This window comes from Mus caroli, unplaced genomic scaffold (assembly GCF_978045245.1).
Source record: "Mus caroli unplaced genomic scaffold, Mus_caroli_1 scaffold_18, whole genome shotgun sequence".
Taxonomy (NCBI): domain Eukaryota; kingdom Metazoa; phylum Chordata; class Mammalia; order Rodentia; family Muridae; genus Mus; species Mus caroli.
The window spans coordinates 12,187,214-12,259,302 of NW_028227273.1; the positions used below are offsets into that span (position 1 = coordinate 12,187,214).

Below are 72,089 nucleotides of genomic sequence, written 5' to 3' on the forward strand. Positions count from 1 at the left end.
GAAAAATGACAACTTCCTGTAGAGGTTTAAGGGCAGGTGATCAGTGACAAGAAAGTGAACCAGCAAAGACTGGGGGAGTAGATGTATTGTCATTTATGTACATCCCAGAATCACTGAAGATAGCTTTAGAGATGCTGCTGCCAAGCATCTGTTAGTCAATGTAACTGTCTCATTATGGTTCTGTCACTGTGACAAAATACCCAAGACAAAATCAAGTTTCTTATCACTCATGATTTCTGAAGTTTCATTCCACAGTCACTTGGCCTTGCTGCTTTGGGGGTGTGATAAACATCTTTTCCGTGGAGGAAGCATGCATGAAAGAAAGGTCTTTACTAAGGTAACCAGGAAAGAACTAGAGGGAGAGGTCTAAACATCCCTTTTAAGAGTATACTCCTGATGACCCAAGTTCTTCCAAATAGGCCTCCTTAAAGTTCTATCACTTCCCATTGTATCATTAACTGAGTGACCAAGCCTTTCCACCCATGAGCCTTTGCAGGACAGTCAAAAGTCCAACGATAAGAGTCAAAGACATCCTTGTTCCGATTGTGAGGAGCACAACAAAACCCCAAGCTATACAACCGCAGCATGTATGCAGAGGGCCTGGTGCAGAGCCATGCAGTCTCCATAGCTGTCCCTTTAGTCTTTGGGATCACCTGTGAGCCCTGGATAGATGATACTGTGGGTAGTGTTCTCCTGGTATCCTTGGCTCCTGTGGTTCCTAAAATCTCTCCTTCCCTTATTCTGGGGGTTCCCCCAAGCTCCACCTAATGTTTAGCTGTGGGTTTCAGCATCTGTTCTCATCAGTGGCTGGGTGAATTCTCTCTAGTAATAACTTGGCTAGGTACTGATCCTAAAAGAATCATTTTGGAAAGAACCCAGATGCCCCTCAACAGAGGAATGGATACAAAAAATGTGGTACATTTACACAATGGAGTACTACTCAGCTATTAAAAGGAATGAATTTATGAAATTCCTAGGCAAATGGTTGGACCTGGAGGGCATCATCCTGAGTGAGGTAACACAATCACAAAAGAACTCAAATGATATGTACTCACTAATAAGTGGATATTAGCCCAGAAATTTAGTATACCCGAGATATAAGATACAATCTGCAAAACACATGAAACTGAAGAAGAACGAAGACCAAAGTGTGGAAACTTTGCCCCTTCTTAGAATTGGAAACAATCACCAATGGAAGGAGTTACAGAGACAAAGTTTGGAGCTGAGACAAAAGGATGGACCATTTAGAGACTGCCATATCCAGGGATCTATCCCATAATTAGCCTCCAAACGATGACACCATTGCATATACTAGCAAGCGTTTGCTGAAAGGACCCTGATATAGCTGTCTCTTGTGAGACTATGCCGGGGCCTAGCAAACACATAAGTGGATGCTCACAGTCAGCTATTGGATGGATCACAGGGCCCCCCAATGGAGAAGCTAGAGAAAATATCCAAGTAGCTAAAGAGATCTGCAACCCTGTAGGTGCAACAACATTATGAACTAACCAGTACCCCGGAGCTCTTGACTCTAGCTGCATATGTATCAAAAGATGACCTATACGGCCATCACTGGAAAGAGAGGCCCATTGGACACGCAAACTTTATATGCCCCAGTACAGGGGAACGCCAGGGCCAAAAAATGGGACTGGGTGGGTAGGGAAGTGGGGGGGAGGGTATGGGGGACTTTTGGGATAGCATTGGAAATGTAATTGAGGAAAATACGTAATAAAAATATTAAAAAAAATCATTTCATTGACTTTTTTTGCAGTCCTGTTTTGTTCTATCCCAGATGGGATAGCAGGTTTCCAGAGGGGAAATGGGGAAAGGGGATAACATTTGAAATGTAAATAAGTAAAATATCCAATAAAAAAGAAGTGGGACCAAGTATAGAGACTATAGGTAAATACAGATATTCATTAATTCATTATATATATATATATATATATATATATATATATATACATATGCATATACATTATAAATGTTTATCGAAGAGTTAGTATCTGCTAAGACTTATTTTGAAAGATACAGAGGTAACTGATAAGGAATAATAAAGTAGTATGATATAAGATAAGTAAGATATAAATGGGTAACCCGGCTCAGAGGCAGAACCATTCCTGAAGGTAGAAATATACAGAATAGCTTAAGATTGTGGTGGTGGGATAAAGTTTAAGGCAGATATGACTGTGGGATAGCAACTCCACCCTTCACTTGATGTCCTGTCTTCTTGCTGGAGGTGGGCTCTACAAGTTCCCTCTCCCTACTGTCAGGCATTTCATCTAAGGTCCCTTCCTGTGAGTCCTGTGAGTCTCTCATCTCCCAGGTCTCTGGTGCACTCTGGGGTTCCCCCCCCCACAATCTTCTATTTTCTGAGGTTGCCTGTTTACATTCTTTCTGCTGGCCCTCAGGGCTTCTACCCTTTTCCCTCACCCAATATCAGATCAGCTTCCCCTCTACCTCCCACTGCCCCTCTACCCTGCCACCCTGTCCACTTTCCCACCCAAGTCTCTCCTATCTCCCCACTTATGATTGCTTTCTTCTCTCTCACAAGTGTGACTGCAGCATCCCCACTTGGGCCCTTCAGCCTTTTGAATTCTGTAGACTATATCTTTCTTTCTTTCTTTCTTTCTTTCTTTCTTTCTTTCTTTCTTTCTTTCTTTCTTTCTTTCTTTCTTTCTTTCTCTCTCTCTCTCTCTCTCTCTCTCTCTCTCTCTCTCTCTCTCTCTCTCTCTCCCTTCCTTCCTTCCTTCCTTCCTTCCTTCCTTCCTTCCTTCCTTCCTTCCTTCCTTCCTTCTTTCTTTCTTTCTTTCTTTCTTTCTTTCTTTCTTTCTTTCTTTCTTTCTTTCTTTCGAGTCTGAGTTACCCCACTCAGGATGATATTTTCTAATTCCATCCAATTTCCTGGAAAAGTCATAATGTCCTTGTTCTTAATAGCTGAGTAGTATTCCATTGTGTAAATGAAACACATTTTCTGTACCCATTCTTCTGTCATGGGACAACTAGGTTTTTTCCCAATTATACCTCTGACCCATAATTGTTTCTGTCTGAAAGAATTATAGGGATGGAAATGGAGAGGAGCCTGAGGAAAAGAAGGTCCTGTGACAGGCCCAAAGTGGGATCCAAAGGGGAGGTCCCAAGTCCTGACACTATTACTGAGACTATGGAGCACTCACAAAAAGTTATCTATCATGACTGCCCTCTGAAAGACTCAACAAGCAACTGAAAGAGTCAGATTCAGATATTTGTACCCAACCAACAGACAGAAACAGCTGACCCCTGTTTTTGAATTAGAGAAGGCAGAAAGATTTTGAGGAGAAGGTCCATCATATAGGAGGAACAGCAGTCTTAATCTGGACCCCTGAGATCTTTCAAACACTGGACCACCAAACAGACAGCATACACCCACTGATATGAAGCCCCAAACACATATACAGTAGAGGACTGCGGGTCTGTGTTCATTCAGAGATGATACACCTAACCCTCAAGAGACTGGTGGCCCCAAAGAGTTTAGAGGTCAGATGGGGTTGGGGTGGGGGCATCCATGTGGAGAAGGGATGTGATGGGGAGGAATTGTGGGATGTGGAGCAGTTGGAAGGTGGGAGGGAAAGGTGGGGAATGGAATATGGAGTGTAAAAAATGAATTACAAATAAAATTAAATTAAAAAAATACAGAAAGTGAAACAGAAAGAGTTGTTCTCAATCTGAGATTAGAGTCATGTGGGGGAGTCTTTTAATCATTACAGAAAGCTACAACTGGTCAAAATGCATAGAACAATTGACTGTGGGACTCACAGCCTTGGTTCTACACACAATCCCTATCCCTACATTTAGGAGAACACCATGGAAGAGGGGCTGGAAAATGGTAAGAACAAGAGGACAAGACTGAGATATATGTATCAGATACACATATATCTGTATCATATATATATATATATATATATATATATATATATATATATATATATACATGTGCACATAACCTCTGTGTGTGTGTGTGTGTGTTTGTGATATGACAAAGGAGCTACACTCAGGAAATACCAATGATATTGTTGCCTAAACAAGATCTAACAATGGCAACAATTTGTCATGGATTGGAGAAATCTCACAAGGCTTCACCTAGGAAGGCTACAGGCAATTGATGGTGACCGAGGAAGGAAGACTCAGTCTTCTATAGGTATGACCTCTGATATGTTAACCAATAACAAAAGTTCATCCCTCAACACATATGAACCATACTAAGTAATCTCAGCAAGAATCCATATATATTTGGAAGAGAGAGAGGGAGAGGGGTAGGGGTAGGGGGAAAGGGAGGGGGAGGGGGGAGGGGGAGGGAGGAGGGGGAGAGGGAGAGGTCAGTACAGTATTCATATATTAAATTCTCAAAAAGAAAAGATTAGTTATGAGTAGACTCCTCCCCAGACAGGATGAAGAACAGCCCACGAGAAAAGAATCTTGAAAACATCCCTTAGACAATTCTGCTGTATGTTTCAGGAATTAAATGTACTTAATTAAGTTGCAGAATAAGAAATTTCTAGTCCCTTCCCCATGTGTGATTTTACTTCTTATATCCAGAACAGATGGAAAATAGCTGTTCTTGTTGATTCTCTCATTTTTTAAATGTTATGTGTTTCTTAAAATATTTTACATCTTATTTTATTAGTGTGTGTTTGTGTGTTTTTGTATATGTATGTGTGTGTTTGTGTATATATGTGTGTGCATTTGTGTGTGTGATTGTGTATGTCTGTATGTGTTTGTGTGTGTGTATGTGACTGTATGTGTGCTTGTGTGTATGTGTTTGTGTGTGTGTGTATAGGTGTATATTTTGTGTGTATTTGTGTGTTTGTGTGTTTGTGTGTGCACATACATCCCATGGTGTGCTTGTGGTGGACAAAGGGAAACGTATGGGATTAGTTTCTTTTCTTCCATCATTTTGGACTTAAGGGATTGAATTTAGATGACCAAACTTGATGGAGGGCTGGCTCCAACTTATAGCTTCTTGTAATCCATATATCTTAGTTTTTATTTTCTTTATCACATGGAAAAACAAGTTGAACCATTGAGGCAAAGAGGCAACTAGGTTTAAATGCTGTCATTAAAAACAAAACAAAACAAAACAAAACAAAACAAAACAAAACAAAAAGGCTTTATTTGAATGTGTCTTAGTTAACCTTACTCTCTAATTCAGTGTTTTTATGATTTTTTATACCAGATAGCTATTGAATGACATTTCCATCATCCAATAAGATAGATAATAAGGTAGATGCACCTCTCAAAATAACAATGTAAACTATAAGGATTTTGAATTAAAAAGTTTACATTAATAAGGGGCATATAATTAATGAAGAGGCCATTTTCCTAGCATCCTGGTTCCTGTTCCATGTGGCATTTAGAGTGGTAAGGAGAGGTTTCTACTAATAGCATATGGAGTGCCATTTAAAGGCTCTACATGTCGGTAGAACACGACTGTCAATGTCATGTAACAAATGATCTGTCGACTCTGCAAATCCCCATGAAAAATGAATGAATGACTTAGCTCTAGAAGACATGCTGAGTTGATCCACAATCTCCTACTGTGAAGATGAGAAAGTAGCATAGCATAACAATCGCGATAATTGACAAAAAGCAATTGATAACATTTAGTCAGATGTTATCATTCCTAGGTAATTTGTTTTAGACAAATACCACATGGGGCCAATCGTTTTTAGAAATGTTTTGGGGCCACTGTGTCAATTGTGCTTTCCTCATGAAGACTATGCTGTTTCTAAAGTTAGCAACAACATATTTCCTTTTGCAGATAAAGGCATTGTCTTAGTTAGGGTTTTACTGCTGTGAACAGACACCATGACCAAGGCAAGTCTTATAAAAATCCACATTTAATTGGGGCTGGCTTACAGGTTCAGAGGTTCAGTCCATTATCATCATGGTGAGAGCATGGCAGTAACCAGGCAGGCATGGTGCAGGAGGAGCTGAGAGTTCTATGTCTTCATCCAAAGGCTGCTAGTGGAAGACCGACTTCTAGGCAACTAGGGTGAGGATCTTATACCCACACCCACAGTGACACACCCATTCCAACCAGGTCACACCTATTCCAACAAGGCCATACCTTCAGATGGTGCCACTCCCTGGTCCAAGGATATACAAACCATCACATGAAAGACATTCTGTTGTTAAAATATTTTCTCAGATAATATTCTTCAATATTGATATAAAACAGACCTTATGATTGACTTTCACAATATTTTTAGCAGTTTAGCAGTGGTCATCTTCCATGAAGGCAGACACCTTGGTAAGGTAGACTCCTGAAGAGCTGGAGTCTGCAATCACCAGTGCACATGTTCATGAAGTAATGAAGACATTCAGGAGACCCTACTGCTTCCTCAGTTTTCCTTCTAGCTCAGTCACTAAAGATGCCACCTACTCTCAGGGTAGGACTTCCCTTGTCAGTCATGTTATCAGAGAATGCCCTCACAGGGTTTCTTAGATGTCTGTCTCCAAAGGTAATCCCAGATACCATTAAGTAAACAATCAAGAGTAACACTCATGGCTCTGTCACTGTGGTTGCTCTATTCATGTGCCCTAATGCCACCATTATGTTCTGACTGCAGAGCCTGGCTTGTAACAGATCTGACTCTACGTTTATCCATATTCTTATCAATTTTCTTCTTCAAATGCTTAATTTGGAAAATGTTGAGAAGAAAAGCGGGGATTTAATAAATTAATCAAGAAATATCAAACGAGTGTTTGAGAATATCAGTGTTTTTGGCCAGAGGTTTCTTGTGAAGATCGATCACAAGTAAATTGAGGAAAATTGCCAATTCTATAGGTCTACTTCTAGTGGAGGCTTCCAACTATCTGGCTGTGCATATTGGAACAGCTCACAAAACCTCCATATTCCATATGCCTCATAAGTGTTATCCTACATTATGAGGCACCATGCTTAGTATCTGCTGGGAACAATGAAATGTAGACAGAGAGGATCATAAAATCACCACTTTATGCACTCAAAAATATGTGAACTTTGTTTATCCAACATGGACATGCCTTCTGTTGGCCTAGGGTTTGATATTTTCAATTCACTTATAAGGCAAAATCTTGCATTGTGCCCAACAGATACTAAGCTTGGTACCTTGTAATTTAGGATATGCTGTATGTCTTTATGCTGTGAGTTTGTTTTGTACACTACAGCAATTATCATCTTCCTACTGGAAGACATACATGGAATAGATATTTGTCTGTTTTCATTGTTAGGAGAAGGCTAATATGTGTCAGAGCAGACTCATTATCTGCATTACTGGCTTTGCATTGTTATTCCAGCACTAAGTCTGGATAAGCTGAGGCCTTGTTTATGTGAGAGGATACTCAGGTTGTTAAAGTAAACAAAGATAATTGGGGAACTGGGACCCAGGTCAGCAGCCCGCAGTTCAGTGTTCCCACAGCATGAAACTATCTTCTCATTCAGGGATTCATATTACCATTTATTCCCCTATCAAACATTTTTTGAGCATCTACAATGTGTTAGCAATTATGGAAGTCATGGTTAATATAAGCTATGGACTCTGAGTTGACACATGCTATGAATCTCACTTTAATTTCCCATCTTTGGGTTGTGTTTGATAAAATGATAGTGTTTAATTTTGTGCTCCTCAGAAACACCATTAGTATAAGCTATATTTCATTTCTGCTTGTTAAGACTATAAGCTGTAACATTTAAATGAAAAATTGACTGTTATATATTTTAATTAAAATATATAGAGCATAGAATGAAACAAAATATAATGCGGTGTTTATAAAACAATGGATTCATTGATAAGGATCTGTTCTGTGCAGTACATTCTGTCTTTTTGGTATGAAGACCTATAAAAGGAGTTGTTAATATGAGGACATAAGATCATTTATATGCCTTTAAAATATCTTTTGTATATTCTAGCAAGTGATACTGGCTATGTGTTTGATCAACGGCATTTTGTGCTTTTAGATTCTAAGGAAATTTACTTTACTTGGGAAATGATATTGATAAAATGTACAGGCATGGAAGAGATGGTCAATTGGCTAAAATGTCAGGTTGCTAACATATACAGGTTAATAACCCCATAAATTATGTATGCTAAATAATAAGAATCATTAAATGCCCTTGATTGTAGTTGCATGAAGGTCCAAATCTTATATTTTTTGTTTACTTCCTTGGAATCTAACATGCTGTTCAGACACAGAGTAGATGCTTAATAAGCATATGTCATTTAAATATAATTAAATACCTATATTAGTAAGTGAACATTTTAATTAGAAAATATTATTAGAAATAAGACACCACTGAGCTTGCTTTGAACAAGAGATGTTATAAAGATGGTTTGGAGAAAGATCAGACATAAGAGAATTGTAGGTTAGACATATCGTAGTAAGGAAATGAGAAAGGTCAAAGCATGCTTTGGAAGGTGTGCTGGAACACAGAGGAGCAAGACCTAAGAACCAGGCATTCTTTAGGTTGGTGGAGATGCTCTGCTGGAGATCAATTTCAGGACCCAAGACAGACCCCAAACTATCTATTTTTAAATGTATCCACTTGTTATGTGCCATTTCTCCACTAATATGAATTCATTTTAAGAACAAGCTGGTATGGTATTTAAAATCATGGAAACAAGCTCCATCCAACTCTTGGCTGTGGGTCTCTGCATCTCGTTCAATCAGAGGCTAGGTGAAGCCTCTTTGATAATGATTATACTGGGCTCCTATCTGCAAGTGTAACAAAATATTATTAACAGTGTCAGAGGTGTGCTACCTCTTATGGCATGGATCTCAAGCTGGACTACTTGGGCACTTCTTCAATTTCTGTTATCCTCTGCACATTGTGCAGCAGGACAAATTGTAGGTCAAAGGTTTTGTGGGTGGATTGTTGTCCCAATTCATTGAAAGTCTTGCCTGGTTCCAGGAGATGGCTAGTTAGGGTTCCATATTCCTTATTGCTAGGAGTCTTAGCTCCGGTCACTCTCATAGATACCTGTGAGTTTCTATTCCCCTAGCTTTCTCCCAGAGATGCACCCTTTCCAATACAGTTGTCTCACCCAGTACTCTCTTCCTCTGTCCTTCCCCTCAGCTGATCCTTCCTGTTTCCATCCCTAACCCATTTTTAGTAAGGGTTCGCAAATGCTTTGACCTCCATTCTAGTTCACTGCTCAAAGGTAGGGGAGAAAGTATGGTAAATAGGACAAGGGCATGTGGATGTGTTTATAAGTAGTCCATTGTGCCAATTTTAATCTCCATTTGTCAGGATACCAGCAGTCCAGTTCAGTAGTGTTGGCATACCAAACACAAATTAGCAGCAGTGCCATGATCCAATAGAAACCACCAGGCTGCCACCAAATTGGCATGAGTCAGCAGGAGTGCCCAGGAGCAGCCTGGACACCAGGAGAAGTTCTCTGCTGTTCTTCTTTCAAAGAAGCAAAGATCAGTTAAGATGAAGACTCCAGAACAACAAAGCATCGCAAAGTTAGCTATGCAAGTCCACTGTCACTGTCCATTGTGTCCTATTTATATTCTCTCCAAACATCTGTGTCCTCCTACGGGTCTTGTCTCAATGAAACACCACATGAGTCTATATCACATGACAAATCCAGAAACTTTCACTTCACAGCCCAGTCCTCTCCCTCTACGAACCACAATGTCAATTCTATTTCCATTTCTCAGTTAGATTCATTGCCCCCCCCCCCCCAATGAATTTTCCTGTGACTTAGCTTCTTTAGGTCTGTTGACTGTAGCATGGTTATCCTTTACTTTACGACTAATATTCACTTATAAGTGAGTACATACCATGTTTGTCTTTCTGGATCTGGGTTATATCATTCAGGATGACCTTTTATAGTTTCATCCATGTGCCTGAAAAGTTTAGGCTTTTAATACCTGAATAATACTCCATTGTGTAAATGTACCACATGTTCTTTATCTATTATTTTGTTGAGGGACATCTAGGTTGTTTCCAGTTTCCATCTATTATGCATGAAGTTGATATGAACATAGTTGAACAAAAGTCCTCATAGAATGGTAGAGCATCCTTTGGGTATATGTTAAGGTACAGTATAGCTGGGTTTTGAGGTAGATCTATACTCAGTTTTCTGAGAAACAGCCATACTGATTTCCAAAGTGGCTGTACAAGTTTGCACTTCTGCTAGTAATTGAAGAGTGTTCCTCTTACTCCACATCCTCACCAGCATGATCTGTCACTTGCATTTTTATCTTATCCATTCCTACAGGTGTAAGATGGAATCTCAGGGTCATTCATTTTGACTTGTATTTTCCTGATGACTAAGACTGTTGAATATTTATTTAAGTGCTTCTCTGTCATTAGAGATTACTCTGTTGAGAAACTCTGTTTATATCTGCACCATATTTTTAAATTGAGTTATTAGGCTTGTTGATATCTAGTTTCTTGAGTTCTTCATAATTTTGCATATTAGCTTTTTTTTGAGAATCCTGTGGAAGAGGGGGAGGAAGGACTATAAGAGCCAGAGGGATCAAGGATATTGCAAGAAAACCTATAGAATCATTAAACCTTGGCCCATAGGAGTCAGAGAGAGAGTGAACTGCCAACAAGATAGCCTGCATGAGATTAACCTAGGTCCTCTGCACATATGTAACAAGTTGTGTACCTTGGTCTTCATGTTGGACTCTAAACAATGAAAGCAGGGCCTGTCTCTGATTCTCTTGCCTGTCTTTGGGACCCTTTCCTTCTACTGGGATGCTTCCTTTAGCCTCAGTAGGGAAGATGCATCTAGTCTTAACTGCAAGTTGATATGCCAAAGTTGGTTGATAACCATGGGAGGCCTCTCCTTTTCTGAAGAGAAATGTTAGAAAGGCAGATAGAAAAGGAAAGGTAGAGAGGAAGGGATGAGAAGGGAAAACTGTAGTCAGGAAATAAAGTTAATAAATCATGAAAACGAAAGAATTGTGGAAGTGTTGCTGGCTATAAAGAAGTTGACTTGGGGGCTTAGATACCATATGCATGCTGCTTCCTTCATAAAATTATTTTGTTGTTGTTGTTTGTTTTTGAGAGAGAAAAGATTTATTTTAACTCTGAGTTCAAGGTACAGTTCAACAATCATAGGCAGGGAAGTCAAACATGGTAGCAGGTTACATCATATCTATAATTAGGAAACAAAGAGGGGTGAATTTATGTTACTGCTCGGGTCCCTTTTTCTACTTACAGTGCTGTGGATCCCAACAAGGGTATAATGTATACACTGTGGGAGGTCTTTCTACGTCTGGTAATGAAATCATGAGAATTTCCCACAGAATGCCCAGGGCACATTCCCATGTTGTTCTAGATTCTATCAAGTCTATGAGACCACTATCACTATTGCCCCCACAATTCGACGAAGTTAAGTATCAATGGATTTTCTGGGAGTATACTTACTGCCATGGTAGGAAATGTCCATAGAAGAATTCAAAGACAAAGAGCAGTTTGTGAGGAGGCATGTTCTAGATAAGGAAAGCCACTGAGTGGTCGTAGTTCCCAAAGCTGCCTTAGTATGTCGATGGAAATGATAATATAGTTACAAACGGACTTTCCACTATTATGCCCTTTGGACTTGAATTTGAGATCTTGGTAGGTTAAGTTATGATGTAAATGGAAGTTCAGTCTGAAGAATACATGGCTGCATTTGTACAACCTTCTTCATCATTTCATCTGCATCATTCTCTCTGAATGCATCCCGAAATTTCTTCACTGGTGGCTAGGACCTCTTTGGTGCAATAGAAAACAGTTAAGGTCTGCATACAAGCATAGCTGTGACTATAACAACCGGGTTAATACTTGCTAGTTTGTTTTGTAATAATGAGTAAGATTCTAACACACATGAGCTTTAGTTGTTTCATTGTTAAGCAGGCTGCTATCTTTTACTGCTTGCTCTCCATAGGAGAGACGTGAGACAGCTATAAAAGTACCTGGTGTTTTGTGGCTATTATTTTTTTTCCTCCCAGGCCTTACCTCAAGAGACTTACTTCACCTTGGAGATGTATTTTTCCTTTGCTGTTTCAGCTTGTCAAGCATTCATGACCATTAGAAAGATCGTTTACAGAAATAAAGCCCATAAAAATGTGCCATTTAAACAATACTCATTAGAAATATCAATCACTGTATGTTCTAACCAAGAAAAATTCAGGAATATTGTACATGACAAAGCATTTTGCTGAGCAACAGCCCATTATGTTTCACATTTATATTCAGGGCAGATAGACTTGCTATTATTTGTCAGTGTGATTGCTGACTGCTCTGAGCCAGGGTTGGTTATCATTCTGCTCTCTACACATTAGGATTCCTGAGTATTTTATAGATATCTGCTATAACCTGACTTAAGCAAGTCCAGTTATAGAGTAGCCAATAGGTCCATTTCCTTGCATTATTTATACTTCATTTCACGAAATGACCCAGCTTGAGTATCTGCAGGCCTTACTTAAAGCATCTCTTTCTGTCTAAAAAGGAGACTGTGGTGAGTTGTGCTTTTCACACAGAGACACTGAATGAGGCAACTCACATAGCTACTTGAACCTATGTCATATAAATATTAAATGAGGTAACTCACATAGTTAATCTAGAGGATGTCTGGTGCCCTTAGACTCTCAACACTTTGTAGCATATATCTTCCCATGAGAAGTATTGCAACATCCCAGAAGCTAGAAGGAAAATTTAAGGCATAAATTACGTCGCATAATTCCCTTGGCTAAACTCTTACTGGCTTTATGTTATACTTATGTTTTAGTTTCCTCTCCATTGCTGTGATAAATATCAATGCCAAAAGAAACAGAGGAAGAAAGGATTTATTTGAGTTACACATCCAGGTCCAGTCTATCATTGAGGGAAATTAGGGTAGGTATTTGGGCAGCCACTCAAAGCAGAAACCATGGAGTAACACTTCTTTCTGGCTTGCTTACTGGCTTCTGCATAGGTAGCTTCCTTACACAGCCCAGAATAATAGGCCCAGGGAATGGTGCTACCCACAGTGGGTTGGACCCTCATCCATTAATTAACAATAACGATAATGCCTCACAGATATGCCTACAGATCAATCAGATCTGGTAGTTTTTCAGTTAAGGCTTTCCTTCTCAGATGATTCTCAGCTGTGCCAGGTTGACATTTAAAGCTAACCTAGGATAAATTGGAATAAAAATTGAACTTGTTCTAATCTTAAGACACTACTAAATCTATCCCTGCTTTGGGTTCTGATCATCATTTTTCCCATTGTAAGTTCCTTGAATGTACAATAATCCATTTTGGAATAGTCTTCCTGGTCTCCATGTCTAGAGCATTGGGGATCCACTAGTGCCCACAGTCTGTAATTGAACTCAATCTCAGCTCAGTATCTCTTGATCTGAGAATATTTCTGCTCACATCTAGATTAGGGACTCTCCCTTCCTCACTTTCCAGCACATTTTTGTACTTTGCGTTCTTCACAGTACCAGTAATTTCTCAAATGATTCCATTTGAGTTTTATTATCAATGCTCCTCCAGGCTGCAACTTCCACAATAATTGGAGACCTTAGTGTCTTAGTTGGTGTTGGATTGATTGCCTCTTGTGGTACTTGGCCAAGTCAGAACCTCAGCACATATTGGAAAGAAAAAGTTGTAGAAATAAAGCAAGTAGGAATGGAAAATATCGAGACAAAAAGTCCTGAATTTATCACCACCATATTAAGATATGTAACACACAGTCTTCCTTAGTTATTCATAATTTTATGAGAGATGCAACTTTCTTTTTTTCCTTTTTTATTACATATTTTCTTCAAATGTTATCCCTTTTCCTTGTTTCCTCTCCGAAATCCCCCTATCCCTTCCTCCCACCCCCTGCTCATCAAACCATCCACTCACGTTTCCTGACTCCGGCAGTCCCCTAAACTGGGGCATAGAACCTTCAGAGGACCAAGGACCTCTCTTTCCATTGATGACCGACTAGTTCATCCTCTACTACATATGCAGCTAGAGCCATGAGTCCTACCATGTGTTTTGTTTGTTTGTTTGTTTGTTTTTTGGGTGGTGGTTTAGTGCCAGGGAGCTCTGGAGATACTGGTTAGTTCATTCTGTTATTCCTCCTATGGGTCTGCAAATCCCTTCTGCTCCCTGAGTACTTTCCCTTGCTCCTTCATTGGGGACCCTGTGCTCTGTCCAATGGATGGCTGTGAGCATTCACTTCTGTATTTGTCAGGAACTGGCAGAGCCTCTCAGGAGACAGCTATATCAGGGTCATGTCAGCAATCTTGTTTGCATCCAAAATAGTGTCTGATTTTGGAGGTTGTCTGTGGGATGGATCCCCATTGCTGGTGGGATTGCAAGCTGGTACAACCACTCTGGAAATCAGTTTGGTGGATCCTCAGAAAATTGGACATAGTACTACTGGAGGATCCAGCAATATCACTCCTGAGCATATACCCAGAAGATGCTCCAACATGTAATAAGGACACATGCTCCACTATGTTCATAGCAGCCTTATTTATAATAGCCAGAAGATGGAAAGAACCCAGATGTCCCTCAACAGAGGACTGGATACAGAGAATGTGGTACATTTACACAATGGAGTGCTACTCAGCTATTAAAAACAATGAATTTATAAAATTCTTAGGCAAATGGATGGATCTGGAGGATATCATCCTCAGTGAGGTAAACCAATCACAAAAGAACGCACATGATATGCACTCACTAATAAGTGGATATTAGTCCAGAAGCTCAGAATACCCAAGATACAATTTGCAAATCATATGCAACTGCAGAAGGAAGACCAAAGTGTGGATACTTCGTTCCTTCCTAGAATGGGAAACAAAATACCCATGGAAGGAGTTATAGAGACAAAGTGTGGAGCAGAGACTGAAGGAATGACCATCCACAGAAGCAACTTTGAAATTGTAGGAGCTGATGATTTCAAATTTATTTGCTCGTTCCTTGATAAGAGCAATGACCAGCATAAAAAATAATATTGTCTGTGCCCTCACACATGTGTATGGGTGTGTACTGCATACGTATTTGGGTTTCTAAATCTATGTTCTTTGTAGTTTATATCCTACTTCTGATGTTGCTTTAGAATTGACTCTTAGAAAATCGCAGGCAAATGAACATGTTAGAGACCCTGAATGCAATAAAACTTTCTTAATGTTTAGAATCAAATTTTTTTCTCAAAATAGTGGGAACTAATAATGATACTAATCTCTTGAGTGTTCAAGTATGCGTCAGTTAGAAGTTATTTTCAAGAGTAGGTTCTAAATCTATTTCTTTGGATCAGAGCTGCTTAATTTAGACAACTATGTCTTTGATGGATACTGCCTACATCAGTCACAATATCCTGGGTACAAGTTATTGGAATATGACTTACTCTGTAATAGGCTAAAGGAAAGAAAAAAAATCATGATCTGAGACCCCAAGGGGGTGGGGAAGTGAAAGGAGCAGGCCAATGCCTGCCTCACCCCCAATGGACATTCCATGGCAGTAGACTTCCTGACAGCTCAGCCTCCTCAACTTGCCTCTTTGCTTCCAACTCCAAGGAAATGGCCCTTGTATAATTTATGTGGTAAAAGACTGCAAGATTAAAGTTCTCTATTAGAAAATAACAGAAAACCGCATTTGGTATTTACTCACTGTGACAGTGGAATGAACTCTACCCTGGTGATTTCACAGAACACAACAAAGACTGCATGCATAAAGAGACCTGCCATGGTTTTTCAATGGATTTAACAAAAGTGAAGCTACATTTAAAACCTGGCTTCCTAAAAGAGATGATGAAATCTGAATGGATGAGCACATGATGGAGCATGAAGTTTGCTGGTGGCTGATGAATACACATGATTATCCAGAGTTTTGGCCACCCAGTCAGTGGAGAATGGAAATTCTATTTATTCTTCTTGAAGTACTAGGAGTTTAGTAATGCATTTTGGCAAAAATTTAGTTGCTGACCTTCCAATAAATAGCTCTTTGGACATTAGTTAAATTTCAAACGTTATCATGCATTACAAATGACAAATTGTTCAGCTCCATTTGTGTTTCATTGTTATTTTCCTTTCCACTATTTAACAAAGTGAGATTTTCCAGCCCCCTCTTATTCAACTTCAGCTTATTTTATGCTTGTAGATTCAATTTAATTGGGGGAAAATATTAACATGGTGCATTGGGAAATAATGCAAAAGGCCGGATAAGGTTTTATTTTACTCTCTGCTATTTATATTTTATTACTAACATTTCAAAGTTTCTACCATTTCATTTTTTTTCTTTCATTTTATAGAATGAATACATAATGTGGATCACAAAAGTTACTCTTAAGTAACCCTAAAACAACATTGCTTAAACGGACTGTTTAGTTTGTTTATCTGAATGGCAGTTTTTGATTCAAGCTGGCGATATGTCAGCATCTCTTTTAGTTCTGTCTCCTTAATCTGATCAAGGAAGTGGGAAAAAAAAGAATGCCTTTGTCATAAGATAGAGCATGAACATGTCACATGATCCTGCTAATCGCAAGTGGCAGGCAATCTAGATTTGATGTGAAGGTCATTTGCTTCTTTATAAGTTTTTGGATTGAAAGGCTCCAGATTAAACATTTATAGAACCAGTTGATATTTTAAGGTTAGTCTATAGCTGGCATTGTTGAAACAGACCCACTCCTATGTATTTCCTCCCTTCTCTTGACAATATGGCGCTTGTAAAACAGACTTCGTGATGCTTCCAGCAGACCTCTTACATGGAAAACTTGAAAAGACTCTTGTAGGGCATTTATTTTTCTCTTTTTTAGGAAAAGCAAAGCAGAAAGTAAACGTTGCCTTCCCGATGAAAACAAACCAGGGCTGACTGCTTTCATGCCCCCATGGAACCGACCCCTGTCCAGGGCTCAAATTTCAAACAGAAATGTATGCTTTGTGTGTATTTTAGGGATAGACACAGGAGATTGATAAATTTGTCAAAAACTGAAACTGTTTATGTGGCGATTAATATTGTCAACATGTCAGCACCTGGAAATACCTGGCTTTCAAACCTTTAGGCATGCCTGTGAAGAGTCACTTAGATGGGCTTAGCTTCTGCCCGTGGCTGTAGTGGGAACCTCCGTCCTTAAAGTAGGTGGTAGCATTCCCATGGGGTAGGTAGGGTCTTGGTTTGAATAAAAGAAAAAGCCAGAGGAATTCATTCTTTTCTGCTTCTTCTAAGTGTCTTCTGCATCTTCTAAGAGGATGGAGCATGATCAGCTGCTTCAAGCTTCCACCTCTCAGATACCCTGCTATGATGAGCAATACTTTGGAATAATGTGTCAAAATCCTTTCTACACTAGGTTGCTTTTGTTAGGCATTTTATCACAGCAACAGTCAAGTAACCAAGGCTAGTGATAAAGCATGATGTTTTCCATTTTGCCTTTACTTCAGAATTATAAATTTATGTCTTGAATCTCTAATTCCCATTCTACTTTTTAAGTTCTAATACTATAGCATACCCCAAATCTTGTGTTCCAGCTTACAGTCATGGTGACCTCATTCAATATATGACCTTGATGCATACTAAATTCAATATTAGAATAACCTGCCATGTTTAGTGAAAGTATTCCCAATGCACATGGATTAATGGGTTATTTTGTTTTTAATTTGTGTTTAAAGAGAAAAGAAACCCTTCACCAGTTCAGTCTGACAGATGTGTGGGGACTTAGATGTCTTGTGCACCTGTTTGAGCTTCTTAGTCAATGTTTTCTCACCCACAAAGTGTGTTAATTTCTTTAGGAGGCCAATGTTGTCTCTCTAAAATGAGGAGGATCACAAAGGAACACTCAACACAGGAAGAAAATGTCCTAATTCCTCCTAAAGTGTTATACCCTGATGAGCTTTCAATGAGGTCCAGGTGGCAGTAATGCACTGGTGCTCATTGTCTTCCTGTCGCAACTTGATCACACAGGGTGTGATGGCCATTAGGTTGTCAACCCGACTGTATCTGGAATGAACTACAATGAAAGGCACATCTGTGAGAAATTTACTGCTTTGTTTGAAATGGGTGAATTTATGTCTAGTCTGGCCCTGTGCAGTGGAAAGACAACACACCTTTGATCTAGACCTTGAGGCAGGAGGATACATCTTTAATATGGGCCTGGGACCTTCTGCTATATAAAAACATGGAAGAAGGAAGGATTTGCTCTACACCTGATGCCCTTGCTTGGCTAGGACATCCATTTCTTCACTGGCATTAGAACATATTTCTTAAGGATACCAGCTTTTAGAGACTATCAACTGAGACAGCCAGCCTTGTGGGACTGAGCAACTACTAGGTTCTTGGACTTCCATTCACCTCTACCCATTGTTGGATTAGTTGGACTGTAGCTTGTAAGTCATTCCTATACGTTTCGTTTATATATATATTCACACACACACACACTCACACACACACACACACACACACACACACACACACACATTTCATAAGTCCTGTGACTCCAGAGAACCCTGACTAATACACAGGGCTTAGTAGCTAAGTGGTACCCATTTCTCTGGCAGCTGCTGTCATGGAAACCTCCTTATCTGGTTCTGTAGTTCTTCTAATATTGTCCAGCGTCATAAAGGTCTCACTGTAACCACCAGAATACCATTGATAGTAATGTTTCTTTTAAGTATTAATTCCTTTTTGAAATCATTCCAACATCATTGAACTATGTTAAAAAAGTACAACATCTACTAAGGGGGTAGGAAACTGAATAAAATAAATGTAAATCCCTGTCCAATGCAAAGACTGTTGACTACAAAGAACTACAGATGCCTTTCTTTTTCTAAAAAAGGACCACTTTCATGTGTCCCATAGAGTTTGGTAGAACATCTTTTCATTTTTAATTAATTGTAAGAATTTATATTTTTTCTTCATGTCTTCATTCTTGGCCCACTTATCAGTGTTGTTGAGTTTCCATGAGTTTGTGTAGTTTCTATTGTTGTTGACATCCAGCTTTATTCCATTGTAGTCATATAGAATGAGGAATGTTATTTTAGTTTTCCTATATTTATTGAATATTGCATTGTGCCTTAGTGCATGAGGCTGTACTTTGAAGAAAGTTCCATTGTCTATGGAAAAGAATATGTATTCATTATTGTTTGGGTGGAATGTTCTGTCAGTATTAGTTGGTGAGTCTTTTTATTGGGAGTTTTACTTGGTTTATTGAGTTTTTAATTCCTATCATTACTTTAAGTGAAGTTACAACCATACTTGGAAGTAGAAGTGCCAAGATAAGCCAAGGCACTTCCCTATCCATTTTTGCAGGGCTATTTGTTCTTTGCCACAGACAGGACACTTTCTCATCATTATGCATAGTCCAAGCTTTTAAGGTTATGAGAAAAACCACATCTGAAGACATAAAAATGTTTCTTAGCTAATATGTCTTAGTTTTTAAATCTATGGAGGGAAGGAGAGAAAAAGAGAGTGAGAAAGGGAAGGAAAGGGAGAAATAAAGAGAGAGAGAGAGAGAGAGAGAGAGAGAGAGAGAGAGAGAGAGAGAGAGAGAGAGAGAGAGAGAGAATATGAATTTGTTTTAGTTCATAGACCAGAGGTCCAAACCATTCCCTGTGTCAATGCTAGTGGAGATGATCATTTGAAAAAGAGAGGATGTAAGTTGGAAAAGCTAAAGTGTATACCAAATGCAATTTAGTGCTCTGATCTTTGATACATTACCACCATCAAAGAAGGGGACATATCTAGAGATCTTTCTTTGCCTGATAGTGTATCCTTAATCAACCAAGCATGCTAAATGATCTTCACAATACCATTCCATGGATATGAAGAGATATTTTCAGAAGTTCTGATTTCCCCTCAAGTATTCATTCTAAAGAGTATGAGGATATTTGTCAATTGGGGCCATGGTGTTCCAATGTAACTATGCAAACTGAATTCTAATAGATACCTGGGATAGGCTTGTAAGGCTGTCATAATTAGAAAATTTGATATCATATTTTTATCTTAAAATTCTAAGAGTCTAATTCCTATCTTTTGATGAGCTGAAGGGCAAAGAATTTATTATCAAGAGCTCTCATAATAAAGCTGTACAAAATGGGTGGCTTGAAATAATGGAAATTTGTCTAACAGTCACTGGAGTTTAGAAGTCTAAATATAGTTTTGAGGATAGATTTCTGGAGTCACTGAGAGATTCTGTTAAGTACTACTCCTATGGTTACTTGTCTGTGCCCTGGACTTTCCTCTGCTCTGCCTGTGTTATGCTTTCGGATACAACGGGAGCCCTGTAGTAGAATTTTCAGGGGCTTGCTATGCCCCCTTTGGTTTCAAATAACAGCAGGGTGTTTCTATGCTCTGTTTAGATGGTTTTAACTCCCCCAAAATTGATTCTTTCCTGGCTTGCTTTGCTCCATGTGTTCTCATGGCAAATCCCATGGTGAAATGTTCATCATAACCCTCCTGGACCTTCTGTCTCATCACTACCTCCTTTCCTACCTAATTGTCCTCCTCCTCCTCCTCCTCCTCTCTAATCCCTCTCTCTCTGTGTGTCTCTCTGGGACCCTCCAACTTGAATCAGAAGTCCTACCCTCTTCTCTTTTGTACAGCTAATTGACTGATCAATTATTTTTTAAAAAACCAATCAGGAGGTGATGGAGAAGATGTTTATAACACAGAGACAGGGGATGCTTCATACCCTCTAGAGAGTACCAGAGACCCAGGAGGTGGGGTACTCTCAGGACTCATGGGGGAGTGACCTTAATGGGGAGAGGGAAGTGGAAGAGTCCACTCCAGTAGATAGACAGGGCCTGAAGTGGGGGAATAGAGCATACATGGGCTGGTTTGCCAGCTCACAGTCAAAATTTCAGACCCAGAATCGTTTCTGTCTAAAAGAACTGCAGGGACAAAAATGGAGAAAAGATGAATTCTATTTAATTATTTGGTTTCTGAAATTTAACTTTACTCGGCTCATCCCAAAGACCAGTGTGTATATTTGGCAGCCAAGAAGAGAGAGACATTTGGTCAACAGATTATTTTGCATTAGTGAACAGAACAATAAGGCAGCAATGTCCCAGCTTTAAAACTGGCCACCACTTACATATTGGAAGGAAAAAATTAACTCATGCCAAATTATGGAAAACCTGGAAGAGGAAAATAATAAACCCATTGAATTGGAATAAATGAGTACTCAAAGTGGAAAGGCTTACAGCTTGTGGACATCCTGGGAATCCTTCTTCTTAACTTTGCCTTGCTGCAAACTCTTTTCCACAGCACATATTGTGAAGTAGGACCACCTACTTGTCCTTTTCAGTGTCTGTGATGGTTACCTGAAGAGGCACGACAGAACAGTGATAGCACTATGCATTTACTGCAAACACTGGAAGCCATTGGGAAAAGAAGAGAACGACCAACACTCTTTCTTTTGTAGAATATTCTGCATGGAATCTGCAAAGTTTCCTAATGAATGACTGGTATGTATGTATGTGAGGAAACAGGGACAGAGTCCATTTTCAGTATTGAGCTTCATACAAAAGTTTCCCCAAGCCTGGTGTACTTTTTGTGATTTGCTTCTGGCATTTTTATGCCCTTAAAAACAAACAAACAAACAAACAAACAAACAAACCCCCAAGACGAACCGCTCCAGTAGTGCTTCACATTGTATTTTCTACCAGGTGCCAACTTGACTTCCATTTTCTGCTTTAGCCACACTGAGTTCCTGCTTTAAATAGATCCACCTCACAAAATAACAGCACGAAACAGTCGTCTCAGACTTTCTGTCTTGACTTTTGTTCTGTAAGAAAACTTATTACTTTCCCTTTCACACATTACTGCCACCTTCTCATGTCCCAATCAGGCTTGTGATCAAGTTGATACAATCATCCTCTGGTCTTTCTAGGTGGACAGGATGTTCTTACAACGTGAAGAATTATGGTAAACTTGACATTCCTGTTGGAGGTGTAGAAAGTAACTCTGTGGATGTGCCATTTTGACTTTAGAAGGTTTGAAGTTGTATTGACCTGAATTCAGGTATGTTGAATGTGATATTTAAAGTCATTGTTGTACTTGTTGTACTTATTTCATTTTCCCAAGAAAATAAGCACAATTCGGGCTGTTTGATAGTGTTCACTGGGTCGTGTACACAGATCAAGTTTGGCATCAATGAAGTCTTAAGGGGCAGGAGAGAAGCTTCAGGGTTAAAGTACTTGCACCTGCAGAGAACTTATGTTTGTGTTCCAGTATCAGCATGCATCTCACAACTGCCTATGACTCCAGTTCCAGGGAGGTTGAAAAACTCTTCCCGCCTCTGGACACTGCATTCACATAATACATACATACATACATACATACATACATACATACATACAAACATACTTGTAGACAGTCACACATATAAAATAAGAAAAAATAATTAAAATAAGTGTTTCAAATGTTATATTAGTTATTTTAGTATGTCATTTTAGTTTTTAAAAAGTTACAACTATTTGCACATGCAGTAGATGGCACATGTACAGGAATTAAAGGGTCCAGAGCTGTGAAGTTTGTTAAGTTCGGGTGCAAACCGCTATTTAGCTGAGCTTTAGGCCTGGCATATTTGCTTTCAATCTTCACTTTTTAATTAAAATTAGTTGAATTCAAATATAATTAGAAGATTTTACCCTTTCTTTTTTCCCCTCCAACCCTTCCCATGTAGCTTCCTTACTCTTGCTCAACTGTTTCTTAATTATTAATTATGTGAAATATATATGTATACAGTCCTGATATATAAACACAACCTACTCCAGCTGCATAATATTTCTTGCGTGTATATGACTTCAGGGCTGACCACTAGGTATTTGATTTTTGTTACATCACCCTTTATTAAACAAGCACCCACTGATCTTATCTTCATAGTACGGAATTAGACCCAATGCTGCTTGTATTCTAATACTAATATGGGGACCCCAAGACTCGTTACCCCAAAGGTGAGTGAGTCCCCATGTAAGACACTGAGTAAACCTGCCCCTAGTTAATTGTGATTCATAAATAAAGATGCCAACAGCCAATAGCTGGACAGAAGAGACATAGGTGGGGTTTCTCAGGCTTGGGGAGAGGGAACCATGAGGAGCGAAGGAGGAAGAAGCCACCATGGAATAGAAGAAAACTTTGCAGGAGAGGAGAAGGAGAAGCAGCCATAGGTTAAGAGAGAGGAGAGAGTATGGCCCTGGAGGCTGTCCAATTAGAGCTAAGAGCAGCTTAAATGAAACAAATTAAGTAATAACTAGGGGTTATTGATGGGAAAGTAGATTCCAACAGTACGGAGGGTAGGCAACTACCCAGCTATTGTGCTGCTTAAGGGTTTTTGTAAATATAAAGGCTGAGTATGTCTTTCTTCTGGGAACCCAATGAACAAGGCTAGGTAAAACTCCAAGGCCAGGATTTTAAATAATTTTTAAACTAATTCTTATAGGAAAAAGATATAGTCTTAATCAGAAGAAAGTGTTCAATGGCCAATACTGTATCTAAGTTTTTCAACAAACAATCCAGTTGAGATTTACCCTAAATTATGCTCAATTGCTAATATTTGGTTCTATCCTTAGAATACACATACTGCTTGATATGTAAAAAGAATAGGGAGATGGTTGAAGACGCAGAAGCCAGGAGAGGTAAGAGACCTTCTTCACGGTAAACATAACTGCTTGACAGTACAGAATAGACAAGAATCAAATTCTGATTCCTCTTTCAGAAACACAACCTGAAAAAATTCTGTCCTGCAAGTGGTGAGCCACTAAATTTACAAAATACAGGAAGAAGCGATGTCAAAACCAAATTACTGTCTGAATATTTCACAGAAATCCCTGTCTATTGCTATAATCATCAGGATCATTATCTATTGGGTAAGCTCTAATGGGGTGTGATACTATTTTCTTTGTCTTGATCCTTGTAGTGTCTCATCATTAAGGCAAACTTGTGGAGAACTTCCTTTCTCCCCTATACCTGGGAAAGTCCATCATCGCTTATGTCTACCACACAGTGATGCACTTTCTATGCCAACCTTCTGGAAACTTGTTCCAACTGAAGTTCCTGAAGTCAGTCATAGAACTTACTCATAAGTCACATTCTTTAGAAAGCTTTGTGTGGAGAGGCCCACCCACCACGTGGCTAGGGTGGGCACATGAGATCCAGAGGCCTTCCCAGAGCATGGCCTGCATGGGGCAGGAGCCACTAAGATGCGCAAGTATGTGGTGGAGAGATGAGAAGCCAAGTGAAGCAGCATGGTTTGAGCATTATGAAGAGAGGTGGAACTGGAGATGGATGGGAAGGTGGAGAGGAGCCATCTGTAGCACACATTCTGATGTAAGTAGCCTGCCCTGACACTTGAGGCCATGGTGAAGTTCTAGCTCTTGTTGTTGCCAAGGGCCATGCCTGGGTCTGTGGCAGGAGTATGGGTCTGTGGCAGGAGTATGGGTCTATGTTGATGTCTATGATTGGCATTACTACCAAAGTCCTTGCAAGCATTCATGGTCTGGGATGCTTCCTGGGGCTATCTTGTGGTCCACAGGCTATGCAGAGTTGGCTTCTGCCCCTCACTGGCTGGGGCTCTCTGGAGAAAAGATCCTGTACCACACTTGGTTAGAACAGTAGAGCTGGCTCTCCTGGCATGAGCATGAGGGAGCTGGTTCTGCCTCACTTCTGCTGTGTGGTGGCAGAGAGAAGGAGAGATGGCATCCCCCCGCCCCCCCTCCCCCACTCCTCAAAGCTTCCTGGCCCTTCCTCTCACTCCATTCAGCATTTGGGACAGTGAGCCCTTCACCTGGTCTGGACAGCACAGTAGATCTGGCCCTGGTAGCATGGGTGCTCGTGGGCCTGCCCTAAGAGTATAAAAGTGGGAAAGCTGGGCTTGCCCCTTGCTGGCTGTGGGCAGTGCTCGAGAGCTTGCCCTGACAGAGTGGGTGTGGGAGAGTAGGCAAGCTGACCGACTCAGCTACCACCCAGGCCCAGATCTAGGGTTTTGAGTTGACCCACTCCAATGTCTACTCCATCTATGAACTGCTGGGCCCATGAACGTGATTGTCCTGCAGATCCAAAGCTGAAGAATCTCCCTGAAACAGAGCAACAGCAGGATATCCAAGAGGAGTTCCAATGACTATTCAGCACTGATTTTATAGCAGAAGTCAGAAGACTTGAGCCAGACCAATGACTCATTGCCATGAACATTTGCAAGTAAAGATGTGTGGGCAAAAGGGTGCACTGTATGACACACAACAGCTTCCACAGCCAAGATTTTTTTCTCTTAATTTTTATTCCTTTTCTTTTATGGGGGAATTTGCAAGAGTGGAGGGCAGAGAAGAGGGGAGGGGAAGATGAGTGATGTTGGAGTGCATGATGTGAAATTAATAGTCAATACAAAAATTTACAAAGTCAAAGGGCCTAGTGTGTATTAAGCATGTGTCAGCTCGCACAAGCTTCTCGATAAGCTCGCCCAAGCTTCTCATCAACATGGAAGCTACGCATGCTCAGTTCATTTGCTCAGGTTCCTCACAAGGTCTGATTGCCTTTGGGAAAAAGACAGAGGAATAAGTAGATATTGTGCAAATGCAGTTTTTAATAAGCATCTTTACATCAGAGGTCAGAGAAGATATATGGAGTGAGGAACATACAACTCACCTCTTCTGTTTAAAAGACAATGGCTGTCTTTAACTATTATCAAAATATCAGATCTCTGCTTTTCTCTTATTTACCACTATAGGATGATGGGATCTTTAATCAATCTCTCTCTCTCTCTTCCCCCTCAACAGTCCTCAAGCATGGTAAACAAATACTCAGGTTCTGATCTGCATACCCAGACCAAGGATTTTTATATACTCTGAGTGCAACAGCACATTCGGAATGATTTTTAAGTAGTTGATATTATGTACTGTGATATGATAACAGTTCCTACCAAATTATTTAGAACCCCAGACAACCAGATTCTTAAGTTGACATCTCCCTACTTCAAATCTCTTCTCTTCAAAGAACAACTTTTTCAGATCACTAATTTTTGATGATGTTAGGATCATGTCCTGAGTCCTGGTTTCATAATTTTGAGATGTGGCCATCCTGATTCATTTCCAATTAGCTGTCGATCTCCTCATATCTACTGCATTCCTCTCCCTTGTACTTCCAAATGTGGCTAAGCTCAAAGACATGGCACCGAAGATTCGTTAGCATTAGTTCTGGTTTTCAGTCTGCATTTACATTTCTGAGTCACTACCAAAGCATTCTAGACTCTTCTTTACCCTCTGGGAGATGTTCTGTGTGTCTATATCCATATGAGTAATTGCCCATCTGTTCTTTTTTTAAAAATTTCTGTACCCCAGAAGTTAATACTTTTTTGATAGCAATACTAGTCTCATCCCTTCTGCACTGAATTGAATTACAGTATTTTACATACAATACCTACACTGAATTCTAAAGGCAAAATATTGGGTCTTCTATGGCTTTTTACTTACTTTCTCTCTCTCTCTCTCTCTCTCTCTCTCTCTCTCTCTCTCTCTTTGTGTGTGTGTGTGTGTCTCTCTCTCTTTCTTTCTTTTTTGGTTTTCAAGACAGGGTTTCTCTGTATAGCCCTGGATGTCCTGGAACTCACTTTGTAGACCAGGCTGGCCTAGAATTCAGAAATCTGCCTGCCTCTGCCTCCCAAGTGCTGGGATTAAAGGCGTGTGCCACCACCACCCGGCTCTTTCTATGGCCTTTCTTATGATTTTCTCTGTTACTCACCCTATCTGATCCATTACCAATCTCGGTATATTCTGGTATATTCTGCTGTATTTAAACACACCCACTTGTCTCTCTTCCAGCAATCTTCACATTGGCAGCTCATACTTGGAAACCTGAAGTAGTATTCTTCTGACTGTACCTCATGCTTATTTTTGTGCCAGTACTATAACCATTAAATTTGTTTTGCAAAAAACTTCCAAGCTTCACAGACTATTTAATCAAGACCTGGATGTGTGGTTCAGTAGCTTAGTATTTGCCTAGACGCTCAAGGCCTGGTTTCCACTGAGAAAGAGAGAGAGGGGCCCGATTGCTTAAAAATCTTATATTCATAAAATATGTGGAAAGCAGAGACCAGCTAATTTGTGTAGTAGGTAAAATACAGGACTGTTATTTAATTTCTAGGGAAGAGATGGCAGAAAAACCCTGGTCTAAACACCCCTGTCACTTTCTTGTTGCTTCTTGTGTTTTGTGATTTTCTCCATCACTGAGTCACCTTGCTCACCACTCAGTGAGAAGCAGGTTAAGTTGTCAACTCAGCAACTTACCACAGATGCCAGCCCAGACTACTAGACCTACCAAAACTCTCAATCAATCACCATAGATGGTAAAAACAAGATATCCCAAGACAAATTCAAATTTATGCAATATTTATCCACAAATCCAGCCTTACAGAAAATACTAGAAGGAAAACCCCAAACCAAGGAGGTTAACTACATCCACGACAAAAATTCCATACCAGAGATAAATAATTCCATAACAGTAAAAAAAAAATAATGGAAACACACACACACACACACACACACACACACACACACCACACACACACACACACACACACACACACACACACACACACACACACACACACAAACACACACACACACACACACCACTACCATCAAAATAACAGGATTTAGCAATCATTGGTCATTAATATCTTTAGGCTTAGGTTTTTATAAGCTTCTTTTATAATAAGGATTTTCAAATGCTTTGATCCTCCCTCATTTCTAGCCCACTTTTCCCCAGTCCCCCCTTTTTTTTGTTCCCAAAAGAACACCAGAAGTTCTTTGCCTTGCCTCTCTCAAAGAAGTGAAGATCTGCTAATATAAACAATCAACGAAGTGTTGCAAGGCTAGCTATGAAAGTGCCATGTTCCTGTCTGTTGAGTCCCACTCACACCCTCTCCAAACATCATGTGCCCTCCCACAGGTCTTACCTCAGCAAAACACCACTGGAGTCTGTATCACAGGACACAGCCAGAAACTTACACTTCAGATATCTTTCAACCCCAATGGACTCAATTTTCCAATAAAAAGACATTGGCTAGCATAATAGATTCAACAACAGGTACCTACCTTGGAAAATGGGCAGATAGCATATTCTTTACACCTCAGTTCCCCATTCACAATGGGATGGGAATTGTAACTTATCTTGTTAAGATGAAGTGACCTAATGTTCTCTCATTATTAGAGGCCATCTTTCCTTTAGAATAGCATTTAAAGAAATACAGACAGATAAGTAAATAGCCAATAAAACCCAGCCAGATAAATTCTGTAGCATAGGCACTTAAAAGATACCCTGACAGTTTAAGGGGGTGGGAATTAGAATTTTGAGGTAATGATGAGTGAGAATGACAGTATATTTAATGTGAGGGAGTATAATGCTATGAGATTTAATTCAAGTTCAATTTGGTTACCACCCTGAGGGCAGATAAAAGGGGCATAATGGAAAATTATTTAGGGAGCTGTTTCTGCTGATAATTCTCAGACTCACTGAGTGCTAACCACATGTCCAGCACCCTTCAAGGTACATTGCCTATATTCAATCAATTTAGTTCTCCTCCAATTCTAGTGAGGCAAGTTGCCATTTTATTTTATTGTTCTGTTTTATAAGTAAAACAAAGGGCCATAAAGTAGGTTCCCAGTTCAAACCATTGGTCCGTGGGAGTGCTGGGATTAGAATCTAGAGTCTGCTTACAGAACTCATTCTCTAAAACAGAAAGATATAAAATAACCTAGGAAGATGTGAGTGATGGTGAAAACACGACATTAGTCTCAGAAATGAGAAGTGGTTGTCCATATAAAATGGAGCTAGAATCAGTAGAGTTTGATGGTCGATTATATTAGAAGCTAAAGAAAAATAAATAATTTAACAGTTACATATTTGGCTTCAGAGTTTTGGTGGTTAGGTAGGCTTTCCTGAGATTGTGATCTTAAGGAGAGGGCTGATTTTTGTGGGGCAGAGAGACAATGTTAAGAATTTTGTGTTTATAGTTTTCAAACAACAACAACAACACCAAGACAAACCAAGACCCACACCAAAACCAATGAAATGATTCCTAGTGATATTCTGCTATACTCATATCAGTGCCTGCTCAGTCATCATCAGAGAGGCTTCCTCCAGCACCAAACATTATGGATTAGGAGGGGGGAGGGGGAGGGGAAGGGAGAGGGAGAGGGAGAGGGAGAGGGAGAGGGAGAGGGAGAGGGAGAGGGAGAGGGAGAGGGAGAGGGAGAGGGAGAGGGAGAGGGAGAGGGAGAGGGGAGGGAGGGAGGGAGGGAGAGAGAGAGAGAGAGAGAGAGAGAGAGAGAGAGAGAGAGAGAGAGAGAGAGAGAGAGAGGCTAAATTGGAATTTGAGAAACCCAGTGAGAGAGGGGAAGGAAAGATTGTAGAAGTCAGAGGGAAGAGATGATACCAGGAGAACATGGCCCACCGAATCAACTAAGCATGGCTCACATGGGCTCCAAGAGACTGAAGCAGCAAGCACAGGTCCTGTATGGGTTCAAAATAGATCCTCTGTGTATAGGTTATAGGTATTTTGGGTTTTTGTTTGTTTGTTTTTTTAGACAGGGTTTCTCTGTGTAGCCCTGGCTGTCCTGGAACTCACTCTGTAGACCAGGCTGGCCTCGAACTCAGAAATCCACCTGCCTCTGCCTCCCAAGTTTTGGGATTAAAGGCATGCGCCACCACTGCCTGGCTAGGTTACAGGTATTAGCTTGGTGTTCTTGTATGCTCCGAACAGCAGGAGCAAGTGTATCTATGCCTTTTTTTTGCCTGCTCTTGAGAGTCTTTTTCTCCTATTGGGTTGCCTTTGAAGCTTTAATATAAGGGCGTTTGCCTTGTCTTATTGTACCTTGTTTTGTCTTGTATGGCTGTTGTCTCTTGGAGACCTGCTCTTTTCTGGAGAGGGCTTGGTGGAGGATTTGGGAGGAGAGAGGTATGTGTGGAGTAAGTGGAGATGAGGGAGGGGGAAACTGTCTTTGAGATGTATTGTATGAGAGAAGAATATATTTTCAATGAAAAAATTATATTTAGCGGGCATTCAAACCCAGATGGATCTTTCCATAACAGCTGGTATGTTGCCAGATCCTCCCATCACCACCAATACCTGCAGGTCACCCTAGCTATAACCCTACTAAGCATCTACATCTTGTGTGGAGTCTGACAAGAACTTTCAACCCCAAGATTGAATACCAATTAGCTGAGGTAAATTGTAATAGGTTAGAATAATACCCAACACATGATCCAGACAATTACCCAATACCAAGAAACCCTACCAAAGACATGATTTCAGATGACTAGGCTCAACCCCCAAATAGAGACAACACAAATAGCTGAGGCAAAATGTCTCTTTTAGAAACTGACATCCTCCACATATTGATCTTTGAGAAAAGCTACTTAGCCAGTGCAGAAGACAATGATTTCACAACAGCATTATAAATGTATTAAAAAAAAACTCAGAGAAGATATGAACAATGCCTGATGAGGACCATGAAAGCACAGTTGAGTGAAATTATCAAAATAATTTAAGATATTAAAATGAAATTTAATAAAGAAATAAAAATAAACTCTAAGGAAAGCCAACATGAAATAAAACCCCTAATGAAAGACTGAGGAAATCAAAGAACTCAGAGCAAAATATCACTGACAGATTGGATCATGTGTAAAATGAGCATATCATGTCACAAAGACCCGGTAAAAGATAGGGATCACCAAGATAGAGAAAATAGGAAATTAGAAAAGTCGCAACCCAGAAATGGAACATGAAGGAATATGGGGATCTATAAAAGAAAAAAGAAAAACTACAAATAATAACAGACAAGAAAGAGAAAAAAAGCAGGTCAGTGACACAACATATTTTCAACAAATTCATTGAAGAAAAATTCCCGTATCTAAAGAAAGATGCTTATTAAGGTGTAAGAGACATAAAGGACACTAAATACAAATGATTGGAAAAGAAACTTCCCATATCACATAATAATCAAAGGACTAAGTAAAGAGAAAAAGAAATGGTACTGAGAACTGTGATAGAAAAAGGACAAGTGAGATAACCAAACAGGCTCACCAGAATAAAAAAAGAAAATCTATGGGAACCATAGCTAGATGGGGCTTGTGCAGGTGCTTTGCAAGTTTTTAAAAATTGCTTTTAATTGCTCCATCTCAGTATTGGCATATCCTTTCTTTTTTACACTTTTCCCATTCATTCATTCATTCATTCATTCATTCATTCATTCATTCATTCACTTTATATCCCAATCGCTGCCCCTCCTAGTCCCCCACTCACAGTGATTTTTATCTCATCCCTCCCTCTCTCTTTTTTCTATTTCTATGGATTTCTTTTTGTTATTATGAATGCTGAACAATGTATTTTTCTTTTCTTTTTCTTTTGGTATGTGACATAACATGATAAAGCTTCACTAATGAAAATTGGTGGCCAGACCTGTACAAATTAGTCAAAGTCTGAATTGTATTAGCACCAGATGTGACTTTACTGCTTGCAGTAAACTTAGTTACCTGCATCCCTTAGAACCATCCTACAAAACACAGAAGTGGATGCTCACAGTCAGCTATTGGATGGACCACAGGACTCCCAATGGAGGAGCTAGAGAAAGTACCCAAGGAGCTAAAGGGATCTGCAACCCTATAGGTGGAACAACATTATGAACTAACCAGTACCCCCCTGGAACTCGTGTCTCTAGCTGCATATGAATCAGAAGATGGCCTAGTCGGCCATCAGTGGAAAGAGAGGCCCATTAGTAGTGCAAACTTTATATGCCTATTGTACAAGGGAACGACAGTGCCAAGAAGTGGGAGTGGGTGGGTGGGGGAGTGGGTGGGGGACTTTTGGGATAGCTTTGGAAATGTAAATGAAATAAATACCCAATTAAAAAATCTATCAAGGTTTCTAGGTAGAGATTCTTTTTATTATTATTATTATTATTATTATTATTATTATTATTATTATTATTATATATTTTCTTTATCTCCAAAAACCTCCTATCCCATCCCTGCTCCTCGTGCTCACCAACCTATGCATTCCTGCTTCCCTGTCCTGCCATTCCCCTACACTGGGCATCAAACTTTTACAGGACCAAGGTCTTTCCTTCCACTGATGTCTGACAAGGCCATCCTCTGCTACATATGAGGCTGGAGTCTTGGATCTCTCCATGTGTACTCTTCAGTTGGTGGTTTAGTCCCTGGGAGCTCTGGGGGGTACTGGTTGGTTCATATTGTTGTTCCTCCTATGAGGCTGCAAGCTCCTTCAGCTCCTTGGGTCCTTTCTCTAGCTCCTCTATTGGGGACCATGTGCTTAGTCCAATAGTTGGCCGCAAGCATCCACCTCTGTATTTGTCAGGCACTGGCAGAGCCCCTCAAGAGACAGCTATATCAGGCTCCTGTCAGCAAGCACTTTTTGACATCCACAATAGTATCTGGGTTTGGTAACTGTATATGGAATGGATAGAGATTCTTTAGATTTGGGTCAGTTACATTAAATATCTGTCATTATCAATTTCTCCTGTATAGAGACATCTAGTGTACTCTGTCTTCTCACCTGCATGTTATTTTATGGTTGTAGCATAGTGCATCCATGATTGCTTCCAATTATTTGTTCCTTCTCTAGGAAATCCATAGATATTGTTCCTGGTACTCTTTCCCTTCCATGTCAGGGTTGGTTACATGACTGGCTCTGGTCACTGTAAGTATGAAGAATGTATACCTTCTTCCTATATGTTAAGAACCATCATGTGGATTCACATTTGCTTTTCTTTTTTCTATCTCAAGAGCAGAATATATAATCCAGAAAAAAAAGTCCTTTTACACCCTACAGCTAGTACATTCATGGTTCAGAAATGGAGACAGCTTATAGCTAACAGGAAACAGCAAACCTAGTTGTGTGGGTGTGTGGGTTTGAAGGGTGGTAAGCTTCTACAATTTGCATTAACTCTTGTCAGAACACAAGCCAATTCTTTCTAAGCTTGACAACATTCGTTTTGGGGCCCTTTTCTTATTTCTAGTTACTAAAAAAGTACATTCCATTCTTTCCTAAATTATTAACTTACAGAACTTGTATTAAGTAGTTTAATAGTTTGGGAATAGCATCAATCTCTGTAGAAATTATTATTATTGAGCCTTAAAAAAATCCATAAAGTCTTATCACCTCTACTAATAAGTCAGGCTCCTTTCTAATTACACATTAAAATTTCAATTTCTGGGATTTAAAACTCAGATAAGAGGTGGAGTATTTATAGTAATATCCTTCTGCTTTGCTCTTACATTTACTTCAGTATGTTTTAGTGGGCATTTCAGAAGAATTTACCAATATACTGGTAATACTTTATGCCACGAATATAACAGATGCATTTAGACTCATTTTATGCCAGGGCTGTGTTAGATGTTTTCAAATCTATCATCTGATTAACTGGTTCTAGAAAATCTCATTTTGAGAAGTTAGAAAGGAACTCTTTAAAAATGACACAGCAGAATTGGTAACATATCTCTGTTGTAAAGTTCTTGCATTGCAAGCATGAAGGCTCTTGTTTGAGCTCTAGAACCCATGTCTAAAACAAAACAAACAAACAAAAATAAATCCAAGAGAATTTGTAATCTCAGGAAGCAAGGACAGGAAGCTGCCTGGAGATTTCTGGCCAGCCAGCCTAGCCTACTATGTGAGTAGCAGGCCTGTAAGGGATTCTGAACCAAACCAAACTAAACCATCATGGCTGGTGCCCAAAAAATCACAAGTCTTTTGCCTACACACACACACACACACACACACACACACACACACACACACAGGTGTATCTCCCTCACACGTGTACCCTTACACATGATCATATTCACACACATACACACACACACACACACACTGATCACATTAAATAACTGTGTTTAGAAGACAGGAATGATTCTCTCAGTGTGAATAACTGAAAACCTTTGTGATCTACTTCTAAAGTGAATGGAGTTGCTTCTGTTCCTCTTTATTAAACACATTGCTTAAGGAAGTAAACTTTTCTATAAAGCAGACAATGCATGTTTATAACAAGAAGGATTTCTTTTGTGCAGGTGCATCTTGCCTGTGGCTGTGAAGATGCTATCTGATGACAGCTGAGTTCAACTCCAGGATCCAGGGCAAGTTCGAGGACCATCTCAAGGGCAGGGAACAAGTCCTCAGGCCATAGGACAGATGCTCCAGTAGACATAGGAGTGTGCTGATCTTTAACGCCTGTGTTTGAAGGCTATGATCTATCATTTTCGTCAGCTAAGGTGATTCACATGCATTGTTTAAGGTTCCTTAGATCGGAAAGGCCTGGCAAACATGAGAAGTGCATAAAGAATTGAACTTGTACAACCTCAGAGGGGAAAAAAACCTAATGAACAAAAATGTTTTTCATAATTATGTTGTCCTCATTTCTTTATATTTTTTATTATTGTTTAATATGTAAAATTTGTAAGGACTGATTTTTTCTAATAATAGAAAACATTTCAAAATAAAAAGCTTTGTTTAACTAATTTTAGATTGCTGAGGTGAATTCGATTTGACCTTTCATGTCATTTATGTTAAAAGTAAATCATACTAAGTGAAGAACATCAGTGACCATGGAAAGAATAATATTTTCTAATTGACATTTTCAATTCTGCAGTTCCTAGTCAGATATAGGGTGATCATACATCTAAGTAGAACCTGTTGCGTTAGCTTATGAATGGCTGAAACTTCCATTAAGCAAGACCATGTCTAGAAGCTTATTCTTCAAGTCAAAGAATTAAAACAGAACAAAGCAAAGCAAAGCAAAGCAAAGCAAAACAAAACAAAACAAAACAAAACAAAACAAAACAAAACAAAACAAGAAGCAAGCTTGTGTGAACTGTGCTATGGAACAACATGTATAGCAAGTGACTGAAGGAAGCCTCTGCCAACAGCTGGAAAGAGTTTCTATCATCAGTGATGTAAGTTGACTAGACATGTGTCCTTATCCAGTATTTTTTCAGATGAGTTGAGCTCAGAACCTTTTCTTGACTGCATCCTATGTGGAGTTTAAAACATAAGGTCCCGTGAAGTTGCACCTGGAAACTGTGGGATTGATGTTTTAAGCCATACATTTTCATACAGTAGTGTTTTTCTTCAGTCAAGGGCTTCACTGGGAATGCCCCAGATCTGTTTGGAGTATATCCCATTATCATTCCAACATAATTTTACTTAAAAATATTTTAATGGACTACTGTATATATTTGTTTTAAGATGCTATCTGAGAATGGGAATCAATGATAAGGAAAAATGTTTTCTTTGTCTTTGATGTGAAATGCACACTTTTGCCCTGAGGGCTCTGAAAAAGTAAAAGAATATAGATCACAACAAAAAAGTTCAGATTTAATCCCTGAGAAATCTCCCAGAAGTAATTATTCTAGAAATAGTTCCCTTCCTGTAGAAATCATGAACCTATGTTTAAAATCACTATTGCTTAGGCAATACATTTTTATTCTTTTATTCTCCTTTCCATTAAGAATAACAAGGGTTTTTCCCTAGTACTTTATTTCAGATTGTGTGTGTGTGTGTGTTGTGTTCTGAAATATGTGTATTACAGAGAGATAACAGATTGATTTCTGACATTCTAAGACTAGAAAGAAAACTATCTTTTATTCCATTTAACATAATTCAGACTGGGTATAACTCTATCCATTCCGTATTTAAGAAAACAGTCATTTACTCTAAATCTAAAAACACATGAAACATCTGTTCATAGTGTTGCTAATCTATGTTTATGTTTTACATTTTAGCACCGTATCATCATATTTCAGTACATGTTTTGCATCAAGGAAACAAAGAGATTGTCATGTGCATTGCTAATGTGGTGGCTCTTCCTCTGGGTCACATGCCTCATGTTCCAAGTATGGCCTTGCATTTGACAACATTTCTGAGTTCACTCATTTTTCCAAGTTAGAATAGAAGCCCTTCCTGTCTATGTGTTACACAGAGATCAGGCTAAGTGTCACTCCCTACATTTCCTGCTTCTTCCCTGACTCTTCTATGACCTTCACTCTCTTTTTCTTTGATATTATAGTCACACACACACACACACACACACACACACACACACACACACACACTAACCCATATGCTCATGCACACACATATGTGTGTGTCCATATATATGTGTATGCACAAATATTTAAAATACAACTCAATTTATTTCTTTGTTGTGATATTCTGTTGCTTGTTTTTTAGCTCATGAATTAGTTTGCACATACAAGGGTCCACACTTAATGTGTCCCAACCATTGTAGTCAAAGCTCATGCCTTTTTACTTAGTAATTTTCTTTATATTAAATGAAATCAGTAATAATGGCATGTTGGGATCACAAAATATATTTCCTTGAAATTAGTCTTCAAAATTAAAATTACACATGAGTGAGTGAGCTTTCCCTGGGATGACAGGGAAAATTCAAAGGCAGTCATCCTATATGTCACTAATGATAGTTCCTTTTATCCCCCAAACTGTCCCTTTAACTTGATTCACTTATTTCTGAGCCAGTATGCATTATTTAAAAATACATTTCACTCTGATTTTCTGTGAACATATGTTGGATTTGAAGACTACTGAATTTTAGTGTAATTGTGAGTCTTTCTTTTTTCCTTAATGTAGAACTATTTTTAAATACTGACAGCTTCCTACGTGGGTAATGTATTCATAGTATTTTCACCCCCACCATCTTCCCTCTCCAACACCTCTTGTCCACCCCATTTTCCCTCAAATTCATGACCTCTTTTTTAATTATTGCCATTACATAACTAATTCATGTGGATAAAACTGATGTAATATTTTGTGAAAGATTGGTAAGATCAGACACAAAACTAGTTGTAGATTTAAGAAATCTGGAACAGACTAATAAATAGGAACATTATTTTACCCTTGGATGCAAATTATGCAAAATGACAAGAGGAAAGACACTTTACCAAAGATGGCAGATGTTATTAGGCTTCTCAAATTCATTTTCATATTTTTCTTTTTCTCTCCACTGGTACTTATGGAATTTGCAATGTTCTTAAGATACACCCCTCCCCCAGAGCAGAGCCTGCACTGCATTTATTTTTATTTTTATTTTTTATTTTTTTGTATCTGCACCCAGATAGTTAAGTAGAAGAAGCCGCCTAGAGTGTTCTCCATGACAGGCCCTTAACTTGCATTAAACTTCCAATTTTTACAGACTAAAGAGAAGTATTTCTTCCCATCCTTCTCTGGAGAATTATGGGACTATAGAGGAATATTTACACATGATCAGACCATGAAATTTGAAGGTGTGTTAAACATACTTCAGCTTTGGACAGTTTTTCTAGGAATATTAGTCTGGCAGAGGTTAGGCATTTTCTTTAGATTTATTAGGCAGGAGAGAAAAGTGTATTTTAATGTTCCCCCTGGCTCTGTAAGTTATTTCTCTTTATCTGCTACAGAGGAAAATAATTAAATTATTGATGTTTGTTGGCTCATATGTGCAGCTGCTATTTCATTTATATTGTTTATACGCCCAGTGAAAATATTCCAGAGTTCAAGGAAATCAGTGACTCAGGGCTCCTGATATATTAGCTCGCCCAGCAGTGCCAATGTTTTCATTCCTTCTGAGGAGAGCAGAATGGACTTATTTTATCTCCTGCCAACTTATTTAAGTGTGTTTCCAGTGTTTGAAAATTCTCTTTCTAGGATTGCTTTAGAGATTATACCAATCACTAGTTACTGTGTCTCTGTCAAATTGAAAAGTAAACATTAATTCTCATGTGTCATGAGACTAATCCCATGTGCAACCTGGGAAAATGGTTTCCCCAGATAGAAAGGAACAATACAAGCTTCTGGCCATCCATGTTCTACAACTCTGGGAAAGATCCAACCTCTCTATTGCATTTAAGTTGGGCCTTTTCTATCGCATTGGGAGGTTCCATCTGAGAGTCTATGGAATCCTGGCTATGGTACTATCATGTGGAATATGGTATTTGACACCCTTTTTAAATGATTTCCATTATCTGCACCTCAGATGTTTACACATTAAATTTAAAACACACAAAGGAGAATTTTAGACATGATTGCTAAAGCAAGATTAGAAGTGAATTCTAGAAAGGTCAGAGAAAACATAAAAGGAATATTAGGTAAATTTTCTGGTGTCCTTTTAGTTGACAACGTGTGGACATGATTTTTCCTCTCTTGTGATGTTAGTGAGAAGGACAGCATAGATGTTGTTTTCCCTGGATGACTATTCGTTTCACCTTGCTGTCCTGATTTTAGCAGAACACTAAGAAGCAGGGGCAGAAATTTTTCTCTCTCTCTCTCTCTCTCTCTCTCTCTCTCTCTCTCTCTCTCTCTCTCTCTCTCTCTCTCTCTCTCTCCTTTCTGAGAAACCACTGATGCAATAATCCAGGACAACTCCTTTGTCCTTTCCATTAGATCAGTACAAAAATACATTCCCCATATTATTGCAAAGCTGTCGAATAATACTGATCTGCAGGGTACAATGTGGAGGTTATATTAATTTTGACTAGGGAACAATTTGATGCCCTGAGGTTTTTGTTTACCTTTCTGGACCCACATGAAGGTAGTTCAAGCACAGAATATTCAAAGCACCAAGTGCTTGCTAGGCCCCAGCAGCCTGCAGGCTTCTGCTTCCATCAGTGTGTCCTTTATGCCTTTTCAAGTCCCTAGTCAGTTGTGAGTCAAAGATTAAAAGAGGACAGGGAGAAAACTTCAAACAGTGTATGTGCCCCAATAAAAATATTCCTGATGTATTAATGACAACAACCCATGGATCACATCGTTTCACTACTCCAAAAATGCTTTCGAATGTTAACACCTTTAGCTAATTCTCAGTGTGTGTGTGTGTGTATTTCAAACCAACATATATACTATAAGTGCATAGTTTTTACTATAATTAACTAGGCATTGTCAGTTAAAGAAATTAATTTAAATGTAAAATTATTTTAGGGTTTCAAATTAAAGGCTAAATATTAAAAAGCTAAATAACTCATTTTAAAATTATTACAGGATGTGTATTACTCAATAATTTTTAAGGAAGTGTCCCATCCATTAGTTGACATAAGGAAATGGAGCAGTGATTACACTTCTTAGTTTCTTGTTTAATACAACAAAATGGGAGACAGCAGTTAGTGAGAAGAAAAGCTCGGGCCCCAGTGCTGTAGCAGCACACACCCTTTCCTTTTGTGCAGTGGATTAGAAAATGTGAGCAGCTTACAGTTTTGAATGTGTACAGTCTCCTCAGTGTTCTTGTACTGCTGTCTACACCAACATGTACATAGTTCAGAGTCAAGTAAATACAGCCACAGTTAGCTGTGAAGGTGTATCGAGTACTCTTCCATGCACGGAGTCCCAAGGCCTGGACTCACCAGGAACCTTTATCAAAGTGTTTACTTTCTGCTCTTGAGTATGACAGGATCTAGCAAGCTTGAAAATTGCTTTGTAATTAGTTTGGGATATTTTCCTATTCCAAATAGGCTGAAAGACACACACACATACACACACACACACACACACACACACACACTCACACACACACAAATATGTATATATATGCACGTGCATGCATTCACACACAGATGCATGCATGCATCCATGCACCAGAAACACATATGTGCATTAGTTTATGAATCTTTACTACTTTTGGATACATTGTCATTATTAAAATTACTTCTGGGCAAAGCCAAAACCAAGGCTGTTAGGTGTATAGATGAAGACCATGAATATTTTAAAAATAATCTGGAAACTCACTCTTCCTGTTACAGGAGCCACTGGCTCTTCATCTAGGTGGGTGGCCATGTAGAATTTCATTTGTTCACATTGGCACATCAGCTGGAATTGGTATTGTCACTTTGTCAATCTTGTGCAAGAGTTATGGAAACAGGCTCAAGAGACCATTTATACATGTATGTGTCTATCTATCTATCTATCTATCTATCTATCTATCTATCTATCTATCTATCTATCTATCTAATAATTAAGGAAACGATTGTTAATTTAGGTTGCAACACAGGAGGAGTCTGGAGGATGTGGAATAAGTGGTAGTGTTGTAGGTGCAGTTTTCATGTATGAAATTCTATATTATAAAATGAGGATTTTAAAAATGAGGAGTATGGAATTCTGTACGGCTATTGGGGTAGTTTTGCAGATGCTGATGAGAGGAACTTGTGTACCATGGACCACATTTTTTAGGTCCAGTTAGGATTATATTTCCCATCAAAACAAATCCTCCTATTTTGACTCACTGTTATTAGTACCTGATTTGTCATCATCCTGCACTCCCTGATACTCAGTTTTAATTCCAACTTTTTATAGTGTAAGGTAGTAGACTCTATTCGGACAATATACCAAAACTTAGATAAACACAGTTTATACCAAGCACAATTCATGTAAAAATATGTCTTCACACAACTGTATACTATTCCCAACTTGGTGTACCTGCCTTACTTTCATCTCCCAGTATCTTACTAATTTTAAACCCATTTACTCATTCATGGAAAAGACAACTTGATAAGGGAAATATTTGATTTCTCTGCACACTTTTGAGAAACTTTCCAGAAAATAAGTTTAATCAATTTTTGTTCCTTATGAGAAAATTCCAATAATGGAAATAGCAGGTTTCCATAGCTACACATCATGTTGTCTACCTCTAGCAACTGCAAAGTCCTTAAACTAGAAGGAATATGAATGTTTTTTATTAATATTCACATAACAATATTTTCCACTTACAACAAACACATTAAAATTTAATCAACTATTGGCAAATGAACGTACCTAATGTTAACTCACTGATTATGCTGTTCATATTTGGATCTCTGCTCTAATATGTCTTTTCTTGCTTGGAGCCAAAAAATATCCACATTCAAATATTGTGTTGGTGGTTCATTCTCACAGTCCAAGACTCATAGAACATTAGTTAACACAATTATACTTAAAGCACTTTTATAAACTTCTTATATGTGTTATGAATTATAATTAATACAGCACATACATTTAAGTAAGTCAAATAGTAACTAACTTTAGACATTCAAGCTACCTTAAATTGAAGTGAAACTTTCGTATATCTCTGAAACACTAGACTGTTGGTTACCACTGTGTACGTAAGTAATTCTGCTACTAACAAATGTGAAAGGCTATGGTTCTTACTTGGAGACAGATATGCTACCAGATCCCGAGGAAATGTGATAATGTCTGAAACATTATTTATGTATTTGTTATTTTGCTTTCACACTAGGGTAGGCAGAGGGTGACAGTAGAATCTAATTGGAAGAGGGACTTGGATGAATCAATGCACAGAGCAACTGTCCACTGAAAGATCCAGGGTGTAAATGGTATCATGCTTGAGATAGTGTGACCCTGAGCAGCAGTTTCTTTACTTAGATAAATCAGGCATTTGAAATACACTATGTGCTTTCTTTCTCCAGGGAACCCTAAAGGTGCATTCTTTGACTTTCACAATCAAAGATATAATTGAGAGTAGATGATTTTCAATTTAATAATTGTTTAGAGAGGAAAATGTAGAAAATGAAAAAATAGAAGAAAAGAAAAAAATCATAATGCTAATTTCTTTCTATTAACAGAGCCAACTTGTTTTCAACTACTTCCAAGCTTTTTTCCCAAGGTTCATTTGGTCAGCTTGAGAATACATTTAAAAGAAAAATAAGCCATACAATGGCTCGCTCCACTAACTTGACATTACTCATGGGTCACCAGCGGGGCTTACTCAAACTAACCAGAATGGAGGTTCTTGAAGGTTGTTTAAGCAATGTAGCATATTTGGTTTTCTTTGAACATAACTTTTGAAATATGCCCCATTTGTTTATTTTGTTTTCTCATGTAGGTACAGTTTAACTGAAAGTAGACCAAAAAATATAAAAACATACCTGGTTACTTCATCAGAAATGTATATATAACATCTGCACTCAAGTACTTTTAACGTCCTAATATACAGTAGCAATCCTATTGTCTTGGACATCTGTACTCTCAGGGTAATTACATTTACTCTAAACCAAGCACACTGTGATTTCCACCTAAAACTACCTTGCCACCTTGTTTTCCACCAGAATCCACAGATTTCCTTAGTTTCTAAGAACTTTAGAAAAAACCTTCAAAACAAAAGTCAACATTAACTCGAAGTTCCATCATGTTTCTCAGACCATTACTATTGTAATCACTAGTGCATAAGCAGAGGTGTTTTTCCATGGACCTGTGCTGAGTTCTACTGCTGACTACTTGTACCAGTGGACTATCTATGCACTCCATAAAATAAAAATTAGGAAAAACACCGTCATAAAAAGAATCCATAGATCTTTAAATTGTCTTCATTATTTGCTACTTCAAGGTAAAAAGAAATTTAAATTAAAAATGTGTGATGAAACTTTCAATTAAAAACTAATTAGGGTAAAACACAGTTGTTATCAATCTCTGATACTGGTCTCTGATAGCTTCCCATTCATAGTGACTTGAAATTACACTATGAGATTACAGTAGACACGTGAATTTAATAGTACTTTGAACATTTGAAAAGGCAGGCACATAAGCCTGTGGTTTGCCCTGACTCCCACACCAAATTGCAAAGGAGAATTAGGGGTTAAGTCCAGGTTTAATAAATTCCAGTTCAGTGTGTCACCTGCTTAACTATAATGGCTCCCATCTTTGGAAGAAACAAGGTAGACTTCATGGTAACTAATGGATGCTATCATTAGTAATAGACGTAGTATATCTTTGATCACGTGATTCAGAACCTTGGGGTCTTCACTCATCTCTTTCCTGTGCTTGGGAAGTTCTCAATGTGCTCTGCCCTCATTTCCCCTCCTTTCCTCCTGCTAACCTCCCGCCCTTTGTTTTCAGATCCCATGTCCAACATCTCCTCTTCATGGATGCTTTATCTTGCATATCATTTTAGTTCAGCTGTTTGTCATTTGACAATGTCTGTATCTCTCTTTTTTTTCTCTCAAAAATACATTACAGTTTTGCTTTAAAATTTGCCTTTGCATGTCTGTTTGTTTAAAGACTTTATTTACCTTAGAGGATAAAAGACTAGGTGGGTAAGGCTCGAGCTGATTTTTGTCCTCTTTTGCATCTGCAGGAAATAGTAAGCGTGTTACACAACAGAAATATTGAATCCATAAAAGAATATGATGTTTGCATAGCAAGAGGATATTTTAAAGAAAACTGTATATAAAAGAGAAAAATGTTATCACATTGTTATAATCGGCTGAGGTAAACTTCTTAATGTTTTGAAACTAAAGAGGAACATCATGAATCTGCTCTGGTGAAATCTCCCTAAACCCAAGTCTAAATTCCTCCTGGTATTTTGTTTTTTTTTTTACATTCCTTAACAGCCAGTTTTATAGCATGTCTATTACAGGCATTATACTCACACACCTTCCTGAAAACACAGTGACTGAGTGCTGAGTTCTGAGTGCTTCTGAGGTGTAGGGGCACTAAATGAAGCATTTAATGGAAATTAGAGAAGACATTGTCCTTACCAATAAGCTGCTCTTTGTGAGTGAGTTTTGTGGTTAAATATATATATATATGATATTTTCTTCATTTACATTTCAAATGCTATCCCTTTCCTAGTCTCCTCTCCAAATATCCCCTATACCCCCCACCCCCTGCTCCCCAACCCACCCACTTCTGCTTCTTGGCCCTGGCATTCCCCTATACTAGGGCAAGACCAAGGGACTCTCCTCCCTCTGATGGCCGACTAGGCCATCCTCTACTACATATGCAGCTAGAAACACGAGTCTCACCATGTGTTTTCTTTGATTTGGTGGTTTAGTTCCAAAGAGCTCTGGGGCAGGGGGGTAACTGGTTGCCGTCATCTACTTGATGGAACACAGGGTCTCCAATGAAGGAGCTAGAGAAACTACCCAAGGAGCTGAAGGGGTTTGCAGACCAATAGGAGGAACAACAATATGAACTAGCCAGTACCCTCAGAGATCTTTGGGTTAAACTGTTTTTATTAACCATCTGCTTCTCTGGAAATGGAGAATGTCTACTACAAAAGGAGAAAAGAGAGTTGGGGAAGAATCTTAAAAGCAATGATGAGCTGGTTGCTTTGGGTAGTCCAACCTGTCACTATGATGTAGTTTCTATGGTTACCATTTGATTTCTTCCTGCCTGGGTTCATTATAACAATAGTTTACCATAAACTACCTGGACTGAGTAAATAGGAACAAAAATAATCTCATGGTTCCAAAGATTGCAAAGTCTGAGGCCTGGATGACAGTGGGAGTGTATTCTGGGAGACTCCCCTTTCTGGACTGTGGGTGGCCACCTTCTTGCTATATAAACCACACAGTGGAAAGTATATACAAGAGAGACAAGAATACCATTCTCATTCTTTTCCTGTGAAGACTTCACACTAACTGCTTAATATTGTGCCATGATTCTGAGATGGCTCCACAGTCTCACACTGAAATCTTTTTGGCCAGCTGGTGGTACTATTTGGCGATGCCAAAGACAACACTTTTGGAGATAGGGCCAAGCTGGTCTAGGTAAGAGAGCATGCATGGACTAGATATGGTCCTACATTTGACTTGACCTTATCCTTTTTTCTCACCATGATGAGAACAAACTCCATCATTTGTTCCCACAGCTGAGTGTCTCCTGCCGTGAAGGAAAGAAATCTTCAGAACCCATGAACCCAAATAAAATCTATTTCTCTAAAACGTTTGTTAGAATCAATGATACAATGATGCAAAAGTAATTTATGTACCAAATGATATTACTATATATATACATATATATATATATATATATATATATATATATATATATATATATATATACATACATGTTTAGAACAATATTTGTACAATTTTCTTTAAAAAAAATAATTTATTTACATAGTTGACTTAAAGTAATTTCTGTCTGTTGGATCAGTTGAGGACTAAGAACTCAATCTGTTGAGTGCCAGACACCAGATAATAGTTACAGAGACTAAAAAAAAAAAAAATCACTTCTTGCCTTCAATGAGCTCATAGATAGTGCCTGATGTTGAAAGATGTTCTCTGAGAAATGGATGTGGATGAGTGTTAGTAGGTCACAGGACACCATGGGACTTAGAGAGAGAATTCTGGTGTCCTGATAGGAGTTCTTAAACTTATTCTGAATAATAAACAAGAATGGATGGTATCTACTTTCTTTAGCTCTCTAATCATGACTTCTAATTATGCATTAGAGTAATTATTTGACTAATGTTTGTGCCTGCCTTTAGACACTACGCTTGTTGTCATCAGGACAACATGTTTTCTTCCCTCCTTATTTCCAGCATTTTCTATGGCATTTGGTACACAGGAGACTGCCACATCTTCTTTATGAGAAAATAAATTCATCTGATTCTTTACTTTGCCCAATTATTTGGCCTCATCTACAAAGGACTAATGCACATATTTTATGATGCTATATCTCCCTTCCAAAAATGTGTCTAATAGAAATGAGTAATCTTTTTTGGTATTTAACTTTTCTTAATAATGAGAACAGATCAAATGTCTTTTAACCATGGAATTATTAAATTGTGGCTTATTTATATAGCACTATATATAAGTGGACAAATTTCATTCAATTTTGTCCATAGATATAGTTCACAAAAAAATAGGCCAAGAAACTAGGCATGAGAGGCAATATATGATTAAATTCAGAGACACTATTTGAAGAGGTAAAATTAACCAAGGTTCTTAGCGGTTAGGACTATGGTTACCTTAGAAGGGGATATCTGGAGCCAGGTGGATGTGCAATGGTAGTGCTAAGATACTGGTTGTTTCCTAGATACACATGTGCATTCATTCTGAAAATGGATCTTTATGTAAACTTCTCTATGTACTATATTTCTACAGAGAAGTTTATGAAACAAATAACAACTTGGAGTTCATTGCTCCTAACCATATACAGATTGGGAAGTATAATCAAGAGGAGAGAGGGGGAAACTTTGGTGAGATGCTTTTCTGGGGTGCTGAGTAGAGCTGAGGTAAACTCCTATCCTGTGGAACACTAGGAAAGAAAGAAAGAAAGAAAGAAAGAAAGAAAGAAAGAAAGAAAGAAAGAAAGAAAGAAAGAAAGGAAGGAAGGAAGGAAGGAAGGAAGGAAGGAAGGAAGGAAGGGAGAGAGAGAGAGAGAGAGAGAGAGAGAGAGAGAGAGAGAGAGAGAGAGAGAGAGAGAGAGAGAGAAAGAAAGCCTTCCTGTAAAGGGTTAGCAATCTTTTTAGTCAGACAAGACTTCTCCTTTATTTTGAATTACTTTTTCCTTTTTTATTAGATTTTTTTTCAAAGAACATATTTATTTATCTTTATTTGTTCATTATTCAGTGACCTTCCTTCTTTTTTTTAGATATTTTCTTTATTTACATTTCAAATGTTGCCCCTTTCCTAGTTTACTCTCCGAAAATCCTCTATACAATTCCCCCTCACCCTGCTATCCAACTAACTAACTCGATTTCCTGGCCTTGGCATTCCCCTATACTGGGATATACTGGGATATGGAATCTTCACAAGACCAAGGGTCTCTCCTCCCATTGATGGCCGACTAGGCCATCCTCTGCTATGTATGCAGATAGAGACACGAGTACCACCAAATGTTTTCTTTAATTGGTGGTTTAGTTCCAAGGAGCTTTGGGGTTACTAGTTAGTTCATATTGTTGTTCCTCCTATAGGGTTACAGACCCCTTCAGCTCCTGGGTACTTTCTCTAGTTCCTTCATTGGGGACCTTGTGCTTCATCCAATAGATGAATGTGAGCATCCACTTCTGTATTTGCCAGGCACTGACAGAGCCTCACAGGAGACAGCTATATCAGGCTCTTATCAGCAAAATCTTGGTGTCTGCAATAGTGTTTGGGTTTAGTGGTTGTTTGTGGGATGGATCCCCAGTTGGGGCAGTCTCTGGATGGTCCTTCCTTCAACCTCTGCTCCACACTTTGTCTCTGTAATTCTTTCCATGGGTATTTTTCCCCCTTCTAAGAAAGATTGAAGTATCCACACTTTGGTCTTCCTTCTTTGTGAGCTTCATGTGTTTTGCAAATTGTATCTTGGGTATTCTGAGTTTCTGGAGTAATATCCACTTATCAGTGAGTGCATACCATATGTGTTATTTTGTGATTGGGTTACCTCCCTTAGTATGATATCCTCCAGATCCATCCATTTGTCTAAGAATTTCATAAATTCATTGTTTTTAATAGCTGAGTAGCACTCCATTGTGCAAATGTACCATATTCTCTGTATCTATTCCTCTGTTGAGGGACATCTAGGTTCTTTCCAACTTCTGGCTATTATAAGTAAGACTGCTGTGAACATAGTAGAGCATGTGTTCTTATTACAAGTTGGAGCATCTCCTGGGTATATGCCCAGGAGTGGTATTGGTGGATCTTCCAGTATTATATCCAATTCTTTGAGGAGCCACCAAACTGATTTCCAAGTGGCTATACCAGCTTGCAATCCCACCAGCAATGGAGGAGTGTTCCTCTTTCTCCACATCCTCACCTGAGTTTTTTATTTTAGCCATTCTGACTGGTATGAGGTTGAATCACAGGGTTGTTTTATTTGGCATCTCCCTAATGATTAAGGATGTTGAACATTTTTTTAGGTGCTTCTCAACCATTTGGTATTCCTCAGTTAAGAATTCTTTGTTTATCTCTGTGTTCCATTTTTTAATAGGGTTATTTGGTTTTCTGGAGTCCAACCTCTTGAGTTCTTTTTCTATATTAGATATTAGCCCCCCCCCCCTATCTGATGTAGGATTGGTAAAGATCTTTTCCCAACTGTTGGTTGCCATTTTGTTCTATTGACAGTGTCCTTTGCCTTACAGAAGTTTTGCAATTTTATGAGGTCCCATTTGTTGATTCTTGACCTTGCAGCATAAGGCATTGCTGTTCTGTTCAAGAAATTTTCCTCTGTGTCCCTATCTTTGAGTCTCTTCACCACTTTCTCCTCTGTAAGTTTCAGGGTCTCTGGTTTTATGTAGAGTTCCTTGATTCACTTTGACTTGAGCTTTGTACAAGGAGATAAGTATGGATCAATACGCATTCTTCTACATGTTAACTGCCATTTAAGCCAGCACCATTTGTTGAAAATGCTGTCTTTTTTTCAGTGGTTAGTTTTGCCTCCTTTGTCAAAGATCAAGTGACCATAGGTGTGTGGGTTCATTTCTGGGCTTTTACTTCTATTCTATTGATCTACCTTGAATTCTTGGTCTTTCCAAGACTTTTATCATGAATGTTGAATTTTTAAAAAATGCTTTCTTAGCATCTAAGGAGATGATCATGTGTTTTTTGTCTTTGAGTTTGTTTATGTAGTTAATTATGTTGATGTATTTCCGTATATTGAACCATCCCTGCATCCCTGGGATGAAGTCTACTTGATTGTGATGGATGATTGTTTTGATGTGTTCTTGGATTCGATATGTAAGAATTTTATTGAGTATTTTTGCATCAATATTCATAACAGAAATTGGTCTGAAGTTCTCTTTCTTTGTTGGGTCTTTGTGCAGTTTAGGTATCAGAGTAATTGTGGCTTCATAGGATGAATTGTGTATAGTACCTTCTGTTTCTATTTTGTGGAATAGTTTGAGGAGTATTGGTATTAGGTCTTCTTTGAAGGTCTGATAGAACTCTGCACTAAACCTGTCTGGTCCTGGGGTTTTTTGGTTGGCAGACTATTTATGACTCTTTCCATTTCTTTAGGTTATATGGAACTGTTTACATCATTATTCTGATCCTGATTTAACTTTGGTGCCTGGTATCTGTCTAGGAAATTGTCCATTTCATCCAGGTTTTCCAGTTTTGTTGAGTACAGTCTTTTGTTGTAGGATCTGATAATCTTTTTGATTTCCTCAGATTCTGTTATGTCTCCTTTTTCATTTCTGATTTTTGTTAATTAGGATAATGTCCCTGTGATCTATCTTTTTGATTTTCTCAAAGAACCAGCTCCTGGTTTGGTTGATTCTTTGTATAGTTCTTTTTGTTTCCACTTGGTTGATTTCAACCCTGAGTTTGATTATTTCCTGTCCTCTACTCCTCTTGTGTGAATTTGATTCCACTTATTCTAGAGCTTTTAGGTGGGCTGTCAAGCTGCTCTCTCCAGTTTCTTTTTGGAGGCACTCATTGCTATGAGTTTTCCTCTTAGGACTGCTTTCATTGTGTTCCATAAATTTTGGTATGTTGTGGCTTCATTTTCATTAAACTCTAAAATGCCTGTAATTTCTTTTTTATTTCTCCCTTAACCAAGTTATCATTGAGTAGAGTGTTGCTCAGCTTCCGTGTGTATGTGGATAAGCTGTGTTGGTTACAAATTTCTTGACTGCATACTATTTTATAACTTCTAAAATTTATAACCAGATGCTATTGTTATAAAAATTTAACCATTTACTTTTAGTTTCATTTAAACCAAAGAAAATAAAATGTCAAGTTACCATCAGTGGTTTTAATGGCAGGTAACATGTTTTATAATTTCACCACTTCATTCCCATAGGAAAATATAGCCCAATGTGCAAAACATCAATAGTACATTTTATTATGTTTTTTTAAGAATGGCTTTTATTTTTAAGAGGTCCATTGTATGACATGACTTTTTTTTTTCAATTTGACTTTTCTAGGAAAGTCCTATGTCTAGACCAGTATATATGTACATATATATTATATGTGTTATATTATATTCCTTAATAGATACATACATGTGTACAGACCTATGCATATATACAATATACACACATATATTTACATATATATGCAGCAACTTATACATATTTGATGAACATTTAGGTGATAACCATTTATCTCATGACCAAATAAGATACTTACTGTAGAAACCTCTCATCACAACAAAGCCACCTATGACCATAATTAAACTCAGAGATGGAATGGAAACCCAGGTTCTCGAAGTGCTCAATGGGAGTAGATATTTCATTAGTACTTAATAAAATAAAAAATGATGGTGTTGAGATCAATCACCATCAGGCAGAAATTACTGGGCTGTGATTCAGGAGGGATACTGAGATAGTATACTTCAACTTTTGAACCTTATTTTCTGACAATTATCTTTTATTGTGTCAGTGTTATTACACATCCCTGTTTGTCAAGAATCCTCTCTATATTGCCATTTCTTATTTTCTTCGTTAAAGTTCCTTTATTGTCTCAGGAAACAACACAGAAGAGGAAGACAGAAAGGATATAAGAGCCAGAGGATCTGGAGGATGCTATAAAATGCAAACTTCTGGAATGAATTTGCCTATTGCACCCATGAGTCATACTAGCTGCATAGTATCAATACAACTAAAGTTCTTGCACAGATGGGGAGGTGCCCTTCATACCTGTCCTATACTGCAGAGCTATTATCAATCAAATGAAATCAGTACCTAGAGCAGGTATTTGCACTATCATAATTATTTCAACATCATCCACAACAACTCCTCTGAAATGGCTTTAGCTAGCTAGTGTGAAGTTGACATAAAAGTATCCCACACAGAACTATTGCTTGTTTTTCTCCTTAAGCATTTTCTAGATACTATGCCACACATCTTTTAGGCACAAAGCTCTAGATAATTTCCAGCTTCAGTTTTTCAAATCTGTGTCTAATGTATATAGGTTCATCAGCAATAGAATCTCAACTTCAAGTTCTTGGTAGTAACAGGGGAATGTCAGGGCCAGGAAGTGGGAGTGGGTGGGTTGGGGAGCATGGCAGGGTGGAGGGTATATGCGACTTTCAGGATAGCTTTTGGAATGTAAATGCAGAAAATATCTAATAAAAAAAGATTAAAAAATGATTTAAAGGTTTAAAAAAGAAAGAAAAAAGAAAAAAGAAAGCAGGCTGAGGAAGCCTTGGGGGCAAGCCAGTAAGCAGCATTCCTCCATGGCCTGTGCATCAGCCCCTGTCTCCAAGTTTCTGCCCTGAGTGTAAGCAGAATAAACCTCTTCCTCCCCAATTTGATTTTTAGTCATGGTGTTTCTTTGCAGCACTAACTAAGACAGGCTGCTTGGTTAGAAAAGAAAATCAAACCTGAATAAAGCAGATTTGGAGGCCAACTTTATACCCTAAGCTTGGCTAAGAAAGAAAAATGGATTAGAAGGGGAAATGGGAGGGACATAATTACATTGTGTACTGGAAGTGTTTCTTCTCCCAATATTCGGAAACAAGCAAGAGAGGATTGTTATGGCCAGTTAGATAAATAAATAGTAAATCAGTAAATGACATTGGTGTGCACAAATACAGCACAGCTTTAGACAATTGCTCCTTTTTATTTCAGTGTAGTTGTCCAGTGAGTTCATAGTTGCTAAGGCTACTTCAAAGTCCTCATAGTCAACTTTGCAATTGTGCCACATCCATTCTTTACAAAAAATAACACCCTTTGTTTTTATTTAATTTCACAATTACTAATTGAGCATTTACAGTTTGCAGTTTGCAAGGTCAATGTCATATACTTGGTATACTGGGGGGTTGGGGGGAGGGGACAGAGAGAGCTAATGGAGACTGGAAGGATCCTGTTCCCAGTTGTTCCACAGTTCCTGTACCCTGTGGTCTCCTGGTGGGTCCCTTTTTGGCCAGTTATTAGAGCAAAAGTGTTGGTGTCACCTGTAAACTTAGGAATAACAGCACTCCTAAGAGAGCAGCTCTCTCATGGAGGGATTTGTGTATGGAGAGCTGTGCCACAGGTTAACTCCAGTGCACAGATGGAGACTGGAAGCATGATTTTTCTATATTAGGAATATAGGCTTAAAATTATGCTACTTAAATCGCTTTGAAAGTATAATAATTACAGGTTTCCATCAGATTATGGCAACTCCCCAAATATGAATTTCTAAAATATTAATATTAAATATGGATATTAACACCAAAGGCAAAACAATACTTTCAATTCACATATACAGATAAATAATAGTACAACTGATATCTGTAAGTGAACAGGTAAGGTAAAACCTGAGGTCACCGGTAGTTCTCAATTTAGAACTGAGGTATGTAAGAGGTTAGAGGAGGAAGATAGATGCTAATGGAATTCCACATAGATTAAAACACTTTAGAGCAAATGTTCTTGTTCAGAGAGGAGACACTGACAGTAAGTCTGAGCCTTAGTATAGCTGAGTCTCTGACACTCGGGTATGTATAATATGAAGAACCTGGGAGTTTGAAGAACTAGACATGATCAACCTGTAAAGGCACCACTTTGGGGTACCTGGAGGCAATTTAGAACTTTTCTTTGAAGTGTGATTGACAAAGAAAAATAAGGAACTATATGAGGTTCAAGAATCAAGTGCTTTACTTAAAAGACATTGGCTGTGAATCTGAAAATGCGTTATCCCCAAAGGTGTGTTAAAGACACTCAGACTCATTACACCAACAGATCCATTCTCCCCAGTTCTTCCCATGGAGAAGCACCTGTTATTTATGGTTCAGGAAAATCCAAAACATTTCAAAATGAACAGAAACTGTCAGGTATCACCCACACAGAGCTAACTGAAGAAGGAAATTAGTTGGAAATCAAAAGTTTGACACATGGCAAAAACATTTCTCACCTCCTCCTACATAACAAGGAAAACAACAAAAAGAAAACCATAGGATTATTGAAGTACATTTCAATATTTATTAAGTATCATAACCCAAATAGAGTTGATAGATGAATGAGCAGTTTGAGGTAAAAATTAACAGACAAGCAGAGTGGGAATTCGCAATAACAATACCAAAACAACAACAACAACACACACAATAATACACAAACATACATGGTCTGGGTGGCATGATTTTAGAACTAATGAAACAAACAGGGAGGAAACTGGAGAAAGACATTTTTTTAAGTCAACTTAAATGAAGACAAAGATGTAAGAGAAAGCAACTATACTAACCAGAAACATGAAGGCAAGTGACAGGGATAGTCAAACTTGGGAAAAAATGAAAAGATAAATGCAGGAGAAAAGATATCTTTTGTGTAGAAGATAAAGAACTGTGGGAACAGCCAGGTAGGTCACCCTAGGATGGAGCAGGTGAACAACTGCAGAGGGGTTCATCATGGTAGGCGATCTAAAGCGATCCGAATACAAGCATTGAAAGGGTCCATGCATTTGTTGTGTCAGACAGAGACAAGCTGCTGCCTGTTATTAAGTGGCTAATGACAGTGCTCCAGAGCATGCGCCGAGGCCCGGCTTTTTATCCATTTTTGCCCTGGCAACAGACCAAGTCAGCAAACTTGAAGATGCAGTGGCAGCTAAATAAAGTTAAAGAAAACACTTGAGGTAGAACAAGAGAGCAGCATTTGCAAAACCGATGGCTTGATAACTCCGCAGTTGAAAACACAGCAGTCGTAGAATACTCACAAGCCTCTAGAAAGCAAAAATGTAAGCTAATTACTCTGAAGTTTTTCTTTTAAGAATCAAAACTGTAAAAAACAATAAAAAACAATAATTGCAGGTTGGAAGAATTTAATTACAAACTCCAGTGTTATGTACAGCAAGATATGCTTCATCACTGCAAGAAGAAAAAAAAAAACTGTGATGACTCAAAGAAGGAGATTGAATTTCTAAAATATTATTGTGCTGTTGACATACAATCAAAATACAGAAGAAAGGATATTTATGAAATTACAATAAAAACAAAATTAGTATAGCTAAAAACAGTGAGGTTGACTGTGGGATGGAAAGGTGCAGAAGGTCGTTAGTCATCATGTGGGAACTAGGAATGAAAGGTGGTGTCAGATTCAGGCTAAGAATGGGAATCCTGACAGCCACTGTAATATTCTAGTGGTATAAGTTTCATAACTGGAGAAATGGAAAATGTCTAAATCAGTAAACAAAATGTATAGAAACACATCCACAGAAATGATTGTTATACAAAGTAATAAATGTTGGAGATACACTATAAGTAGTACCATTAAATATAATTAAACTAGGCACACAGAAGGAAAGTTCAGAAAAGCTTACAACAAAATATTTAGTATATAATAAAAATGCCTTGATTACAAAAACATGTTCTATTGGGCAGATCTGAAAAAAAAATGTAGAAGATTCCTGTGTACTGACCTGGAGTGGAGTCCAGAGTATTTCTGCAAAGCAAAATTGTAGAAGTGTCTACAGAATGGTGTAGTATTTTACTACTTTATGTGTATTCTTTGTCATTCCTAAAGAAAAGCCTAGTCTTTTGAATTTTACTAACAAAGCACTAATTGAGTGAAGAACTCTACCAAAGAAATTTAAATATAAACCACTAATGATCTTACAAATTAAAATGGGTGTGTTTCACATGAAGGTTATAAGTGAATGATAATATAACATTCATTCTAGTATACTTAGTGTACTTAGGCATAGTTGGTTTTACCACACCACACACACACACACACACACACACACACACACACACGGGCATGACTATATAATTTAAGCAGACATGACATTTATAGATCACTGTGTTAATGGGACAACTGGTTATTATATATACAGATTTATCTTAAGAAACGGAGGATGCTGGAGGGGCAGGTCAGGTGCTGAGACTGCTTCTGAAGGTCCTGAGTTGGTTTTGTAGCACTCACACTGAGTGGCTCTCAGCCACCTGTAAATCCAGATCCAAGAATATCTGAGGCTGTCTCCTGGGCTCCTCAGACACTGTACTCATATGCAAATTTCTCCATCGTGGTTAAAAATAAAATAAAATAAAGTAAAATCTTAAACAGAAGGACCATTTAGAAAGCAATATGGAAGAAGGGAGGATGCCTATAGATAGGGCTATCTTTCTTCCCTCTCCCCATTTCTTTTCTCCCTTTCCTTCCTTTCCTTGTGGTCTTGACATCCATCTATGTTAGTTCTTTCTATAGACTTTGTCACAGAGAATGTATTAGTTCTTTCTATAGACTTTGTCACAGAGTATGTATTAGAATGCTAAACTTGTTCTCAGACACATGTGATCAATTAGCTCATCTGCCAATGAGATAGAAGATTGTGGTCAATGCTATCAAATGGAAGGAGAGGCAATTGATGCATTAATATCATGAGTAGCATGTGTGATCAGTAGCTCTGGCAGCAGGGTCTTGCCATTTACATTAGGACCTAGCTGGGGTACTGCTATTACCAACAGTTGGTGCTGGGAGATCATAACTCTGCAGTTTCCTGGTTATCCAAGGAAGCTTGCCACCTAGGGAAATTACTTTTTTGATGTTCTGGGAGTCAACAATAAAGTATATGGACAATTTGTGTTCAGCATTAAGTCTCTTCACTTTTGTAGTACTAGATATAAATTCCCTTGGTTTGGAACTACCTCCTAGCTGAGAAAATACCTTGGAACTTTGATGTGTGTTTTCTTAAAGTTCCAAGCCACTGATTTTTTTTATAAAATACATTGAGCCATTTGACTCTGCCTTGAGTAATGCTGAATGAGCTGGTTTTCATCCGGTCTTCTTTTCCATGCCCTTAGAAAATTCTCCACTTACCGCTCTTTCTTTCCTCCCCTTGCCTCAACATTTTCCCACCAATTTCATGACAGCTGCAGCTACTCCTCTATCAGCCAAAGCAAGTCACTTTTATTGATTCTGGAACTTGCGTTACAGAGAAATTGTTTTTGTTGTTGTTGTTTTTTTTTTGTTGTTTTGTTTTTTTAGGAAACCCTGAGTTCAGGTGTAGCCCTGTCAGGCTGAAGATTCTCCTCTCTCTCTCTCTCTCTCTCTCTCTCTCTCTCTCTCTCTCTCTCTCTCTCTCTCTCTCTCTCTCTCTCTCTCTCTCTCTCTATTTCTCTCTCTCTCTCTCTCAATATCTCTCAATATCTCTCTCCCTCCCATCTTCCTTTTTTCTTCACTCACTTCTTCCTTCCTTCCTCCCTCCATCCCTCCCTCCATCTTTCCTTCCCTCTCTCATTTCTTTCCTTTTGTGGTTCTTTCTGGAGACTCTAATCATATCACCCAAGCTAGCTTGGAAATCATTATGCAGCTCAGACTAGTATTATAGGTGAGCATCCTCTAGTCTTCAGTACAAATGCTAGGATTTTAGGTATGAGTGGACATGTCATTGAGTTATCTTTCTATGTAGGATGTTTTTGAGCATTAAGAACTAGAAAACCAGCTAAAAACTTAATCACTCATTGGAAATTTTGAAAAGGCTTTAAACTAAGGCTTGGGTTACATTACTGGTGCCAATAGTTTGTCTGGCTAAGACCTAGAAGAAATGTTTGATGATAAAATAATTTTTCTAGATTGAATCTAGAAAATAAAAGAATAATTTACATTTTTTCCCCAGGGCAACAGGAAAGATAGGATATCAGTAAGGGCAGTGACAGCTTGTTTGTCACATTTGGAAGAGAACTGAAAGGTTATATAGAAATGAAAGTTTAATAACTTTAAATGGGGCCATATCTGCTGGAAAGTTGGGACAGATTTATTTTTGTTTTAGAACTTTGCACTTAATGAAAGGAAAATTCTTCCCCAAATTGTGCAGCTGGTTCCTCTGCTTCAGGGGCAATATCAAAGCACAATTAAGATGTGGGCACTGGAAACAGACTATCTCCAAATCCTCAATTCCTCTATCTTTGACCTAGGGCACTGGCTTTGCAGATATGTTCTGGGCACTGTGTTCTATTAAAATTATGTTCTGAAACCTGATCCTAATTGTGGTGTTAGGAGGTGAGGGCTTTGGGCTGTGGTAGATCGCCAGAGAAGAGCATTCCACAGTGGGAAAACAAAAAGCCTAGGTCTTCCTATCCACCATGGGAAGAAATGGCAAAAAGGCATCATTCATGAATGAGGAAATAGAACTTCCTTCCTTCCCATGTCCCCGGACCCGTGAGTCTCTTCATCATGGACTTGCTGGCTTCCCAGTAAACCATGAACTGTCTAATATTAGGAAATCACCAACCTGTGGTAATTTTTTCATAGTAGTTCAAATATAAATTATTGAGGCTGTGCGATGTCTCAGTTTCTACTATTATGAAATAGATATAATAATACTCTTTTTGTAGGGATGTGATGACATTTGTGATGTCATATGTGAATCAGTGAAAGTGGCACATCAGCCATGTCACATAGTACTTTCCTAGATGCCCCTAATGAAGATCTTATCTGAGGAGTAAGAACTCTCCATCACAGAGTCAAAGGTTACCATTTTCTTGACACTATTGTAAACATTTACTAAAGTAGTTGTTTCTGTATGACATATACAGAAGCAAATGTTTAAAGTGGAGATATACTCTAGGATTGGGAATTAAATTTAATATGTCATGTTAAGAAACAAATGGGAACAAAACACCCATGGAAGGAGTTACAGAGACAAAGTTTGGAGCTGAGACGAAAGGATGGACCATCTAGAGACTGCCATACCCGGGGATCCATCCCATAATCAGCCTCCCAACGTTGACACCATTGAATATACTAGTAAGATTTTGCTGAAAGGACCCAGATATAGCTGTCTCTTGTGAGGCTATGCCGGGGCCTAGCAAACACAGAAGTGGATGCTCACAGTCAGCTATTGGATGGATCACAGGGCCCCCAATGGAGGAGCTAGAGAAAGTACCCAAGGAGCTGAAGGCATCTGCAATCCTATAGGTGGAACAACATTATGAACTAACCAGTAACCCCCCCCCCCCCCCGGAGCTCTTGACTCTAGCTGCATATGTATCAAAAGATGGCCTAGTCGGCCATCACTGGAAAGAGAGGCCCATTGGTCGTGCAAACTTTATATGCCTCAGTACAGGGGAATGCCAGGGCCAAGAAGTGGGAGTGGGTGAGTAGGGGAGTGGGGGGAGGGTATGGGGGACTTTTGGGATAGCATTGGAAATGTAAATGAAGAAAATACCTAATTTTAAAAAAAAAGAATTTAATAATAAACAATGACTCTTCTGCAACAGCAAAAAAAAAAAAAAAAATAAGAGTCCCTAGCACAAGCAGGGAGCACATGGGACCAAAACACAGAGAACACAAGCATGAAAACACCATAACAAAAACCATTGCTGTGGAATTATATACAAATAATATATGCCAATAAAAATAAATAGCCGAGAAAAAAAAAGAAACAAATGAGACTAGAATAGAACACATTTGCATATATTTAAAAGCTAAAACAGTAAATATTGCTTTGTGAAACTTTTGTTCCAATCATTGAAATATTCATCTCTGGGGCACAGTGGCTCATTTGTTTCTTTCTGTGGGTTATAGTTGATATGTTTGAAAGCAACCACAGTAGAATAATGACCTATAAAGAAATGAAGCTATTGGTCTTGTTCAAATTCTACCCAGAACATTAAGATGCTGCTGTGGGAAGTTGCCTCATCAAGCTATGTTAAATTCATGTGGGAAATAAACAGAGGAGAAGGAAATATGCAATTAATGAAGTTTTTCATTTAGGTAACATTTGTTGAGGAATGACATAATCAGGTATACATTGTAGTTAGAAATTTTGAAAAGAGAAAAAATATCTTTTTTAATCCCCTTCACATATACACATTTTGGAGAGGGATGATTTCTGTATTTTTTTTAATAAAGAAAGTATCTATATGCCTAGTAAAATTTGCAACACATTTATGTTTAATGGTTGATACCTGAATTAATGTAGTTAGTAAGAGGTAGACTCATTAGTGTAATTCTTCAGTAATTGCTTATATTGCGATGCGAAGGACTGAAGCCTTAGAGGGAATTTAATGTTACATTTCCATGATTACCTTCTGCTGAATTAGCTATTTCTCACTTTTATTTACATGGCCGTTCCCTTGAGATGAGACAGGTAGTGAGGCATAAAGACAGATATTGCATCAGGCCTTTGGAGCTGCTTATGCCGAAATATAAAACTAAACCTAGGGCTTTGTAGTTTTGCAGTATTAGCATTCTCGGTTGGATAATTCTTTGTTGTAAACCTGGCCTGCATACTGGGGAGTTCTGGGCATCATTTATGTCTTTTTCTCAGGGATGCCTAGCCAGTTTGTGCTTCTAGTTGAGGAGCAAAGCTCCTGCATATGTGCATGCTTCCTGTGTGGTTAGCTTTGCCCCCTGTTTGTTTGCTTGGGGTTTCTTGTGTCTTGGTTTCTGTAACTGTGACAAAATCACGGACAATACAAATAGACTTCTATTCTTTTTTAGAAAAAAAATTTCCCGTTTGTATTCTAAAGAGAGAGAAAGAAGTTGTGTGATTGGATGGATGGGGACGAACTGACAGGAGATGAGGGAGGGGAAACCATGATCACAATATATTGTACAAATATCTATTTTTAATAACAACAGCAGCAGCAACAACAACAACAACAACAGCAGCAACAACAACAACAACAGCAAGTACATTGATGTAAACCTGTAGTCATTGTACAATGTCCTCTAGCCCAGGGTTGAGAGACCATATTACTTCTGCTTTTGCTTAGCCATAAAGAACATTGTTTAGCCTTTTTCCCTCAACATTCAAGTGTAAATTCTTGCATAAATATTATTGAAAGGAAGTCTAAGGAAAAATGAGTGGATTTGTTCACCTAAGTGCAACAGTTGGGAAATATGAAGCATTGTTTAGGATGAAAATGACATGATATGTTGTCCAGAAAGTATTGTCTTCCAGAAACTATGAAGCAGGGTGCAATATAAGATAAGCAGAAGGTGGTTTTGTAGAAGTCGGGACTTTTTCAATAATGGTAGGCTCCTATCAAATTCTTCTACATTCCAGTCATCATGTTTGGGTATTAAGCATGCAGTGACACTTTTGCTAGAAGACTGGGTCAAGAAAGAAACTGAAACCCAAGAAAGTCACTGCTTGCCCGGTGAACTGGGACACTGCACCAAACCTCATACTGGACAAAGCACATACTTACGGTGAGATCAGAGTATGCTGTCACCTAGTAAAGAAGGAAGCTGTTTTATTGTAGCAACGAGCAGGACGATCAGATGAGTAAGCCTCCTCTTAGGAGCTTATTACAAGACCATTGTCCCACACAGAACTTATCTTTATGTTGAAATATATAGCCCAATTAGCACTTTAAAAGAAAAACTAGAGGTCATAAGAGCTAGTTTGTCGTTTAGACAACATGGTACTGATATGGATATTTGGCACGAGTTAGGTAATATAAGGATGACACTGGACATGGGAATGGGATAAAAGTCAGGAAAAATGGCTGACAGAGGTATCTTGGGGACCCCAAAGTAAACAGTGCTTAAATCTGTTACACAATTTTATTTTGTCAGTGTGCACACCTGTGTGATTCAGCATTAATAAAGCCTTGAGGTCAGATACCTGAAGCTTGGCCTGAGACGTCCCCCTTGTCGTGCTGCCTGCCTGCCTGCCTGCCTGTCTGTCATCTGTCGGCCTCTGTACCTCTCTCATCATGAAGTCTGTGTGCTGCCCACTGGTGTGCAGCTCATGTGTATCACTGTGTGCCTGGTTGCCTAGCAGCCATCACCCCAAGTGAATAAAGCATGCTTGCCAGTCCATGACTTCTCAAATTCCCTTCAAGTTCTTAGCCTTCCGTGACCCTCCTCTGTTCCCACATCTGAGCATGGGCCTCATAACCATATTGGAAAGGAATTTTACTTGCTCAGGCTAAATGAGATAGAGAGTCTTTGTTCTTTAATTGAAAAGCTATGTAAGAATCAAAAGTTTTACAGATGAGCTATCATCTGCATCAATAAAATTTGATTTTCCACTGGAAATGAAAGATGTACGTGACTATTAAACACGTGCTTTAAACAGAGTAGCATGTCTGTAAAAGACAGGGGCAGCAGCTTGCAAGATTTGATTTGCTGAATCTGTGAAAAGATTGATATAACCCTGTTATGTATGGGCTCACTATGGAAGTTGCTGAATATCCTTTCCTGATGAGGAAAAACAAGAACAAAGATCATTTTTCCATATATCCTGTTTTTTTTTTTGTTTTTGTTTTTTGGGTTTTTTGTTGTTGTTGTTTTGTCTTTCCCCCCTTTTTAATTATTAGATATTTTCTTTATTTACATTACAAACGTTATTCCCTTTCCTGGGAAAGGGTTTCCCCTCTGAAAACCTCCTATCCCATCCTCCTTCCCCCTGCTCACCAACCCACCCACTCCTGCTTCCCTGTCCTTGCATTCCCCTACACTGGGACATCAAGCCTTCTCAGCACCAAGAGTCTCTTATATCATTGATGTCCAACAAGGCCATCCTCTGCTGGATGGCCATGATGCTGGAGTCATGGGTCCCTCTATGTGTACCCTTTGGTTGGTGGTTTCGTTCCTGGGAGCTCTGAGGGTGCTGGTAGGTTCATATTGTTGTTCCACCAATGGGGTTGTAAGCTTCTTCAGCTCCTTCAGTCCTTTCTAGCTCCTCCATGGGGACCTTGTGCTCAGTCCAATGGCTGGATGAGAGCATCCACCTCTGTATTTGTCAGGCACTGGCAGAGCCTCTCAGGAGACAACTATATCAGGCTCCTGTCAGCAAGCAACTGTTGGCATCCACAATAGTGTCTGGGTTTGTTGACTGTACGTGGAATGGATCTCCAGGTGGGTCAGTCTCTTTCCTTCAGTCTCTGCTCCATACTTTGTCTCTGTATGTCCTCCCATCTGTATTGTGATTATTTAAATCAGCTTTCTAAAGTTCTAAATACTTGAAATAATAAGAACTTCATGCCCATGGGGACTGGGGACACAGTTTAGCTAGTTACCACACAAAGACTAACAACTGCCCAGGGAACCCAATGCCCTCAACTTGGGGTGGTTATTAATAGCAATAAATAAGAAGACACAGTGTAAAAAGAGAGATAGAGTAGAGGCATAGGTTAGGAGTTGTTGTATTGCTGTGACCAAATGCATTGTATAGTTGTATAATTATAATTGTATGATTACACAAAATCTTCGCAATATATTATTTAAAATAAAAATAAATTCTCATACCTTTTTCATGGCAGGGGTAGAAGTGATTTCTTTCGAGTGCTCGGTGAATTTATTTTGAACATTTTCTTCTGTGCCCTTTCCTTTCCAGACATCTTGTGATCTCCTCAAACATTTCAACACCTCCAAGAGTTCTGTAATATCTGTGATATACAGAATCTGAATTTTCTATGTGTGTACAAAAAAAAGGAACTATTCTCTGTTACAGAATTTGAGACTTAAAAACAAAACAAAACAAGCAGGATGAAGAGGGCATAAATACCACAGTAAAAAAAAAAAAAAAAAAAAAAAAAAGGAAAGCCGCAGACTCCACTATAAGCCGGCAGAAGTATTTCTCAGCCTGCATCCCATCTGATGATACTGCTATTGTTATTGTCTTGTTTTGTAGCTATTCCTGAGAGAGAATGTTTTACCACAGACTTCCTGGGTTTCGGTTGTTAATATCTTTCTGTCAGTTGAGGAGAGGGCATGGGAGAGATTGAAGGAGAGAAAGGGACCAGGGAAAATGATGCAATACCTCTTCAATTAAGGACATATTAAAAAAAAACCCTAGTTCTCAGAAAGTATTGCCTCAATTTTGTTCTTGTTATAAAACTCTGACTTGTCCTTTAGAGGACATCCTGAGTTCCTAGATTACCATTGAATTCCCAGCAATCTCCTTTCTTTTATATGCAGTCATTCATTGCTTCCAATCAACTAGAACACAGGTCTTCAATTCCTCTTCCTCTAAAAGTCTAAGCAGAAGCATAACTTAACAAATATACCACAGAAGGCTTCTGCTTGTGACAAGTCATCTAAATTACGTACTGGATTTATTTCATCTTTCACTGGATGACAACACATAAGTGAACCATGAATGAGCAGAATGTCTGAAACTTTTTTCTTGGGCACTATGACAGATAAATGTGCATGATAGCTCACATGCTGTTTTAGAGACCAATCCAAGGAAAGTTTAAAGAAAAGCATTTAGGTGTCAAGATTAGCTAGAAATTATAAAAAATGTGTTAAAACGACTTTAAGAAGTTTTGCTTTTGTGTTTTATTCAAGAGGAAGATTTATTCTGTGGTATGACATCCTTTTGAGCAAGATGTCCATTAAGTACCATATTGCAAGAGAAAAAAAAATCACTGTTTTATCCTAGATCATGGATGCCACTATGTTTGCCTTTTGTATATTGATGACAGACTGATCCTTGTTGGATGTAAATTAAATTTAATTTATAAGAGTAAAGAATCACACCAACCATATGTACATTTTCCCATTCATGCATCTCAAGAGACAACATCTTGGACAGGTATTTATTCCTTTAAAGAACACCTTGCAACGTGGAAGAGACCTTGATGCCTGGTAGGGTACGGCAGCTGCCCAGGACATGCACACTGGATCACACACTGAGTAGTAGTGGGTGATTGCTTCCTCCTGGTTGGCTTGAGCCTCGTTGGGTCTTTGAAGGATTATTTAGAAATATTCATTAAGAAGTTCATGGCAGGGTGTAGAGGCAATGTGATTGTAGTTTCATTTTTCTGTATTGTTTAGTGGAGCTTTGAGATTTATTTTTGGTGGTACCAACAAAGTTCCAAGGTTATTAAAGGCAAGCTGCCTTTTTCTGGAACTAAATTTCAAGTAGAATACCAGCTATACAGTATTTTCATTAAGCACCATTGTTGGGAAAGACATTTCTTTTTCAAATAACTGAGCTAATTTTCATCAAATTTGCATAAGTAATGCCTGTTGTCAGCATGCCTCAATCTCAATTGACAGAAATGCACGCTGGGTCAAATTTATGAGACTGGACAGGGTATGGGTTATACTGAGAATCTTAGTTGCCCGTAGATGGAAGAATTTTCTGTATTTCTGCTACTGGGAGATTGGTGTGTAGTACTGCTGCTTCTCCCAGCTACACTCAGCAACTCAAAAAGGGTCCTACCTTTGTTTACCTCAGGAACCTTTCTGTTACTCTAAGAGACTAGAATTCATCTTTTGATGGAACACAGGGCCCCCAATGGAGGAGCTAGAGAAAATACCCAAGGAGCTGAAGGGTTCTGCAACCCTATAGGTGGAACAACAATATGAACTAACCAGTATCCCCAGAGCTCATGTCTCTAGCTGCGTATGTAGCAGAAGATGGCCTTGTCTGCCATCATTGGGAAGAGAGGCCCCTTGGTCTTGCAAACTTTATATGCCCCAGTACAGGGGAAAGCCAGGGCCAAGAAGTGGGAGTGTATGGGTAGGGGAGCAGGGCATGGGGAGGGTATAGGGGACTTTTGGGATAGCATTTGAAATGTAAATGAAGAAAATATCTAATAAAAAATTTAAAAGAACTACACTTTCCATGCCAAGTCTGATTATCTCAACACTTTTGGCAAAACCTTTTTAAGTATTTTCCCTATCATTCCATGTTATGAAACTCATAAATTCTTTGGCCTACAATACCATTGTCCACAAGCTGTGATCCAGATCATCATCCTCTGGCTTGCTCCTCTACTCATTCCTATTATTACCAGTCATTACCAGTCATTTGGATCCCCCACTGAGGTTTTGTTCGCCTAAGTATTTCTTCAGATTGATGGTCCTCCAAATGAAAAGGTAGAGAAAACCTGGAGATTTGAGATTGTTGGTTTGTACACTCTGATTAATGCTTAGAGGGCACTCTGTGGGATTTTTTTCTGACGCTGGTGGTTCCAGTGCCCCACTTTGAATAGCAAAACTTTTTACCCAGAATGCTCACTGCTCACTCCTCTGATCATTTCCTTCTTTCATTTGATTCCTTTTAAAAGGCCAAATACAAAACAGTTTAGGTTTTTACTGACTGAAATGAGGAGACAGCTGCCAAGTCAGAAGGACAGGTCTTCCTATGAACTAGATGTTCTCTGCTTCTTTCCCTTCAGCATGTCATCTTCCTTACTTACAACTGAGGCTTAGTGACACTGTCCTCTGTATGCATCTTTCTGGATGCACAAGTGTCTATGTTACTATCAGAATGTGCCACTGGATGTGTAGAGACAGTCATGCAGAGTCAAGAATATAAGTACATTCTAGTAGGTGGACACTTCCTAGCAATAGGCTCTGAGAAACTATGGCTCATACACTTCTTTTTCCTTTCAGCGATCTCTGAAAAGGGAGAAAGTGCTTAAGTTGATAGTTAAACCGAAACTATTCCTTGAATATTCTGCCATGATAATGGACTGAACCTCTGAAATGCGAAGCCAGCCCCAATTAAATGCTGTCCTTTAGAAAAGTTGCTGTGGTCATGGTGTCTCTTCACAGCAATGGAAAACCCTAAATAAGAAAGTATCTTAGTTGGCTTTCTATTGCTCTTAGGAAAGACCATGCCCATAAGCAGCATGGACAAAGCTTTATTTTGCTTACACTTCCACATCGCAGAGCATCATTGAATGAAATCAGGGCAGTGATCTGGAGTCAAAAACAGATATGGAAGCCATCACGGAATGCTGCTTAGTTGATTGTTCTGCATGGTTTGTTCAGCCTGAATTTTTCTTTCATTAATTTATTTATTCACTTTACATGCCAGTCACAGTCTCCCCTTCCTCTTTTCCCAGTCCAACCCTCACAAATCCCTCCTTTCATAACCCCCTCCCCTTCCCTGAGAAGAAGGGAAGGCCTCCTTTGGTATCACTCTGCTCTGGGACAAGTGGCAGCAGGATTAAGCACCTCATCTCCCACTGAGGCCCATTCGGGCAGTCCAGCTAGGGTAAGGGTATCCAAGGCAGACAATAGAGTCAGAGACAACAACTGCTCCAATTGTTAGGGGACCCACATGAACCCCAAGCTGAACGTCTGTTCCAAATGTATAGTGGTGTAGGTTCAGCCTCTGCAGGCTGTTTGATTGGTTGTTCAGTCTCTGTGAGACCCCGTGGGCCCAGATTAGTTGACTCTGTAGGTTTTCTTATTGTGACTTTGACCCCTCTGGCTCACTTAATGGTATCCCCCACTCTTTCACAAGACTCCTTAAGCTCCCTTCTGATGTTTCCCTGTGGGTCTCTGCCTCTGTCTATCCACTTCTGGATGAAACCTCTCAGAAGACAGTTATGCTAGGTTCTTACGTAAAAGACACATTAATAGTGTCAGCAGTTGACCCAAGAGATGGGTCTTAAGTTAGGGCAGTCATTGTTTGTTTATTCCTTCAGTCTCTTCCCCACCTTTACCCCTCCCCTCCCCTCCCCTCCCCTCCCCTCCCCTCCCCTCCCCTCCCCTCCCCTCCCCTCCCCTCCCCTCCCCTCCCCTCCCCTCCCCTCCCTCCCTCTCTCTCTCTCTCCTCTCTCTCCCTGATTATTTCTTATATCACCCAGGAACATCACCCCAGGAATGGCAATACCCACAGTCTGTGAGGCATTTCCACATCAATTATTATTCAAGAAAATGCCCTGAAGATTTGCCTAAGGGCAATCTTATACAAACATTTTCTCAACTAAGTTTTTTTTTTTTCTTCCAAGACATGCCAAGGCTTATGTAAAGTTGACAGCAAAAATAAGAAACAAGAACAGGAACAACAGCATAGCATCATCATCACCACCATCAACAAAAACCACAACAAACCAACCAATATAAAAATACATGGATAAGTGTTGAATGACTACACCTTTGCATTGAAAGTGAATGTTTCTGTTCAGTGCTATGTTTCTTCTCATGGTCTAGAATTTACACAATAATTTCAGCCATCTTTCTTAGATTGTTTCTTAGATTTGAAACAATAGCAACGAAATCTGATTTATCTATTCTTGTTACCCTCCCCCTTCTCGATACCCAGGTGTTCTCAAGAGTGGAATGGACTTCGGGTGTGTAGTCAACAGTTGTTTCTTTTGTCTTTCACCTGGATTCCACTCCCCAACATTCCACTGAGTAAGGGCTGTTTCCAAACAGCCCTTAATGGATGAATCTATTAAAAAGCACATAGGAAAGGATCAATTTGATTAAAAAATAATATTTAATTAATCTAAAAATGAGTATTTTCTATTAATAGGACATGAAAAATCTTTAATTTGGTGTCCACAGTGAACTATTTTTTTTTCTACTGCTGCTATCTGAGGGGGTAGGGCCTGCTGAAATTACAGAGACACTCAATCAAAATATAATGGTTTAAACAAAAAATAAAACAAAGAAAACTAAAAAAAACCCAAAAAACCAAAAAACCAAAAAACCAAAACCAAAACCAAAACCAAAACCAAAACCAAAACCCAAAAACCCAAAACAAACATACTGTAGGCAGCTTCTTAAACTCAGGGCAAGTTTCATTTCTAATTTGTGTTTGCCTTCTTTCATGAGCCATGGTTTACACATTCATTCTGTTAAAATGAGGCACACAACCCTCACAGCATCTTACATGGGCATCTTGGTCTTTTTCCTTAATTTGGCACACAGAAAAACGAATCTAGCTTATCTGGCTGTGTGTGAAACGGGAGCTCATCAGATTCTCAAGTTATATACACATATTAGCAGGAAAAGATATTACTGAGATTTTTTTCATCCTGGTTTCTATGTGGTAGAAATAAATATGGAATTTTCTACAGTATAATTTTCTATTACTAGTTGATTGACTTTCATTTAGAAGCTTCTAAAAACACCATCACCATCATTTTATCCTTGATCAAATCATCGCCATAATATTTATCATTCGATAACCAAGCCTTTCTCCTGGGGAAGATGGAGTCCAGATGGACTGATTCTGTCACTTCCTGAGGTCATGTGTGAAGGAAGCTCAGCCTACCATGGAGCATCCACTCCCTATTTAAAGCACTATTTAATAAACTTTACACACAGTTTTAAAGACAAATGTGACTTTCAAAGGAATTTCATTTTCTCTGTTATTAAAAACGACCCAGACCTTGATTTGATAAACCCTCTAGCTAGATTCCACATTTCTCCAGCCTCTGAAAGTCTGATTAGAAACTGGAATGTACTTTGGGGAAATGAGTGTTTATGTTCAAATTCCATTTGGTGTTTTCTCTCGTGTGGAGAACAGATGTGAGAGTTTTCAATGAACTCCTATATTGATATCCTTTTCTCATGGTAGGAGCTATGTCAGCCACCATTCCTGAGTTCTCCAGGAACTGGATAACTGATAACTGCATGGAGAGAGGCTTACAGCGTTGTTTTATATGTGTCATTAACAGAGCACATAGTCAGGTTTTTAATCACTTCTCTGCGTCATATTTTCATACCACTACAATGCTCACAGAGCTAGATTTTTTCCACCTTGAAATAGCTTATTTCTTGTTTTTTTTCAATAATTTATTTTTAAATTTTACTTTAGACCCTTATCATAGCCCCCTTCTCCTCCCAGTACACTTTAGAAATCCCTCTTCCCATTACATCATCCCCGTTTCCTCTTTGTGTATCACCCCACTCTGGAATATCTAGTCCCATCAGGACTAGGCACATTCTCTCCCACTAAGGCCAACCATGCAGTCCAAGTAGGAGGAAGGGGATCCAGTGGTAGTGAATCAAGATCAAGACAACCCCTGCTTCACTTATTAGGGGTCAGACATGAAGATCAAATTTCACATTTGCTTCACATGTATATGGGGTACTAGGTCCCTAGTTGGTGACCCTGTCTCTGTGAGCCCTAAAGGGCTCAAATTAGTTCACTCTGTAGGTCTTATTGTGCTGTCCTTGGCCTTACTGACTTGCTCAATTCTCTCTTTCACTCTACAAGACTCCCCAAGCTGTGCCTAATGTGTAGCTGTGGGTCTCTGCATCTGCCTTGGTCTGCTGCTGCAGCTGGATGAAGCCTCTCAAGAGATAATAATGCTAGGTTCCTGTTTGCAAGCATAGCAGAGTATCATTAATAGCATCATGGGTTGGGTCTCTCACATGGGATGGGTCTCAATTTGGGGCAGTCGTTGTTTGGCTGTTCCCTCAGTCTCTGCTCCATCTTTATTCCTGTACATCTTTAGACAAGATGAATTTTGGTTGGAAGGTTTTGTGGGTGGATTGATGTCCTCATCCCCCTTTGGGAGTCTTGCATGGCTACTCGAGGTAGCCACTTCAGTCTCTCTGTGATGGTTTGAATATGCTTGGCCCAGAGAGTGGCACTAGTAGGAGCTTTGATTTTAGTATTAAACAATTTAGAGTTCTTTGTCTTTATAGTTTTCCATTGTATAGATATACTGTATTTTCTTCATCCATTCTTCAGCTGAGGGACATCTAGGTTGTTTCCAGTTTCTGGCTATTATGAATAAAGCAGCTATGAACATAGTTAAGCGAGTATCTTTCTGGGGTGGTGGAACATATTTTGGTGCCCAGGAATGGTACTTTTGTGTCTTGAGGAAGAACTATTCCCAGTTATCCAAGAAACTGACAAATTGATCTCTAAAGTGGTTGTTCATGTTTGTACTCCCTCCAGCAATGGAGGAGTGTTCTTCTTGCTCCACATCCTCACCAGCATATATGCTTGTCACTTGAGTTTTTGATCTTACCCATTCTTATTTTATAAGATGAAATCTCGAGGTCGTTTTGATTTGCATTTCCCTGATAATTAAGAAGTTTGAACATTTCAGTGCTTCTCAGGCATTCAAGATTCCTGATAGGAATTTTCTGGTTAGCTCTGTATCCCATTTTTAATTGGGTTATTTGGTTTGTTAGTCTAATTTCCTGAGTTATTTATATATTTTGGATATTAGCCTCTGTGCAATGTAGAGTTGTTGAAGATCTTTTCCCAATCTGGGGGTTGCCATTTTGTTCTACAGATAGTGTCCTTTGCCTTACGGGAAATTTTCAGTTTCCTTTGGTCCCATTTGTCAGTTGTTGATCTTTGAGCCTGAGCCACGAGTGTTCTGTTCAGGAAGTTGTCTCCTGTACCAATGTGGTCAAGGCTATTCCCCATGTTGTCTTCTATCAAATTTAGTTTATCTGGTTTTATGTTGAGGTTTCTGATTCACTTGGACTTATTTTGTGCAGGGTGATAAACAGGATCTATTTCTATTTTCTACATGCAGACATCTAGCTAGGTCAGCACAATTTGTTTAAGATGCTTTCTTTTCTCCATTGTATACCTTTGCCTTCTTTGTCAAAAATCAAGTATTCATAGGTATATGGGTTTATTTCAGGATCTTTGATATGATTCATTGATCAACCTGTCTTTCTATACCAATATCATGCTGTTTTTTACTATTTTTTAATTAGATATTTTCTTTATATACATTTCAAATGCTATCCTGAAAGTTCCCTATATCCTCCTTCCTCCCTGCTCCCCTACCCATCCACTCCCACTTTTTTGCCCTGGCATTCCTCTGTACTGGGGCATATAAAGTTTGCAATACCAAGGGGCCTCTCTTCCCAGTGATGGCCAACTAGGCCATCTTCTGCTACATATGCAGCTAGAGATATGAGCTCTGGGGGTACTGGTTAGTTCATATTGTTGTTCTACCTATAGGGTTGCAGACCCCTTCAGCTCCTTGGGTGCTTTCTCTAGCTTCTCCATTGGGGGCCCTGTGTTCCATTTTATAGATGACTGTGAACATCCACTTCTGTATTTGCCAGGCACTGGCATAGCCTCATATGAGACAGCTATAACAGGGTCCCTTCAGCAAAATCTTTCTGACATATGCAGTAGTGTCCGGGTTTGGTGGCTGATTATGGGATGGATCCCCAAGTGGGGGTATTCTCTGGATAGTCCATCCTTTTGTCTTAGCTCCAACCTTTGTCTCTGTAACTCCTTTCATTGGTATTTTGTTCCCTATTCTAAGGAGGAATGAAGTTTCCACCCATTGGTCTTCCCTCTTCTTGATTTTCTTGTGTATTGCAAATTGTATCTTGGGTGTTCTATGTTTCTGGGCTAATATCCAGTTATCAGTGAGTGCATATCTAGTGACTTCTTTTGTGATTGGGTTACCTCACTAAGGATGATATCCTCCAGATACATCCATTTGTCCAAGAATGTCATAAATCCATTGTTTTTAATAGCTGAGTAGTACTCCATTGTGTAAATGTACCACATTTTCTGTATCCATTCTTCTGTTGAGGGACATCTGGGTTCTTTCCAGCTTCTAGCTATTATAAATAAGGCTGCTATGAACATAGTGGAGCATGTTCAGAGCTAAACAAAGAATTCTCAACTGAGGAATACCGAATGGCTGAGAAGCACCTGAAAAAATGTTCAACATCCATACTCATCAGGGAAATGCAAATGAAAACAACCTTGAGATTCCACCTCACACCAATCAGAATGGCTAAGATAAAAAATTCAAGTGACAGCAGATGCTGGAGAGAATGCGGAGAAAGAGGAACACTCCTTCACTGCTGGTGGGATTGCAAGCTTGTAAAACCACTCTGGAAGTCAGTCTGGAGGTTCCTTAGAAAATTGGCCATAATATTACCAGAAGATCCAGCAATACCTCTCCTGCGCATATAACCAGAGGAAGTTCCAACTGGTAATAAGAACACATGCTCCGTTATTACTATTGTTTATTATTTATTAATATGATTTATTACTAGTAGTTAGAGGTACACCAAGGTATTTTATATTATTTGTGGCTATTGTAAAATATGTTGTTTGCCTAATTACTTTATTAGTCTGCATATCATTTGTATAAAGGAGGTACATTTTTGAGTTAATTTTGTATCCAGCAATTTTGCTGAAGGTGTTTATCAAGTGTAGGTGTTCTCTGGTAGAATTTTTAGAATCACTGATGTAAACAATTATATTATTCTTGAATAGCTACACTTTGACTTTTTCCTTTCCACTTTGCATCACCTTATTCTCTTTTAGTTTTGTTATGCAATTGCTAGAACTTCAAGATCTATGGTGAAGAGATAGAGAAAGAGTGGGCAGCCTTGGCTTGTCCTCGATTTTAATGAGATTGCTTTCAGTTTCTCTCCATTTATTATAATGTTGGCTATTGGTTTGCTGAATTTTGCTTTTGTTATGCTTAGATATGCACCTTGTATCACTCCAAGACTTTTAACATGAAGAGTTATTTGATATTGTCAAAGGCTTTTTCAGTATCTAGTGAGATGATCATGTGTTTTTATTCTTTCAGTTGTTTTTAATATGATGAATTACATTGATGGATTTTTCTTTTTAATTTATCGAACCTAGTCCCTGTGACGAACTCTACTTGATCATGATGTTCTCAGATTCAGTTTGAGCATACTTTATTAACTACTTTTGCATCATTGTTCATAAGTGAAATTGGTCTGAACTCCTCTTATTTTGTTGAGTCTTAGTGGGGTTTAAATATCAGGGTATTTGTGGCCTCATAGATTGAGTTTTGTAATGTTCTTTGTGGAACAGTTTATAGGGTATTGGTTATAGGACTGTTCAAATGGTTCTTGATCTAATTTTGGCAAGCTGTATTTATCTAAAAATTCATCTATTTTACTTACATTTT

General features: G+C 38.8%; 1 long non-coding RNA gene across 1 annotated transcript; it reads left to right on the forward strand.

Annotated features, from left to right (window-relative positions):
- The first annotated feature begins 21,231 nt into the window (after nucleotides 1–21,231).
- On the forward strand, nucleotides 21,232–34,269 carry LOC115029703 (uncharacterized). Its single transcript, XR_003835249.2, has 6 exons — nucleotides 21,232–21,399; nucleotides 21,825–21,955; nucleotides 23,506–23,571; nucleotides 23,652–23,802; nucleotides 32,568–32,642; nucleotides 34,010–34,269. It is a non-coding gene; the product is annotated as an uncharacterized LOC115029703 (long non-coding RNA).
- Nucleotides 34,270–72,089: the final 37,820 nt, after the last annotated feature.